Source organism: Ovis canadensis, chromosome 5 (assembly GCF_042477335.2).
Source record: "Ovis canadensis isolate MfBH-ARS-UI-01 breed Bighorn chromosome 5, ARS-UI_OviCan_v2, whole genome shotgun sequence".
NCBI lineage: Eukaryota > Metazoa > Chordata > Mammalia > Artiodactyla > Bovidae > Ovis > Ovis canadensis.
Window position 1 is genome coordinate 56859760 of NC_091249.1, and position 68376 is coordinate 56928135.

Below are 68376 nucleotides of genomic sequence, written 5' to 3' on the forward strand. Positions count from 1 at the left end.
CTGGGAACCAGCAGTTTTGGCAAGCTGAAAGCTTTTGTCCCACTCCCAACCTGACCCCCTCCCCTGCATCCGAAAGCCCAAGGCTTCCCTGGGGTACTCATGCTCTGGGGATGGGGAGAGGGATGGAACCCACACAGCAATGTCCTTTGGAGACATGCTTACATCCTGTATTTAGAAAACCACTCCTTGTTCAAAAAAAGGGGGGGAAAGTCAATAGGTCACTAGAACATGGGTCATAATGGGTCCCAGAGGGTCAGGATGGTCAGTGGCTGGTGGCAGGGGCCTGACTCTTGGCTGCTGGCTGTAATCACCAACACTGGGAAGGGTCTGGAAGCATGGGGCCCTGGGTCCACGAGGGAGAGCAAGGTCCTGACACCTGCCCCCGACTAGGGGTGACAGTGACCTCCACTGTGCATGGAGGGCCACACCTGGCACCAAGACCACCACCAGATGTCACAAGCACTAAAATCCATACAAACATTTATTCTGCCCCTGCCTGGGGGTTGGGGACGGGGTCTTGGAAGGTGGGGCTGTGGGGCTTTACAGAGAGCCCCCAGGGGAGGGCGGGGCTCTGGCGGGAAGACAGTGTCCAGAGGCCAGTAGGCCCTAGGGTTTCCAGAAGGTGAGGCCTGGGGGGCTGATGGAGAGGCTGGATTGGCTCCCAGAAGCCCCAGGGTCCAGGTAGTCTGAGGAGGCCAGATCCCACTGTCCAGGCCCAGGCTAGGTGGAACTCCTAGGTTCTGGTGGCCTTTGGGGTGCCGGCTGCACTCCCAGCTCCACCCCCACCCCCCAGGAGGGAAGGCAGCACCGGGGTCTTGCTCCTCTGGGTGGGAAGACAACTGTCAAGTCATCAGGTTTAAATTCAAAATAATAAAAATAACAATACAAAATAAAAAGACAAACCCCTGTCACAAACAAACCCTTGACAAGCCTGCCACCCCCGCACCCTCCACCCACAAGAAGGGGCACCAGCAGGGCCTGTGGGGGTGGCAGGCCAGCCCCGCCCGTGGAGTCAGCAGCAGTCTCAGAGGACAGAGGTCAGGGGCAGAGGTGGGGATGGGCAGGGGCGGAGGGGCTCAGGGCTCCAGGGTCGGTCTCGGCGCTGGGCTCTCTGCCGCCAGCTCATCTGGTTCTCTTGGTTTTCTGTGTCTCGGCGACGTGGACAGGGTTAGCTCTCGAGATTTATTGCACTGTTTTGGAAGAGGCCTGGGGTAGAGGACGGGCCGGGGCTGTGGGAGAGGCGAGTGGGCGGGCAGGCGGCGGTCACCGCTTGGTCTTGGCGTCTTCTCGGATCTTCCAGATCACCAGGTGCATGCAGGCACTGGCATCCTCGCTGGAGCTGTGCCCGTCCACTGCAGGCAAACGGAGGTGTCAGGGCCAGGAGCCTGCAGCCCCCATAGCCCCCAAGGCCCCCATGTGCCTGTGCCCCAGCACTCACCATTGTCCTGGATGATCTGTCTGAGGTAGTCGGCCATGAGATTCCGCAGGGAGCGCTTGTAGGGGAGGCCCAGGCGATGCGGGAATAACACAGACGTGTCCACCACGGTGCTGTGAATGACCTGCAGGTGGGTGGACAGACGGTCAGAGAGGGTCCCAGAGGGCACGCCGGGGCCTGGCCTCAGATTCCACAGCTCCCTTCCTGGATTGAGAACAATGGACCCCAGCTGCCTTCCAGGAACCAGGACGGAGGGGACAGGGTACCTTCAAGGCCAGCAGGTCACTCTCCAGACTGTGACCGATGAGGACGGTGTCTGAGCTGAACATGCTAAGCAACACAGCCTGGACATCCCGGAGTGAGATGCTCGTGTCTGCAAGGTCAGCCTCGGTCACTCCTGAAAACCTGGGCGGGAGGAAGGAGGCGTTATGGAGCTGGGAGGCCCCAACCTGGGGCCAGACAGGGACTGGGCTGCAGGCAGAGGGTTGGGCCGTGGTGGGGAATGGGCAGAGGGCACGCACCTAGTGTTATAGTCGACAATCTCGTTGTCTGGCCTGACAAAGGTGTCGTACACAACCTGGAGATCCGTGTCCACCACTGTGACGCGCGTCAGCTCCAGGCCGTACGTGGTATAGGACTGCGGGGCCAGGGGACATGCCTCAGACGGAGGATCCTGACAGCACTTCCCGCTCCACAGCCCAGGGTCCCTGAGCCCCATAGGCGGCAACTCAGGCCCCACTTTTAGATACGGAACCCATGCCAGAGGCCTTCCAGGGGCTTCTCTGTGGGGTCAGAGGGAGATAAGAACATGGGTCCCCTCCCCGCGCCAAAGCTGAGCCAGGGGCTGTGTTGTGCACCAGGCCCTCAGGCTTAGGTGCTGGCCAGGCTGCAATATGAGCTCGGCAGGGAGATGGACTCACTGCCAGACACCCTCTTCTTCTGACGCCAGCACAGGCCCAAGGTTCTGCAAGAGGGACTGGGAAGCCCCTCCCGGGCAGCAAGCCCCCAGAGGGCTGAGGAAGTCCAGGGTAGCTGGGCTCACTCACCATCTCACAGTCGAGGGCGTAGACTCCTGGATGCGCATCTCCTGAAAGCTCTTTCTCAAAAGTCTTCACGAACCCTTCCAAGTTTTCCTTCCGGCCATCCTGCACATGTTGCTTGGGGTGGGAGGAAGGGAAGATCAGGTGGTAGGCTCGGAAGGGCAAGGCTGGGCTCAGGGGCTGGGCTGTGCTGGCAGTAGTCACGGACTGTCCTTTACCCATGGTCTCCACACCAGGCGGGAAAATCAAGGATGGGAAAGAGAGGCTTGGGGCCAGTGCTCCCCAGGACAAGGAATGACACAGGACACTTACCTTGGCGACCTGACAGCCGGTAGAGCCTATGGCAGCTGAGCAGCACGTGTACTGAGTCTCCCAGCCACCGGCCACTACAAACAGATGCAGTCAAGCAGGTCCAGCCAACACCCCGGCCCAGTCCACCACACCCAGTCTGCCTGGTGGGCAGGGGCTTCCCAAGCCTCTTCCCTAGAGGTGCACCAGGCCCAAGCAGGGCGTGAGGGGCTCAGACACCTGGCAGACCCCATATCCCACCCTCACCCAGCACCAGTTCTCCTCACTAGGCAGTGATGACGAGCTTGGTGTAGCCGCAGGGAGGCTTGCTCACCCAGAGAGGGTCTAGGGCAGCCATCGGGCAGAACTTAAGGAGCCCTGTATGTGCCCGTGAGTGGGAAATGGCCACACTGGCGACAAAAGGAAGCAAGCAGCCACAAGACAGGATGAAGCCTTGGTTCCCTTGGGCCAAACTGCCCCTGTTCTTCAAAGGCAACAGGGGTGGAAAGGGTACCCGGTGGGTGGGGCTGGAGACCTTCCTTTTATGAATGCTGTCACAGAAAGGCCTTTGTATCATTTTTTCCATAAAAACCCACAGTGGAAAACAAGTTACAAACAATCAGAGCAGGTGACCAGCCCAGCCCAGCCCGGCAGGGGTCTCACCTCGGTTCCGGCGGAGCCGCCCCCAGTGGTAGTAACACTCCTCCTCACGCACACAGCGGCCAGAGGAAGACACGAGGTACTCGGCGCCGCAGCGGCAGCAGATCCTGCAGGAGGCTACCGGGTGGGGGGGGTGGGGTGGGGGGTGCATCAGGCCAGCCTGCCTGGCCCTGAACTCTGTGTCCACACCCGTTGGCTGTAACACTCCCTGTCCACAGACGGCCCCCTCCCCAGCACCCCAACCCCAGGGCGGTGGTGCAGGAGGTACTCACAGTCCTTGGGTTTCTTCTCCTCGGCTGTGAAGATGACGGCGCCACCAGGCTTCTCGGGGTGCGGGAAGGGGTAGCCATTCTCCTTGAGCTGGCCCTCCGTGAGCAGGTACTCCTTGAGGCGGCTGTACAGGGCGGCCCCTGGGGACATGGGAGAGGCGGTCAGCCCGTGGCCACACTGGGGCCACACCAGGGCCCTGGGAAAGGGGGCTGAGAGCTGCCGGGGTAGCCCTGCAGGAGCCAGGCTCACCTTTCAGATCCTCCACACGGGGGCTGCTAGGGCGGCTGAGTGAAAAGCTGGTCCTGGCAGCCAACTTGCCCCCCAGCACCACTTCATGGGACACCACCCTCCGGCCGCTGGTTTCTGGAAGAGGGTAGTGAAAACAGTTCAGCATGAGTCCTTCCAAATGCCCCGCTCCCCAAAGAAGGGAACAGCTTGACCTCCTGTGACCCTAACTCTTTGGGGACCAGTAGGCTGCCTGGAAGCCCCTCCCCCTCCCTGGGGTCTTCGCTGCTCAGAAGGGAAGGGCAAGACCTCCATATGGGAGGAGGAGGGGGCTGGCCTGCAGCAGACGGAAGTACAGAAGGCGCTAATGCATCCTTTAAGAAGCTTAGGAAGCATACTCCTGCCTCAAGCTTTTGAAGAGGCCCCCCCCATTAGCAGCGGCCCCACAGCTCACTGAGGCGGACGGTTAACAGTGAGAAGAGGCTCTTTTGAGGGCGCAGGGCCAACATCACCCTCCCCAGGAGCCAGATAACCAGGGACGGCAGAGCCTCTGTCTGACAGCCTCCTGACGGGAGGGGGGCTGCTGAAGGCCGAGGCCTGGGTCTTCCGGACACGACTTACTGTTGAGACCAGCTCCAGCACCCGGGCCCAGGCCGCGCAGCTTCTTGAGGGTGTTCACAGCCACGTTCAGGTAGATGTTCTTGCTGGGGCTGCGGTCGTAGGCTACCTTCTCCTCGTTGAGCGCCTGTGGGAGGACATGGACTCAGCCCCACCCGGCCCCGCCTCCCAACATGCCCCCACTCTCCCACCCTCACCACGCACCTTCTCTATGGCTTCCTGGTTAGAAGAGCAAAATTTGAGGCACTCTTCAATAAACAGGTTGAGATACCGCTGGCGGATGACAGTGGGGACTTTGCCCCCAAACTCTTTTGGGATAATGGGCTTCTTTAAACTCTAGAGAAACAGAGACCAGCAGAGGGTGGCACGCTTGTTCCCACCTGACCCTGGCCTGACCCAGCTCAGGGTCGACTCAGTTAAAGGGAGCCAGCAGGCAGTACAGAGGGCTCACCTGTAAGGACGGGCTGTGCGCCACACGCTTGGGGGCCACGGTGGTGGTGGTTTTGGATGCCATGCCCGACAATGTGCGTGTCTTCAGGGGCTGGCTGCCTGGCTCGGGGCCGTTGGGGTGCTGGCTGCTGCTGGCCGAGAGGGTCCTCTTGGCGCCTGTGGGGGCTGTGGGGGGACAGGGGCCGTGAGAGCAGGAGGACAGCACGCCCATCACCGAGCTGCAAAGCACCAGGCGGCCGCGGCCGTGGAGCGCCAGCAGGACATGCATCTGGGAGCACAGAGGAAGGGGCCGGGGTCGGGCCCGAGGGCTGTGAAATGACATCAGGCTCTATCGGCTTTCAGGTAAGTCCATCGAGGGGGCGGGGGCGAAAATGGGGCTTCAGAGGCCGGCTCAGGCAAGGTCACCGCCAGGGTGGTGCGGCGAGTGGTGGGGGGTGCAGGGAGCCTCTGCCACATGTTCCGGCCCCCGACTCCAAGGCATGGAAGTGTGAGGGACAAAAGGCCCTGGCTCCCGGGCTGAGCACCAGAGCATGCGGGTCGCCCCCAGCCCGCTCATTGTGACCAGCCGGCTGCCTGCAGCTGCCCCAGTGTTCTGCCGCTCCCTTTGATGAGGTCACAAACCAGACAGAGGAGGGGGCCGCCAGCAGGGCTGTCTCCAAGGGCCCCAGGCGGAGCAGCAGCTGGCAGTGAGGCTGGGGAAGGGGCATGGGGACAGAGTGAGACCACCAAGGCGCGGACAGAGCAGCGACCCAAGCCTGCCCACACCAGGCTCAGCCATGAGGGAGGGGAGCTCCCCACCAGCCTCGTCTCTAAGGATGCACACTTCTCAGTGACAGGAGCGCTTTCAGAGTCACGTAGAGTAGGAGGCATCAGCAGGTGAGTCCCCCTGAGGCTTGGGGGAACCGCCCTGCCACCAGAGTGCAGGCAGTGACACCGCCACAGAACTGTACTAAGTCATCGGAGATGACCAGACAGCCGAGAGCAAGGTTAGGCTTCTGAATGTGCACCTCAGGGCCACGGTTCAGTGCTCTCTCCCTTCCGGTCCCCTCGTGCCCTGCTTGAGATGGACTACATGACTGCTGGGAGCTCCACCTCAGGCACCCTGTGGGGAGGGCCAGGAACACTGAGGGCTTTTCCTATGGGAGGCTCTAGCACCAGGAAACCTAAGGAGCCTTCAGACACTTGGAACCGTCTCCTCAGGGCTGGCTCTTGGAGAGGTTTGGAAGCAGCAGCAAGGACACCCAGGGAGTTGGTCAGACAGCAGGGTCTCCCACCCAGGGAAGCCGAATTCTCTCCATCTGGATAAGCCTTCAGAGGCTGCACAGCCCTGCTCTTTCTGCATGCCTAAGCCCCATGCTTATCAGACCACTGGGGTGTAACAGCTTTAAAACAAGCCCAAGTCAGAGAACAGTAGCCTCAGGGTGGGAGAGGAGGAAACCCAGCCCCAACCCCTCCCCCAGATCCACTGGTTTGACTGGAGGGTTGAGGGCCTCCAGAGCCACTCCCTCATTAACACCTTGTGAGGTGCCACACCTGGGTGGGAGCCTCCTAGACCAGGCCAGCAGGGGAGGCGTGAAGAGTCACTCTCAGTCTGAGGACACACAGTGAAGGGAGGAAGCCACCCTCAGACTCCCCAGGGTAGCCCCGCCAGGGACCTCCCACTAGCAACAGGGCTGCTTCACAGATAAGCAGAGACATCCAGCCAGCACCGCTCAAGGCCACAACCGCCTCCAACCCCCAACCCCCCCACCCCCCCACCTCCCCGCCCCGGCAGAGCAGGAGCCAGGCCCGGGCTCTCCCTGCTGGTGGCAGCATTCCCCAGCCTCTGGGACCCACCTGCAGCCAGGAGGGGGTTGGGGACATGGGCAATCCTCCGCTTCTCTCCTGGGGCCGAGATGTGGACAGAGCTGGGCTTCTCACCCAGCTGCTGGGCGGCCTGGAGCCAGCCGGCTGACTCCCTCTGTGCCTGCTGGGCCCGTCGGTAGCACACCTCCTGGGCGGTCGGGGGCCGGGCAGGGGGCGCAGGGCCTCTCCTCATGGGCTCCGCCTGGGTGAAGAATTTCAAGCCCAGGACGCTCTGGGTCAGAGGCCAGAGCAGGCCTTCCAGGGTATCAGAGGCAGCACTGCAGGATGGGGCAGGCCAGCCCAGGGACCTTCTCCTGGGCGGGCAGGTGCCCTGGAGAGAAGCAGCTGGCCTTCATCTGAGTCTGCTGACCACGTGGAGAGAACCAGCCGGGTTTCCTCCCAAGTGTGCTCATACCCAGGCAGGAACCACCTTGGCGCTTCAGCACTCAAATTCACCATGATGCTCCACTCTCCCCGGCCCCACCCAGCCCTGCCCTGCTGGCTTCTGCGTGCCCAGTCCCCTCAGCCCTTCTGTAGACACAGGCTGTGTGTTCCCACCCACCCGTTAGATTATATACTGCTCGATCCAATCTTCTCTGAACGGTATTTTCAGAATGCCCAGCAGGGTGCAGAGGGACTGGTGAGCGGATCACCTCCATTTCTCTCTTCTGCCCCAGTCTTCCAAGTGCTAGCTCACTGACCAGCCCCACGGTGACTGACAACTGATCCTGTCTGTACACGACAAGGGAAGAACCCTAGGCTCAGAGATGTGGCAGCACTTGCCCAGGAAAACAGACCACCTCCGAACTGGGGCTGGGCAGTGTGACCCTGCTGGAGGGCTGCCCTCATCTGGCTTACCACGCTCCGTGCTCTGGCTCCCAGCACTAAGCACACCTTGATAACCGGATGTGGGTCCCAAGAACTTCTCTGCAGGGCACGAGCAGAGCCAGAGGCCTCCAGCAGCAAGGGAGCGTGAGGAGGCCCTACCTCTGTAGATGGGTGCCCATTCCCTCAAGACCCAGAGGCAGACACTTACCTCCTTGCCTTGCTTGGAGAGGTGAGAAATCCTCCTCTTCTGCCCGGGAAACAGCGTGGTCAGGCCTGAATGCCCCTTGTCCTCAGTCTTCTCCTCCTTGGGGGGCTGAGACACAGATCTGTCCCTCAGTGAGCACCCCCCACATCAGCCACAGCTCCTCTCACTCGTCCTGGCCTGGGGTAAACCCAGGCCTGAGACAGGAGCAGGTGAGAAGACACTAACTGGCTGCCTAGCTGGAGAAGGGGTTTCAGGGTTCTCACCTCCCCCTAGAATGTGCACAGGCCCTGCCTCCAGGTGAGGACATAGACTTGGCACCTGCGCCCATCTCTCAAGGCCCCCAGAGGGTGAGTTCTGCAGACCACCCAGCCCACACTTCCACCCACCCACCACAGGGACCGGTGCAGGTTCACAATTGTGGGAATGAAGGAAGAAATGAGAAAGGCACAGGGCCAGGAACAGGGAGGGGCACTAAGGAGGGGGGAGCAGGGGGTGGGGCAAGGGTCCCACTAGGGATCCCCCCGCAGCTGCAGGTTGCCTGTGGGACTGGCTGTGCCAGCTTCGTTCAGAGCAAAGCTCCCTCTGGTGGTGAGATGGGGACACTGCAGCAGGAAACCAGAAAGGTGGAGGCTGGCTGAGTTTGGGGGTCTGAGGAGGAGGAGAGGGAAAAGGAGGGGAAGGGGGACAGCAAGGAATATGGAAGCGGTGAGAGAGGCAGGGGAGAAGCAGGATCAGGAGCGGGCAAGTGGTAGCCAGCCAGGGGTCTGAATTATGAATGAGTTGAGAGGCTGACGCTGAGAAAGCCGTCTCCATTGGGTGCCGGGACTCTGGTCACAGGAGTCAGGGAGGTGCCTGGCTTGCCTGCCCTCACCTGCCGGGCCAGGCGGCCCTTGTCCTCAGTCTTGACGGCCGTTGACTCGTTGAAGATGCGCAGGCACTCTTCCATGGGGTCGGAGTCAAAGTCAACTTCCTTCTCCAGGGCCGAGTAGTCCACGTCAGAGCCCGCCCCCGAGGAGGAGGAGGAGGAGGAGGACGAGGAGGAGGGGGGTGGGGAGGCCTTGAGGCGCTTGGGCGGCCCCCGCGCAGCCGACAGACCCAGGCTGGAGTCTGAGTCTGAGTCCGAGTCTGAGCTAGAGCTGAGGCTGGGGGGAGCGGGAGGCCGGGTGGCCAGCACCTGGGGCCGCGGGTCCTCGTCCTCACTCTCATCCCCGAAGAGCTCGGCGTGGCTCAGGGTCCGCCTGGGCAGCTTGGGGGCGTCCCGGGGGGCGCCATCGTCCAGCGAGCGGGCCTTCCTCTCTGCCAGCTTCCCTGACAGGGTCTTCCCAGCTATCCTATCTGACGGTTGGCGGGCTGCCCCCTGTGTGGGGCTCGGCAGCGGTCCTGGCCGTTCAGGTTGGCCTTTCCCTGAGCTGGCCACCGGAGTGGCTGAAGATGGCTTTTTCTTGGTCCCTTGGGGCCGCTCTGCCTTGTGCCAGGGGCTGCCGGCCTGCGGGCCCCTCCTGTCTGCAGCGGGCTTCTCAGCCGGCCTCCCTCGTGCACCATCCTTGCCCTTATCTGTCTTCCGGACACTGTCCTTGTGGCTGGCGGTGGGTGGCACCCCACTTTTCTTCTTAGGCCTCCCCTCCTTGGGGCTGCTGCGCTCTGGCGCAGCCCTGGCTGGTGAGCTGGGCTTAGCCAGGGGTGGCCTGCCTGGGCTCCGAGGAGGTGGCCCGAGATCCTCCACGTCACACTGCACCGCCATCTCCTTGGTCTCCCTAAGGCTGCCCTCCTCCAGTTCAGGGCCCTCCCTGGAGCCCGGCTTCCCCGGGGCCTTGCTCTCAGCGCCCCCTTGAGCTCTTGGGGGGCTGGTGGTAACGGGTTTGTCACCCGGAGCGACAACAGCATCATCATCCGAGTCCGAGAACCTGGCATCACAGCTGCCAAAGGGGTCACAGGGCTTCTTGGGTGCAGGTGTGTAGGGCTCGCTGCCACGGGAGCTCCGGGGCCGCTTGGGGGCCCTTTCGTCCTTGGTGCTGGCCCTGCTGAGCAGGCGGGCAGAGAAGTTGGACAGGGGGTCATACTCCAGGTCTGTAGACGGCTTTGAGTTGTCCACCACGTACTTACTGCTGGAGATGGGGCGGCCGTACCGCCGGGGCTGGCCCACGACCTTGGGGACATACTCCAGGGCACCGCCACCCCCTCCACCATGGCCCTGAGCCCGGTCTGGCGAGGCCAGTGAGTACTTGCAGCCAGGCTCAGCAGTGGCAGCCAGTGGGGTGGGCTGATAACTGGCATCGGGGCTCAAAAGGCCATGGCCGCTGGGGTTGTAATCGAAGGACAGTGGGAAGGCGTCCCCGTCCAGGCTGGTGGCGGGGCAGGCAGCAGGGCCATGAGGTGCCAGGACGGGGGCCTCAGCCGAACCACACTCCCGGGCCGTCTCCAGGAGCTCCTGGTAGCGCCTCTGCTCCAGCTCCACCTCAGAGCGCACGGCCTCGATGGCCTGGTTGACCAACTCCAGCTCCAGGATGTCTGAGTGGGAATCAATGCCTCTGCCCAGGATGCCATTCTCCCTCTGTGCGGGGGGCTTGGGCAGCTCAGGGTTGTACGGGTCATAACCGAGCCCTGAAATGGAGAGGAGAAACAGCCATGAGAAGGCTGGTGCAGCAGCGGCCACCTGAGCTAGTGACTGGCCACTGCCTAACCCCAGGCCTTGACCCTTGGGGCCAGCAGGGAAGAGCAGAGAACCAGCCTTCCAGAACCTGCCAGGGCCAGGTCTATGGCTGACCGCACAGAAGCTCTGGCAGCAAATCAAGGATCCTGGAGGGTCCCTCTGTGCAGGTCCTGCCACCAACTGGGGTGTGGGGTGCAGAGCCTGGGATCTTCCTGACCTGGAACATGGATGGTGAGGTCTGGGGAGCTGGATAAGGGTGGGCTTCCCACATGGCTCAGCCCACGCTTAAGCCATACCACGCAGCTCCCTGAAGCCAGGGAGGCAGGACAACACTGGCAGAAGGCCAGCCAGCCAGGGCCAAAAGCACAGGGCACAGAGCCACCTGACATGGGGGCAGGGAGCAGAAGGTGGGCCCGACACAGCCCACCCAGAGCAGCGGGCAGCCATGCACAGCCCTGCCTGGTGCCTGTGCCTTTAAGGCTCTGTCCTCTCACAAGCCTTCTCGCCCACGAAAAGACCACCGGTGGCGCATATACCAGTGAGGTCGTGGAAAGTCCTTAAGGGTCGACTGTGAGGTGGCAGCTGGGGTGTACGCAGGACAACATGGCAAAGTTCACAGGGGAAGCAAGGCATGCTGTCCCCAGGACGATGCCGAAGTGTAAGATGTTCAGACAACACATATTGGGGAAGCACAGTGGGGTGGACAGCAGGGTGGGCATGGAACACTCATGTCTGCATCAGAACAGGGGTGGTGGGGCAGCTGGTGGGCAGGCGGCTGCTGTTACTGACCCGTCTTCAGGGCACATTACACAGGAGCAGCCCAGCACCACCCAAGCTGGCAGGGACCTCATAGGAGACTCCCTTATGGACAAAGGTGCAAAGCTTCTCTGTAAGATGTGAGCAGGTAAAGCCCAATGCCCCCAGAAGTAAGCATTCAACTAGATTCAATTGTTTCAGAATTTAAAATGGTTCCTGGTTAGAGCATCTCCCAGACACGAGTCTGTGAAACTCTGAAGAAAAAGTGACTTGTTCTGATGCCCTGTGCTTGGCCATGCTCCAGGAGCCTCAGGATGGAACCAGCTGTGGCTTCACTCTGGGCCTCTGACCTCCAGAACCGCCAGAGAAAACCCTGTGCTCTTCTAAGGTCCCTGGTGAGGAGGGCTCTTACTGCAGAAGCCCCAGGAAACGCAAACACCCCTGAGAGGGGACGCACAGAACTGGCGCTGCTGTAGGACAGGGTGGGTAGCTGGGCTGCTGGAGGACCAGGGGGCCAGGGGTGCAGGTTCCATCACAGACCTACTGTTCAGCTTTTACCCTGGAACCTATTTCTCAAGTGACAATTGAGAGGACATGTGTGTCTGTGCTTCACACCACCCCAAACACACCCTGCCTGCAGGTTACAGACAGGGTGGCAAAACCGAGTCGCACAGGCCACAGCGGGACTGGGTGCTGGTTGACTGGTCAGAACACAGAGCCACTTGCCCTCTGCCCCAAAAGAGGTTCAGGATGAAGCGACCATCCAGAGGTCCAGAAACCCCCAAGGGCAGGATCCAGGGCCCTCCCCACAGCTGACCCTAACCCACAGCGGGCCCACAGCCACTTGCAGCCCATGTGAATAGAAAAGCCAGTGCTCTCTCCTCCCCTCGAAGTCTTGGATGCCCAGCAGAGTGGAGCACCTAAAACACAAGCTGAGGGGCACTGACGGGGCATGCCAGCAAGGGGTGGGCTGGGTCCTGCAAGTCTTGGGGGAACTCCAGCCCCAACCCCCCTCACTCCCTGACCTCCCTCCTCCTGAGGCTGAGATGGCTCCCAGTAGCAGGGCTCATCTGGGGGAAATGCCCCTCGCCCAGGAGGGAGTGGGGTTCTAATGGATGGAGGTCCTCCCCACTCAGACCTGCTCTGGAACAGGCGGCAAGGTGCCCCAGCAACACAGAAACCCCCCGGAGTGCCTCATGGCCTTCTCACGCCAGAGTTCAGACCTCTGCACTTCATGGTGTGACAGGAATCCCATCACAAGCCCGCACTTGGGAAGCAAGGAGAGGAAGGAGGTGCCCAAAGGACCAGGCCACAAGTAAGGAAGAGGGCGGCAGGCTGCCAAGGCCCCAGGGGGGCCCCTCTGGGCACCCTGATGGGGAGAGGAGCTCCTGCTCTCTGATGAGGGCCTGCATTAACGTCAGGGGGCTTCCTGAGGGCAGTACCCCCTCCACTTCCTGCAGCTTCCATGGCCCAACGCTCAGACTCTGAAGGGAGTAAGCCCCTGGCCAGGCCCAGCCCCTGAGATCTGGGCATCCCAGAGCCCTGCCAAGGTGGGATGTTTCAGTACCAGGGAGGCTCCCTCTCCACACCCCACCAGGCTAAATGGAAAAAAAAACAAAAGAAGGAGAGGGCAGAGGATCTAGGTCATGACCCTCCCCTCTAAGCCTCAGTGTCCCTGAGGTGACACCAGGCTGCAGGTCTAGGCACATCAAGCGCACAGCTGCTGGGGCTTGGCCGCAGCCCCTGCGGCTCAGAAGTGTGTGGGAACCAGAGTTTGACCCCCATGCTCCTGCTGAAACTTCTGGAGGCCTCTGGGGGGAGGCAGATAGATGGAGAAGGCATTTGTGATGCTATCTAGCCCCCACCCCACCCTGCCTCAAGGGACCAGCCCTCAGGGGACCAGGAGGAACTGGAGAAGCTTCTCGAGAAAACCTTTGCCAAGCAACAGGTGACCCTCAAGAGGTGGAGAGGGGCCATGGCGCCGCAGAAGCACCTTCCCGTTAACAGGGAGTTAATCTGGCTGGAAGCCAACGGGCGCTCCTTTAGGGTTTGTACCAGGGAAAAATGCCTATGGTAAACAAGACTAATTGGCTGTTTTTCAGCAAGAGATCAACTCTCAAGCTGACTGGGAAAGCTCCTGCAAGGCCTGGCTGCTGGGGTTACACTCTCAGAAGTTCCTGCCCCAGACTCTGGGCAAAAAATGGGCTACCAAGCAGGGCCACCACTGAAGAGACACCTTAGGGAGGCCCCTGGCAGCTCCTGGGCTGTCTCCGTGCCTGGTCTTTGTGTGACAGCCCCCTCCTGGTTCTGGCACCCGGGGCCGCTCCCCCCGTGACCTGGTCCCAACACGCCCTGGTCACCAGCTCCAGATGGCCAGGCATCCAGCATGGCAAAGCCCAGGCCGGCTGTCCCACCTCCAGCCAGGAACAGATACTCATGGCCACGGTGCTCAGGGAACAGATCACCCAGAGAGCCCACTTTGGGTGGAAAGACAGTGTAGGGTGGCAGCTGCCCGAATACCTCTGAGCCCTGTCCTCTGCTCCCCCTCGCACCCTCAGTTGAGGAAATACTCTGCAGACACCTGGCCCGCAAGCTCCAGCTGCAAGTGCAGTTAATGAGCAGACAAGTGGGCAGGAAGGTCCCATTGGGAGGCACGGGCTCCAACACAATCAACTCTAACTCTGAGGCCTTCCCCTTTAATCCTCACACCCATCCTGCCTACTCTGGTCCCTCTCACAGAAGAGGCTGGGACTGGGGCAGTGCCACACCCCAAAACCCTGGCTCCCCTCCCCAGACGAGAAGACCCAGTACTACCTGATTCTCTGCGGTCTGAAGGACTCTCCACCACCCAACCTTCCCCCTACGCCTCTGGCCCCCATCAACAGACGACATACACATGGCAGTGCAGCCCCTACTTTGTGCCCTGGTTAGACAGCAGTGGGGACTCTTTCGCCCCAGGGGATGGTCACAACCCAAGGGGGCAGGCCAGGGGGCCAGGAAGAGACAGGCACCATCTCTGTCACATGAGAAATGAGTAGGACAAAAGAACCAGTCAAAGGAGAGCAATGAGGTCCACTCCTTCGGCAGGAAGCTGCCCAGGTGGCAGAAGCCTCGAAGGCAGAGAAAGGAGAACTATCAGCTTCTAGACACCAGGCAAACTCCTATTCATCCCTCAAAACCCAGCTCAGCAATCGCTTGCCTGGGAATACTTGCCCGACTTGTTGCAACCAATGGCTCGCTCTCCTGGATTCTGGCCCAGATATGTGCTGCTGGACACTCCTTCCCTCCCAGAGGCCCCCAGGTGATCTACAGATGAGTACTGAATTCAGACAGACCCGAAGAGCCCTGGAGGGTGCCAGAGCCAGCTCCGGATTTCACAGCTGACTCAGAGGCTGGGTGGACCATGCCTGCGTGTTTGTGCCGAGCTCACAGCTAAGATGGCCAAGCTCCACCCTCCTCTGCCCTCGCCATGAACGCTCAGGTCTGCCAGCCACCTGTCCTGCTCCCTACACTTTTCTGGGCTTCCAACCCTGCCTGGCACCTATGCAGACCACTCGGGGTGGGGTCAGCCTTCAAAGAAAGTCTCAGCCCTGGGTCCATCACCGTAAAATGACTGGTACAGTTTTTGTTGTGAGTTAGATCACACCGACAGAAGTCAACCTTCCACACAGGAATGGCTTCGACACCAACAAACCAAGTTCCTGCACAACCACTGTTCAAGTGCAATGTTCTGGTCAAGGGGATTCTGAGGGAGGAGCCGGGGCAGAGGAGGACAGCAGGGCAAGGATACTGCGCAGGACAGCTGGATGGGACAGGAGAGGCGCACTGCTCGTTGAGGGGCCTACCTCACGGCCCCACCCTGCAGAAGCGGTGGCCGAGGCCGAGGTGGTGACGCTGAGCAGTGGGAGGCTAAGCTCCTCGCACCATGGAGGATGCTGCCCCAACGCCTTCACCTGAGGCTCTACTCCACCTGTGGGGCTGCAAGCCTGCCGCGGGGCTGGTGCCTCCCCTCTGCTGTATGCTCTGGGGATGGGGTAACTCAAGCATCCCGCATAGCCCGAGCTCTCTGCGCTGCTGTGCTGTCCTCACTGATCCAACCCTGGCGCTTGGGTCCCGGAGGAGCTGCGCCGGGGGCGGGGGGTTGGTGTGGCAATTCTCAGGGTGGTGCTCTCTCAGCCCATCCTCATATACAGAAATAGGCCAGGGCTGGGACACTATTCAGGCTCCTCCATCTCGTTTGGCAGCACTGACACTTGGAGCTGGACAAGACCACACATATGCAGGGAAAGAGAACTGTCACGGGCACTGTGAAGCGCTGAGCGGCATCCCTGGACACCCCTTCCCCCTACCCCCCCGGTGCCAGGAGCCCCCTACTTCCTGACAACCACAGATGTGTCCCCCGGAAGGTCAGTATGAACCCCAGGAGAGACACTGCTTTGCTGACACTAAGCAGAGAACACTAAAAATGCCAAAAAAAAAACAGCTCTGGGGGCAGGTGTATCCTTATTCAAATGGCCCGAGCCTGGATCTGGGCAAGAAGGCTGGTCTAGAAAGCTCCCCAAGTGCTTCAAGAGGGGCCACCAGGTGTAGGAACCAGAGGCACGGGGCAGGCCTCACATCTCGCTGGGGTTTCTACAACCTCGACAAAAGGACCCAGCTCCCAAGAAGGGCAGGGTTGCAAGTACAGGAAGGACAGACCATGTCCCAGGCTGGGAGGAGGCACAGCAAGCCTGCTGACGCGGGAGTGGGGACATCGCCACACACAAGACACGTCTCCTTTGACTTTCCAGTGGTTTCCTGTGTGTTTAAAATGAACATTACTCTGAGTCCACAAAAAAACACTCTGAACAGAGATAACTTAGCTGGGATGGGACACTGCCTCTGAAGATAGGGGCTGCACCACCCACTGAACCTAGATTGCCCTCGCCCTGGCGTAAGGGATTCGTGCTGCTCTGAAAACCCACAGCACCTCTCCTCCACTCCCTCTTCACAGAGAAGTCAAGAACAATGGAACCACCCACTGGATGGCAGTGCAGGCTCCTCCCCTGGGAAGTGGCAAGCCTGGGTCCCCTGAGCCTGATGGCCCAGCTCCCTTGGCTGCACCTGTGCACACAGCTCCCCAGAAGAGGTGGGGAGGTGAGACTGGTGACCCGGATCTTTTCCAGGGTGCTCCTGCCCCCAGGGAACACTGGGTGAAGTCTGGGGACACTTGTGCTTATTAAGATTGGGGGACTCCTGGCACCAAAGAGGTGGGGCCAAGGAGGCTGCTCTACCCTGCACAGAGCGCAGGATATCCCCTCCCATAGCCCCCCACCAGTTTCTGGTATTCATGGTTCCACCCTCTCCCAACGAAGTCAGAGGCCCTTGACAGGTCTGACCCAAGACCACACCTGGCGGCAAGCTAGGGAAGCCCTGGAGGTAGTCGAGTACCTGGCCAGACCTTCAGATACACAGGTGACACGGCTCTCTGCTGGGCTTTCCCTCCCAGGAGGGGTAGGAAAGGGTTATGTATGGCTCACTCAGGAAGAGAAAGCACCAGACAGAAAAACACTCCCCTTCTGTCTCTGAGCACGGCCATCAGGGCAGTGGGGAGTCATGCCTTCGTGAATCCTGCTGGCCCCCAGCCCATGGGGAAGGCAGCGAAGGGCTACTGCCCCTTCAGAAGCACACACTTCTTGACTGCACCCCCTCCTTCCCACCTGACTCCTGGCCCTTAGCGTCCCTTAAGAAGCAAGGCTTGCTCTCAGGACACCAGACCACAAGGGTCCCCCAGGGGCCCAATGTGAGACCCAGGCGAGCTGCCACCACCACCAGCTGGGGCCACCCTGCCTTCCAGCACGAGTCAGGGCTTCCTCCGGCCGGTCTTTGGGAGATTTCAGTGCTTAGGCCCTGCAGCATGGTGAGGCCCTTCCTCAGGTCTCACTGCTGCCTCTAAGCCTCGGGTCACAGCAATGAGCCCACACGTGACGGGCACCCAGGTGCCCGGCAGCAGGAAGTGAGGGGGCAAGGGCCTGACCGCCCTGATCCGACCCCATGAGGCGCACTTACCGACCATGTGTACACAGGTGCGTGGCTTCCCCTCTCTGGGCCCGTCTCCTTGTCTGTAAAATCGGGACAATTGTCCCTCCCACCAGTTAAGAATCATGAATAAAGAGTATGCCTGAGGGTGCATGGCAGTAACTGGGCAACCCCAACGGCGCATGGGGGTGAGGACCCTGGAGCACAGGAGGGTGGATCTAAGGGTCGGAAAGAATGGGATGGGCCCTACATGGGCCTCAGGGGGCCGGCAGACCAAGGCCGGAGGTGCTGGAAACCCTACATCCCAGCTGCAGGCAGTCAGTACCATCTGCATCCCTGCCCAGCCCACCCTGGCCGAGCATCTGCTCTTGGGCCATGTCAGTCTGCTCACAGGGGGACCCAGACAAAATCTGGCCTGTGGCTGCAGCAAGTGTGCCTGTCAAAATCCAGAGCAAGGGGGAGCTGAAAGGTGCAGGGGCAGGGGGAGGCACACCTGAGCCCGCCAAAGAGGAGGAAACAGCATTAGAGAGGCCCCACAGCAAGACGGAGGCTGAGCCGCAGGAAGAGCCCCACCCGACCCCCAGAGAGGAGGACTGCTTGTTCTCACCTGCAAAAGGAAAATGCAGACACACTGGGGTCAGGGGTAGGCAGCTGCACTTTTTCCTGTGGGAAAGTGAAGCAGACAGGACCACATCACCAATGGGTTCTAAAAAATGACACTTTGGGAAACTGGCCATTTGTGACGCAGGAAGACATCAAGAGACCAATGAACTTGGAAGAACACATGAGAGAGAAATCAGCACTCTTGGACGGCTGGAAGTCAACCTATGGGCCTGCAGACGAGTCGCTGCCCAGGGTTTGAGGGAGCCGGCCTGCCCCTAGGCATCAGGGGCTCTTTACAGAACACCATGCAGACCGCACCTGCATGTCAAAAGATGGGAGTCAGAAAGTGCACCCGGGCAGGGTGACCCCCAAGGAGCGTCCCACTCAGGCCTGAAGCTCAGGCACCTGTGGGCACAGCCATCTTCCTTCCTTGAGGGAAGGTTCCCAAGAGCCAGACCGGTGTCCCACCCAGGTGCGCAGCCTGACCTTGAATGATGGCATCTGGGCAGTTGATGCAAGGCCAAAGGGCCAAGCAAAATTTATGGTGGAAATCTGAGACAATTCTACCTTTTTTTCCCCTTTCAGGGGGCGGGGGAAACAGGCCTATGACTTCATACTAGCAAGGGTGCTTCTCAAAAACCTCTGAGATGAAGATCTGTGTCTTAAGCAGAAAGAGAGAGGAAACTGAACAAGGAAATCTGGGTCCGATGGACAGAGGGAGCCAATCCCCTAGAATAGGGGCCACAACCGGAGCCTGAATCCCCCTGAAAAGAACGACACATATCCTCCCCGTGGACCGTTTCTTGTGATGCCCCTCTTTTTGCCCCCGTTCTTCATGTCTCTGCTCAAGGCCCACACCTCCTAAGAGAAACAGTGCCTGCCTCCTGGCAGCTCTCACCTGAACTCTGTGACATTGACAATCACCACGTAGAGAGACGCGCAGCCTCTGAACGTCCTCTCGGAAGTCTGCCCCTCATCCCAACACACACACACGCAATCAATCAGGTTTGACTCCCTCCCTGACCCTAGCATGACACACAGGGCTCGACACCCAGTCTGAGAGCTCCTAAACAAGACTCTCTCCACTCCGCTGTTGTCAACAGGGGCGGCCACGAGCAGAGGTGCGGCGGGAGAACGAGCGCGGAAGTAAACAACGGCTGCAACCAACACCCCGGGCCGGGGAGGGGGCGGGAACGGTTCCCCCGGCAGGAGTCCCGAGCCTGTTGACCAGTGCTGGCCACGCTCTTTTCCCGACCCCCACGCGCTTCACGCTCGCGACACCTCTAGAACAGGTCCTCTCACTGTTTAGGTTTTACGCTTGCGAAAACGCAGGCTCAGAGGACCTGAGACCGGCACTGCGCTCTGGGGTGGGTGGCCCCGGCTTGGAGGGACGTCGCTCGCTAGTGTACAGGGAGAGAGCTGAGCGGGGAACGGGAAACCGGGGAAGCCCGGGTGCTGGGGTCCAACCCTCGATGGGGAACCGAACTCGGAGCGGGCAGGCAGACATTACCTGCTGCGGGGGACACCGCTCCACCTTCGCCGGGCGCGCCCGGGCCCCGGGCCCCGCGGTGCCGGAAGTGGCAGTAAGGCCGCCGGCAGGGTCCCCCGGGCGCCCCAGCCCAATAGGGGCAGTCGATGGCCCGGAAGAAGCCTGTGGAGCGTAGCATGGTCCGTCCCGCGGCGGCGCCCCGGCCCGGAGCCGCCGGGCCCCCGGGCCCCCTCACTGACGCCGCGGTCGCCGCCGCCCGCGCCTCACGGACCCCGCCGCCGCCGCCATCTTGCTCCGAGGTCCCTGGAGGCCCCCGGGATGCTGCCGCAAGGGACCCCGGGAGCGGCTGCCCGAAGTGCGCCTGATCAGAAACGCCTGCTCCCGCGGGATCGAGACGGATCGCAGGCCCCTGGTCTAAGACACATGGCCCCTAAGGGAGGGATAGAGGACATAGGCTGCCCTGTCTGAAGCCTCAGAGTGCCTCGCCGGCGTCTCCGCCGGGTCCTGTAGCGGCAGCAGCGCCATCTTGAGACCCAGGCCTCTGCGGCGCCAGGGCTGTCCAAGGCGCGCCTGATCCAAAAAAAAAAAAAAAAAACAACCCTCACTGCCAGTGTTCTTGTCTGGAGAATCCCAGGGACGGGGGAGCCTGGTAGGCTGCCGTCTATGGGGTCGCACAGGGTCGGACACGACTGAAGCGACTTAGCAGCAGCAGCCCCGCTACGGCTTATTTGCATTCAATTTGTGTTTTATTAGCTTGTCTTCCTAAGGCGCCCTCTGGTGGTCTATTGGAGTTCTGCAGATGCATCTCAACGGCACCTGAGTTACCCAGTTCAGGCTGTGAAACTCAACTCCGCCCGGGTTGACTTGCGGTAAGTGCTTCATTTCCCCCACCTGGACACTTGTGGCAGTTAAATCTCCAGGTACACCAGAGGAGACGTGTTCCGATTCATTCATCGGTCTACCTAATATTTGAGCACCTACTGTATATCAAGGCCATGCACCAAAGTATATTATCCAGTTACCAGATGATGGAAATTTCAGTGGTTTCTGGTTTTCGTCTATGGTGAATCGTGCTACTGTGAACATGCGTATATATGTATGTGAGCACCAGTTTTGTTTCAGTACTAGTTTTTCAAATGGTGTAAATGTGTTTGTTGCCCATTTAAAGAACTGTGAGAGGACTTCCCTGGCGGTCTAGTGGTTAAGACTGCGCTTTCAATGCAGAGGCATGGGTTTGATCCCTGGTTAGGGAACTAAGATCCCAAATGGCTGCACGATGCGGCCAGAAGAAAAAAAAAAATCGGGGGAAATGTTGCAAGAAACTACAATTTCCAGGCTGTCCACCATCTGGCAATTACCAAGGATCCCCCTGAGCAGGGGATAGTCTTCTTAGGTCACCTCCCACTTCTCCCAGCCAACTTTTCTCCCTACCACAGCCACCTGGCCCTGCAGACACAGAGGCTTGAGACCCCCTAACCCCCTGGGATCTCTCGATGCCTCTCCTCCACTGCCAACAGTGGGGTGGGCTCCTGAACAAAGCAAATATCCTCACCCTGGTGGAGGTAGTGTCTACATGCTGACAGACAACAGGAAATCAGTAAGTGAGATATCACAGTACAAGGTAAAAACTGCTATGGGGTAGGGGGAGTAGGACGGAGTAGGAAGTTCAGTTTCTCAGTTGTGTCCGGCTCTTTGTGACCCCATGGACTGCAGCACACCGGGCTTCCCTGTCCATCACCAACTCTCGAAGCTTGCTCAGACTCATGTCCGTCGGGTTGATGATGCCATTCAACCATCTCATCCTGTCATCCCCTTCTCCTGCCTTCAATCTTTCCCAGCATCAGGGTCTTTTCCAATGAGTCAGTTCTTCGAATCAGGTGGCCAGCATATTGGAGTTTCAGCTTCAGCATCAGTCCTTCCAGGGAATATTCAGGACTGATTTCCTTTACGACTGAACAGAGTAGGGGGCTGGGAAAAGGGAGTGGTCCATGTAGTCCTATGGGAAAGGTGGGATTTGAGCAGTTCTGAAGAAAGAAACGGGGACGCTGAGCAGACATCTGATGGAAAGGCATTCCAGGCAGAGGGCACTGTACGGGCAAAGGCCCAGGGGCAGGACTGCATCAAGCTTATCGGAGCAACCGTGGCGAGGAGAAGGCCAGTGTTGCAGCAGAATGAGCGAGGGAAGAGGGGAGAGCAGGGAGGGGACCAGGCAGGTCATACAGGCCTTGTGAGCCTTGGGGAAGACTTGGACTTTTACCCAAGGGAGGTGGGAGCCCTGAGGGCTGTGGGCAGAGAAAGGAAACCTGACTCAGGTGCTCACGGGCGCCCCCTAGTGGCCGTTGTGGGCAGCTGTGGGTGCACCAAGCAGGGGAAAGCTGGACTGGTTCAGGTGAGCCATGATGGGGGACCAGGTGGAGGCAAAACAGAGGGGAGAAGTGGGTGGACTCTGGATACGTTTTGAAGGTAGAGCTCCAGGGAGATTTCCGGAGGTACTAGATATGGATGGTGAGCCAAAGCGGGGAGTCAAGGACGACCCCAAAGATTTTGCATGCTTGGAAAGACGAATATACAGTGGGGGAGGGGTAAGAACATACTGGGCCCAAAGTTGAGGGTGAGGCTGGCATGAACCAGGGGTTGGTTGTCTTTGCACAGGGGGACCTGATCCTGGGGAGTGGGGCTAGGGGTGCCCGAGATCACTTGCCAATGGAGCGTCTAGGAGGCAGAAATCCTCCTGGTGATTCCGGGACACGGAGAGTGCATGAAAGAGAGATTTAAGGGGGCTGAGCTTGCGGACCTAGCATTTCAGGAACCCTGCTGCAAAGGAGGAGAGAAGCCTGCCAGAGCTGGAGTGGGACAGGGGTCCGGGGAGGGACATCTGTGGGCTTTCGGGCCATATTCCAGTAAGAAAGAGAGCAAGGAGGGAGGGGGTTCCAGAGGGTAAAACGAGGGCCATGTGTCTAGATTGGAGCGACCTTGGCGGCCCCAAGGGCAGGACCCTGGGGAGGGGAATTAACAGAGCCGGTGTTGCAATGCCGTGGGTGACCACCAGATGGCGGGGCTGCCGCCTTCTCGAGGGCGGGAAGTAGCAAAAAAAGCCTTGGGGAGTGTCTGCGCTGCGTGTCACCGCAGCCCCACTGCCCTTCCGGGCTCTAGAGATGGCTGGAATCTGGGGTGCACTTTTCCTAAGAAGGGGATAAGAACTCTCACCAATTTCCCAACGCTCCTTCCCCTCCGTTCCATTTGGTAGCCGGCATACAGCAGGCATACAATGCAGGAGCGGCCAGACGCCTGGGCGGTGGTGCGGGATACCCTCGGAAGGAGCCTGTAGGGCAGTGTGGAGAAGTGCGGGCTCCCCGCGCCCGCGGCGCCAGAAAGGGGCGGGCAGCAGACGCCCCAGGATGCCGTGTCACCGAGCCTCAGTTGCCGGGTAACGGAGCGGGAAGGCGAGCTGGGGGCTCAGATGCCCGAGGTGTGGGTGCCTCCGGTCTGCAGCGCGAGCTGAAGAGGGCAGCCCCCTCCTTTGGCTTTAGGGCTAAGGGGCGTTGCCAAGACTGCCAGCAGGTCCGCGGATTCACCAGCCCACTGGCTCAGTTCCCCAAGAGGAGGCTGAGGATCCCCACTGGCAAGGGGGACAGAGTCCCAGGAGGCCCACCACCTTGGACCGAAGAAGGGAAAAACCACACAGGCTCCGGAATCGGGTTTAAAAAAGACTTGTTTAATTAAATACCAGGATGAGGCCAGGCAGGACAGGGGGGAGGGAGTCACCCGAAAGCAAAGTCCCTTGGGGCCCTCCCCCTCCACCCACCTCTAGAGGCCACAGTTAAATGGCTGGAACCAGGTCCGGGTGACCACCGGTCCCTTCAGGCCCCCGGACACTGGGGAGGGGCGGAGGGGCGAGTTCTCAGCTCCCTGGGTCCTCAGACCACAGTCCACTTCCTGTGGACAAGCACCGGCCAGCGCTGGGACAATATGGGGAGGGGGCATCCAGACGGACACAAAGGGAAACAAAGTTAGGCCCGCCCCACCCCTCCCCCCTTCCCTCCCTACCCCGGGCTAAGGCATCTCACCCTGGTGCAGCCCTCCTCCCCCGGGACCCTAGGCGCTGCCCCTGGATCCTGCCAGGGCCGGTTCGGGTCCACACTAGTGCCATCCAAACGCCCCAGCCCCCTACTGGGAGACAGGAAGTTTCTGGAACAGGTTGGGAGGGTGCCACAGATCTGCACCCAAAGGCTATGGAATAGACCTTTTCACGGTAAAGGACAGGGAGCCTGGGTCCCTTCCCATTCCAAGGCCAGGGTCGTCAGTCTCCGTCCAAAATGAAATCCAACCTCAGCCACAGTGGGAGAACCCCAGGAGGGGATGTGGCATTTATCCCTCCCCTATCCTAAGTTCAGACTATGAAGATCCTCCCCCCACACCCACAACCCCTGAGGACAACAGACCACCCACAGGGGCCCAGATCAAGGAAAGGATTGGAGACTGAAAAAATATTCTACCCGGTCCAAAAAAAATCGAGCTATACTTCCCGCCCCCGCGGGTGGAACCTCAACCGCGGGTCCAGGGGCCACCCTGCCATCACCACCAGGGCGGCAGGATGGAGCCAGGGCCCAGGGCCTCTTTGCCCCCATCCAGGTGCTAGGAAGGGGTCCATTTGGCCCAAAGGCTGTTCTGGTCCAAACAGGAGGGACTGATTGTCACATGATGCTGCTCAAGGCCAGTGTCGGGGACTCTTCCCCTTGCAGGAGGGAGGCCGGCAATGGCGCCAGCCTCTCCCAGTCTCTCACTCACACACTCGCACACCCACCCAGCGAGGGGCAGTGCAGCCCCCACTCCAGCAGACAGAGGACAATAAATAAGCCTGCATTTACTCATATCGCATGATATCCACCCCCCACAAGTGAGTCTAACTGCTCTTTGGAAGAACCCCCATTTTTCTTCCTCCCTACCCCAAGTCTCAGAAGCAAATCAGGACCCCTTGTAGAGACCCTACCACTTCCCCACCCCCACCCCGCCCGGGAGGCTAGGGAACTGAGGGGCCCCTCCCTCGGGCAGTGGGCCAGAGCCTGTGGACACCTGAGATTGAGTACCCGAATGGGGCGGCCAGGCCGCACCGTTTCCCTGAACGTCTCCAATGGCTTTCGATGGGGTGAAGGGCTCCCGGGGCAGGGTATGGGGGGACAAGAGGCACCCCATGCGGTAACCCCTAGTTCACCTATGGCTCTGCACTTCATCCCAACCTTGAGAGAGGTGCCTGGGGCCAGGTCTGAACGCTGGTTAGGGGGTGCCTTTCCTGGGGCACCTCCCCCCAAGGCCCACATGCCACCCAAAGCAGGGAGGTGGCAAGCGAGAAGGGATGCCTTCTGGCCCCCCACCTAGGGTCCCTGTTCAACAGCTGGGAACAGAGTTAACATCATGGCTATATACAGACACGGGGCCATGCTCCTCCCGGAGAGCAACCTCCAAGACCCAGATGACCCCGGTCCAGTCTCAGGCCCCCTCCTGGTTTTCTCGAGGGGGCAGGGGCAACTCGGGGGGGCCTTCGGGGGGGCCCTCAAGGGGACACTGAAAAGGGCCGGTCTGGCAGTCAATCCGAGCCCCACCAGGGCCCGGGACAGCAGGCGGGTTGCTGGTGCTCCATGCCCAGGCCCAGCGGGGGTGCACTCAGGGCGGCTGGAACAGGGCTCTACAGGCCGACTGGGGCCGGGCTGGGCACTGGGCTGGGCGCGGGGCTGCCTGCCAGGCTGCAGGGCAGCGAGTCGCTGGGGGAGGTGCTGCGGGTGCCCTGGCGCCGGAGAAGTTCCGGGCGGAAGCCGGGGTGGCGGCGCGCGTGCTTGGTCAGGTGGTCGCTGCGGGTGAAGCGCTTGGAGCAGAGCGGGCAGGGGAAGCGCTTCTCGCCGGTGTGTGTCCGGTGGTGGCGGGCCAGCTCGTCAGAGCGTGCGAACTTCTTGTCGCATCCCGGCCAGTCGCAAGCGAAGGGGCGCTCACCTGTGTGGAGGACAGACAGTGGTCAGTGTTGCGGGCGGGGGGGGGGGGGGGGGGGAAGAGGGCCGTTCCATCAGATCTCAAAGGGTGCTGGTCATTTGTCTCACCTCCTCTCCCCCGCAAAACTCGTTCGAGAGGCTGAATTCTGGGTGTGAATTTAAAACGTGTAAATGTATAAAGAAAATGACCCCAACTCATTTCCCGAACACTGTGAATATCCCCTCGTCTATTTCCTACGACTAATGGTAATTACTAGCTTTCACAGGTGGCGCCAGTGAAAGAATCCGCCTGCCAATGCAGAAGACAGTTCGATCCCTGGGTCGGGAAGATCCCCCTGGAGGACATGGCAACCCACTCCAGTATTCTTCCTGAAGAATCCCATGGTCAGAGGAGCCTGGTGGGCTACAGTCCATGGGGTCGCAAAGAGTTGACACGACTGAAGCGAATGAGCACAATGGTAATTAAAGACTGGGAGCAGCTGCCACGAGTTGAAAGGAAAACCTACAGAGACCCGCTTCTCCCAGGCCTGTCCGCCTACCCCTACCCCTAAGACGGCGTCACCTTGGTGACGTGTCTCCCAATGTACTTGCCACACACGTGCCCGCTCCGGTCTTAAGGCAACAGTTCCTGCTGTCTCCGCCCCCGCGAAACTCCCTTCCACCTTTCCTGTGGGGCATTCCGAGGGCTCCCAGATGCTGGCGATCCCAGCTAAGCCCCTTCCTCTGGGAAATGACCACCAGGGGCGCAGGTGCTGGGCATCATCTGGGCGGTTTCCCATGCCTGACGCCACCACTGACCCTTGCGGCCCTCTACGAGCAGAGGAACATGTGAAGGGACACCCCCAACCCCGGGCCGCGCTAGCAGGTGGTAAGGGTCAGAAGGCGCGGCGGGGATTGCCCCTGGGTTCTGGCGCGGGAAGGGGCGGAGCCCGAGGCAGCCCAGGACTTGTCCCGCCCCCGCAGAGCAGAAGACTAGGGGAGGGGCGGGCCGCCACCGGCAACTTCCTCCGCAGACCCCTCCCACCGCCTGGCCGGCCTCGCCCATCCTGCCCCGGCGGCCGCCGCCATCCCCGCCCGCCGGTCCCCACCCGCCCATCCCATGGGGGTCTCCGCCCTACGACAGTGCCGCCCGATCCCCTCTCCTCAACCGTGTATCGTCAGCGTGTCCCCAGCCGACTCGGGGGGACCTCCGCCACGCCCGTCCTAGGGGCGGTGAGCTCCCCAGAGTTTGCACCCTCCGGGACCCAGGGCGGGGTACCTGGGATCCTGGAACCCCCGAGACGTTGTGTGCCCAATGCGCAGGGGTTTTGCGGGGTGTGTTGGAGGAAACAGATGCAGACATGTGGGCAGGGTCTCCCCTCGCGGCATAGAATGGAACCCAGAAGAGGAAGGGGGGACGCCAGCTGGGGGACGAGACAGGGGAAGCCACAGTGGGGTTAGAGTAGGTAACACACTGGAAGGCCCAACCGGGCCATGGGGACTTTGGTGACCCAGGCTGACCCTGCCTCAGAGAACACGCCCACTGCTGGGAGGAGGTAGCGAGGGAGACAGACTTGAAGAGTGTCCTCTGCCAGGGGTCAGAGAAGCGCCCTGATGGGGGAATAGAGAGATGACCAGGAGCCAGCGGCAGGGGCCATGGGACAGAGCCGCAGCCATGGGGGAGTGGGGGAGGGCTGGAATCTCAGGGTGACCCAGTGACATCTCCGCCCTGGAAGCAAGGCCTGCCTTGGGAGAAAGGCTAGGAGGGAGGAATCGCAGAAGGGCACCAGTAGACTTCAGAGAGGCGCCTATCACCCGCGGCCCTGGAGGCCCAGTAAATCCTCCCCTCTCCATCCTTCCTCCTGGCCAGACTCGGGACACCCCCAGCATGGCACGAAAGGGTTCCAGTAGAAACCCCTCCCCCAGAAGATTTCTTGGGGGATACCCGTCGGTTATGCTTGCAGCAGGGGGAGGGCAGGCCCCAGGAGGCTGCGAACCCAGAAGTGCTGGTGCCACCTCCCTGGGGGAGGGGAGTTACGGGCCACAACCGTGCTGGAGGGAGAGCAACTGTCCCCAAGACCACAGGTGGCCCCAAATCCCCGAGGCCGTCCCCCACCACCATTCGGCTCCCCTGGAACAATCCAGAAGGCAAAGTCTGCAGCAGCTGGGGGAGGGTTCGGGGCGGGGACCTCTTCAACGGAATCACGGGGCTCAAAACAGCGCGGGAAAGGACCCCGCACCCTACTTGGAACCCACAGGTCCCGAGGGCCGAAGTCTGGGGGAGGGGCAGTCTGGCGATGGGGGCGGGGCTGCTAGCTTCCAGGCAGACAGTGGCGGGAGGCGGGGAGGGACGCCCCTCCGTGGGGCATGCGGCCCTGTCGCCATCTTGCAAGGCGCAGGCTGGGAGGAGCGGAGGGGTTGGGGGGGGCAGGTGGTGCCGGTGGCGGGGGAGGGCCCCTCCCGCCCCGGTTGGCTCACTTCCCCATTTAGGGCAACGGGTCTGGTCCGACCTCCCACCCTCCCCTCCCTCCCTCCCTCCGCCCCGCAGCTCTCCTTCACCACCACCCGCAGGTTGCAAGAGCCCGTAGGGGCTGAACGCACGCAGCCGCCGGGAACACAGCTGCCGCACGTAGCTCGGCGGCGGCAAGGACAGCCGCAGGCCCAGCCGGCCCTGCTCACGTGGTCACACTCCCGCCGGGGCCTGGGGTCGCCCTGCCGGCTGGACGGCTGCCAGCCCCGCCCCACGCCGCGTTGCCGGGGAGTGCGGCGCACGTGCACACGTGGGTGGCCGTCCCGGAGCGCAGGCTTCCCGCCCCCACAACGTTAGGCGAATGCCTGCAGGATGCCATGTCCTGCCACCCTCTCAGTCCACTGGCTGGGGAGGAAAGGGAGGTGGGGGGTGGGCGTGTTGTAATATTCCGAGGCTCAGAGCCTGGCTGCACCTGGCCTGACGCCTGTCTCCAGAGTCTACCTGGGCGCTGGAGAAGGATGCAGTGGGCGGGGCTGCGGTGGACTTGACCCTCTGACTTGGGCTGGGCTTTGGGGTGAACTCAGGACAGCCAGAAAATGAAGGCCAGGAGGTCCGGGCGACCGTGCGCCAGGCCTGGCTCAGCCTGCTCCGCCTTTGAAGAGGGCGTGGGGTGGGTCTGGGAAGCCAGTGCCCCACCTCCCCCGGCTGTAGGCCAAGGGTCCGACAGCTAACCTTTTCCGTGACCTCCGGAGGTCATCTCTAATCTAAGAAGGGGAAGGTGCAGCCCATAGCCAACCCTTACACAAATGCCCACCTGCCAGGTGGACTGCACCGGGGGCGGGGCTCAGATAAGGCAACATCCCAGGACAACTGGAGAAGGCTGGGGCTGCAGGGTGGGGGGCCAGAAGCCGGGAAGCTTTCCAAAGGAGATGGGGCTGAACAGGCCACAAAGAACCCAGAGGGCAGCACAGAGATGCAGCCAAAATAATGGAAAATTGATGGTGAAGTCTGGAGAGCCCGGCCCAGGGCCCCTGTGTGCTGGCCATCCTGAAGGCTTTACAAGGACCAGCAGGCGTGAGGATCCACTCTGTGATCTTAAGTACCCCCCAGATGTTAGCCCCCTTCCTCCAAACCGAAGACTTCCCATCTCCCTCCTTCCCAGTCCCCACTCCTACAGGTTTTCCATTTCAATTGCTCTGCCTGTTGCACCAAAGCTTATTAGGCAGAGATCTCCCAGGTTTTCACCTTCCCAGGTGGTACCTGGCAACAGATCCCATCAGAGCCCCCTTCGAAGAAAACCAAACCTCCTTGTCTCCAGGCCCTAGCTCTGGCTTGGACTGGTGCGGCCGTTGCTGGTGCCAGAGCCGCCAGCTCAGTGCTCTGCTCTTGGGCTCAGGGTCCAGGCTGAAGTCTTTACCGGAGCCTGGATGCTCCTCACACCCCTGATTCCTGCTACCTGGAACCTCTGCCCCTTCCTCCATCCCATGTCTGCTCTACCCTTCAGAGCACACTCTCCTGGCGTACCCCATCCACTGTCTCCATTCTCAGCTTTCCTATGCTGGAACTCAGTCTCTGCTGGATGTGATCTCTGCCCCCAGGCAACCCTAAAGCTGAGGGCGCAAGCCTGGCCCCCTGAGGGTGCGTGATACACATGTGCAGAGTCTACAGGGCCCGAGTAGACAGAATGATGCTGGAGTGGGTGGCTCCAGCGGCAGCTAACCAGCTGCCAAGCCTGCTGGAGCATCATCTGGTTTACCCCCCAACCCCCAGGTAGGAGCCACCCCACCCCCCCAAGCCCTGTTTAGTTAAAAGGCGGACTGCTGCCTCACACCCTGCCTCCCTCCCTGGGAACCCAGGCCTAGCCCTGGCTTTACCACATCCCCCACCCAGACTGGCATCTTCAGCATGGGGGCTGGTGGCCCTCTCAGTGCCTAGGGCTGAGGGGTCACGGCCTCCTCAGGCCCCCAGAGCATGTGTGTTCCAGAGCCCTGCTGTTCTGGAAACAGGACTGGGCGAGGGTGGCTCCCTCCCTCTCCAGGAGGCCGGCTCCTCAGGCTGGTATCATGTGCCCACTCCCGGGCCATCTGGGCCACCTTTATCAGGGAGCCTGGGTGGGGGGTGGTTATCGCCCCACAATGTTGGGGCACCCTCTCAACCCCCCAAAAACGCTGGGGCATCCTTCCCCAGCCCCCAGCTGGGGGTACAGGCACTGCGAGGCCAGTCCCAGCTGCTCACTGCGCTACTGCAACAGGAGGGGGCTAGATGGGGAGGCTGTCCTGGGCACTCGCACCCCTCACACCACCTCGGCACTGCCACACTCTGACCCCCCAGATAAGCCAGTACTCTCCTGAGCCCCACCTGGCCCTAGAGGCACTCATGGCTCTGCAAGGGGTAGAGGTGGGATCTGCCTCCATACATAGCCCCCATGCCTGCTGCTGCCTCAGTTTCCCCATCTGCCTCCCCTCCTGGGGGCCTGTTCAGCAAAAAATACCCCCACCTGCACCACCCCCCTGGGTCAGCACACAGGGGTTCCCCTAGTCACCTCTTGTCCCCAGTGTCACGGGGCTTTTCTCTGCCTCCCACACCACAGCCCCCCTCCTCAACCCTTCTCCTGGACCCTAATCCCGTCCTCATAAACGGATTTTCCTCTGCAAAGCCGGCCTGCTTCCCCGCCCACCCCCACCCTGCCCTGGGGATTAACCAGACTGCTTACCTGCTCGGCCCCCTCCCCACCTTCCAGCAGAGCCTCTAGCCTCCAGCCTCCCAGTCCCTCCCCCAGGGCCCCTGCCCCCACCCCCTGCAGCCACGGTGCTGCCCTACTCCTGAGACACGCCCTTCCAGGCTGCAGTCAACCCACAGCATCCTGCTTCCTCCAGGAAGGCTTCTCCTCCATCACCACTGCTGTCACCGCTCCCCCCCCACAATGTTCCAGGGGTCCTGGGGGACAGGGATCGGGTCATCCCCACAGTGCCCCTCTCACACACAATCAAGGCTCAGCTACTCTTTCTCAGGCGTAACCAGACAGGGGTCTCAACAGGAGAGATCCCGCAAGCCCCAGGGGACACTGTGTGCTGTCTGAGGACATCTGTTATTGTCACAACTGAAGGTGCCCCAGGTGGGGGCCAGAGAGGCTGCTCAACACCCTACAGTGGCCAGGATGCCGAACAGAGAATGACCTGGTCTAGGAGTGAACAGTGCCAAAGACTAACAGGCTCCCACACTCCAGATCTGAGCTCCTTGTGGGGAGGGGCCTGAGCCCCCCAGGAGGTGCTGGGCATTGGGGGCTCTGGGGCTGGAAAACTGGGAGATGAGGGAGGTGGGGAGAGCAAGGAGTAGACTGCCAGCTCGCCTCCGCCCCCGCCCCACCTCCCTCCCTCTCCATCTCGGTATCCACGGCAACCGCGTCAACATCTCCTGCAGCTTCCAAGTCTTTCCCTGCCCCACGCGGAAGCAGGGGAGCTCATTGTAGGCCAGGGACTGCAGGCCAGACCCAGGGGACTGGAGGCCAGCCATCCCCGCTCCCAGCTGCTCCCCTGCAGCTGTGTGGCTCTGAGGAAGACCCCATCACCCCTCCACATCTCCCCACCCCAACCCTCTGTGCCAAATGGAGCAGAGACGATGACAGCTCCTGCTGGGCCTGCTTGTTCATCTGTAAAATGGGGCCAGGCCAGGAAGGGAGTTCTCTCTACAGAGAGAAAAGCTGCTGTCAGGCAGTGATGGGTGGGACAGGACCCCCTCCCAAAGACCCTTGGGGCACACTGGCTCCTGCAGTAGACAGCCAGCATCTAATTAAGGCTGCTCATCAGATCCGTCCCCAGGCTTGCCCCTGGCAGTGGGCAACACCACTCTATTGTACAGACCTAAGACATGACTTCGCCACCCCTGAGGGCTGGAAAAGCCCAAAAGCCTTGATACAGAGGCTTTTGATAAGGTAGAGTCTGGTGGTCCTGAGTGCCAGAAAGATGCCGCATTAGCCATCATTAAGCACGAAGGTACCCCAAAGCATCCAAAACTGGAACCAAAGAAGCCTGGGTACAGGACGATTCTCAGTACCCAGGTGCCCCCCAGTGCCCAGCATAGTTATTATCAAGGGAGCAAGGAATGGAGAAATGGCTCCCTGCCCTCCCCCACCCATCAGTGGAACATCCAGAGTTGGTCTCCGTTTCTCTTTAAAGCCAAGAATGGCAACAGGGACATACACACAGGCACTGGACAAGGAGTCCTTTCTCCTCCACGGGCGTAGGGGGCAGTCAACACTGCCTAGGGACTCACGGAGGTCCTTAAAACCCCAGCAAACCCTGGGGAAGTGTCCCTGGGGAGCTACAGTGGGAGGTGGCCTGCCCCCGCCCCCCTCCTTCACCAGACCTAGAGAGCAGGGCAGAGTGCGGGGAAAAAAACCAAGGCACCATGGGGTCTGAGCCGCTTTCAGGGGTCACACCATCCGTGTCTGCCACAATTCCAGGGGCAGTCCCACCTCGGCCCTCCACGTGTCCCTACAACGGGAGCATGTCCACCGAGCCATGTTCATGTGCCCTGGCGTGACCCACGTAAGGACCCACAGGAGAAGGCGGTCAGAGGGCCCTTTATACAGACAAAAAACCCATCGAGAAGAGGAGGTCTTGTGCTAGAAAGCGGCAGAACCACCGAGTCCAAGCCCACGCCCACCCAGCTTCCCTACCCTTCCCAACCGAAGGATCACCTCCAATGCTCAAACTCAGGCCGGTGACCACCATCCCCTGGCCCCCAGCCCAAGAAAAAATTGGGGTTGAAGATGAAACTTCATAGGGAGAACTGGGAGGAACCGCAAGAGGAAAAAGAGGGGGGTGCCCGAGTGAAAGGGTGGCCAGAGCCCCCTGCCGCTGGGCTGGGCTGTGAGACCTGACAGTATCGCCGAGCCCTCCCCCGCCACCAAGCCTTCTCGGCTCCCGGAGCAGGTGGGAGGGATCCAGTACGCTGGGAAACAGGGAGATAACGTGACGCCCTCAGGGATCCCCCTCCTCCAGAGGCTCAAGCCCTAACCCGCACTCCCAGCCCCCCTTCCACCTTATTAAAACACAGCAAAGGACAGAGAAAACGTGCCAGGCATCCCCCAACCTCGCCGAGCACCAAGCGCTCGGCCGCTCTCCGGGGTGAATCCTCGCGGCCACCTCGGAGGCAGCGCCACTGTGCCTGCTGCCTTTCTACAGATAAGGAAACCAAGGCAGGGGAGGGGACGAGAACCTCAGAACTGAGCTCTTCGACCACGTTGCCCACCGCCCCTATCTGAAACCAACGGAAAACAAAAGAGAAACCAGGCCAAGGGCGAAGGGGACTAGCCGGGAGCCCCGATCCCGCCCGCGGACCCCGCAGCAACCGGCACCCGGCAAGCTCCTGCGGCTGCCTCCGCGCCCGCCATCCGCTCGCCACCCGACCGCGTGGCCGCCACGCCCCCCGCGCGCGCCCCACCCACCGAGGCCCCGCCCTCCCGGCCGGCGCGGCGGCTGCCCGGGCGCGCCCCCCTCCCCGCCCCCGACGCGCCACGCAGTTTCGGGGTCCCGGCGGGGGAGGGGGCGCGGGATACCGCCCCCGCGCGGGTCCGGCTCGCGATCGGGCTCACCTGTGTGCGTCCGCAGGTGCGACTTGAGGTGGGAGGACTTGTAGTACGCCTTAGCGCAGCCCGGGAAGGGACAGCGGTGGCTCTTGGCGGCGGCGGGCGCGGCGCCGGGGGCGCGGCCAGAGGACGGGGACGAGGCGGCCGAAGAAGAGGAGGCGGGCGAGGCGCCCCCCGGAGCGACACTGGGCCCACCGCGCAGGTCGGCCAGGATGCTGGCGGCCAGCAGGTGGGGTGCGGCGGCGGCGGCGCCGGGGCCTGGGCCTAGGACAGGGGCCGGAGGCGGCGGCCCAGTGGGTCCGGGCGGGGCGGCCTCGCGGCGCGGCGCGCGCACATCCAGGCCGGTGGCTGGGCCCGCGCCCTCGGGGCCCGGCCGCCCGCGGTGCACCACGGCACCCGAGGAGATGGCCATGAGCACGTCGGCGGCGAAGTAATCCACGCACGCCACGGCTGCCGACATGCCAAGTAGGGGCGGGCGGCACGGCCAAGCGGGCGGAGCGGAGGCGGCAGGAGCGGCGCCCGTCCGGCCGGTGGCGGCTGCTCGAGTGCGGGAGGAGGAGGAGGAGGCCGGCGCGCGCCGCCGCCGCCGCCGCCCGCGCTCTGCCCGCCCCGCCCCGCCTGACGCGCCCTGACGCACCGGAGCCCGCGGGGGCGGCCGCGGCCCGCCCCGCCCGGAGGACGCCCCCTCGGGGCGCGCTGCCACGCCCCCCGCCCGGCGCGCCCTCTACCACCCTGCCCTCTGCGCGAGGCCTCCGGGGGCGGAGCCCGGGCCGAAGGAACCGCCCCCTGTCGCGCCCACTCTGGCCCCACAGTACGCTCTACCCCCTCCCCGAGCGCGCCTTCCCCACGCCGGGCAGCAGGCTGAGGAGCCAGCCCCCTCTGGCGCGCTTTTCCCTCAGTAGCTCCCTGCGGTCCGCCCCCAGAGAACCCCCTCCTCACGCCAGGAAACTCCGCCCCGTCCCTGGTAGGGTCCCGCCTCCGGAGCGAGTCCCGCCCCATCCCGGCACGCCCCTCCTTCCTTGGGTGGGCCCGCCCCCTAGGGCGAGCCCTTCCCTGCTCGGCGCGCGCCCCGCCTCCTCGCGGGCTCGCCCACCGCGCGCTAAGGCGCGCGGCCGGCGGGGGCCCGCCCCTTCCCCGGACGCTTCCACCCGGTCCAGGGCGCGTCCCAGGTCGGGATGGGGGAGGGGTCCGCTCCCCACGTGGCCCGGTGGGGGTGCGGAAGCGGCCAGCCCCGCCCCCCGGCCACGTGCGCGACCCTTCCCCCTCTCTTCTTCCCCAGCTTGTGGCCCTGCTGGACCGCGCGCCCTTGCGTTTCCTCGCCCTTTCTTATGGGGACCCCATCGCCTTTCTCGTAGACCCGCAGCTAGACAGGGGAGGGAGGAACTCCTCTCCTGGCTGTGTCGAGCGAGCTTGCGCTCGTTTCTCTTTTTGCGCCCCATTTGGGAGTTAGGAGGACCGGGGTCACAAAGGGCGGGCAGGGTTCGGGGTGCTTTGGGGAGAAGGAGTGGCCCAGCCTTGTCAGAATAGGGGGGTCGGGAACTTCGCACCCTGGCGCTGGCTTTGGGGCGCGAACAAGGAAAGTGGGGCCTCGCTCCCGAGGACGTCCAGGCCAAATTGTTTAACTTCGTCGGTAACGCGGGAAAGCAGACTCCCGGCGTCCGCCTAACCTGCAGGTCTGAAGCAGCGGGCGGCGGAAGTGGGGCGATGGGGGTGGTCCCCTCCATTGCTGCCACGCCCCCGCCCCTTCCTAGGCTGGCCAAGGGACGATGCAGTGGCCGAAGCGACCTCCAGGGGGCCTTCCGCCACGGGTTCCAGTCTTCTCAGTGACCCACCCAGGTCTGGGTTTGGACAGCAGCCGACAACTCGGGCTCGACCCCCATCCCAGGGCAGTATTCTCACACCCTCTCCATCTGCAGTACCCCCTCTCCCTCGCACCGTGGCTTATATAGCCTGGCTCAGACCCTTGTCCCCAGGCCTGTCACTGTCCCTTGGGTCCATCTGGTTTGAGCCTGACCATCCTTGATGGCACCTCCCTCTCTGGGAGGGAAAGAGAGGCCTGCTGGAGCTTTGACTTCAGGCTGCAGAGACACTCAGCCCCTTCCTCTAGCAGAGAAGCCCACTCAGGACAACCACTGTACAGGTGAGCACCTGCTGGGCACTGGCCGTCACCATTCCTGCTGGCCTGCGCCTCCCATGTCTTTGAAATTCAAACAGGGTGGACCACCTGGGTAGGCATTCACCCTCCCCCATCTCCACAGCCCTCCAGGGCCTCAGCACCCCAGCCCACAGGTGGTCCCCAGGCCCTGAGCCCAGCCTCTCCCAGGTCCAGGTAAGTCAGGAAGTGCTCTGCAGGCTGCCCCATGGGCCCTGGCTCACCCCAGCACAGGGGGAAGAAGCAGGACAAGAAGGAGGCAGGGACCCTTTGTCAGTTCCTTTCAGTGGTGTTTACTGGGCCCAGAGCAACATCACCCGCTATGGCCTTCCCCTGGGACACAAACCTGATGTGTGGAGGGGCTGGGGGAATATCCCAGAGCTGGCTCCACTGGGGCCTGCTGTTCAACGGGGCATCCAGAGGAAGGTGGGGCAGTAACTGAGGGGGACCTTCTCCCCGTGGGCAAGGCGGGGGTGGACCATGTCAGAGCAGTGGTCAGCACTGCCATCCTGGCAGACCCGTGGCCCTGGACAAGTCTCAACTGTGCACCCACTCCCAGGGAGAATCGGGGTCTTGGAGCTGTGGTTTTCATCTACCAGCCACTCTGTGGGCAGGAGACCCCAGCGGGGCCCACTCTCAACTTGCAGTGTTTCTATTCACACCCTGGGCCCAGGGGAATGGGAGTGACCCGTGGAGCCTGATGCCCCTCCTGACCGTGTGCTCACTTCCACCTTAAGTTCTGTCACTCTGTCCTCACTACTACCCATCAAGAGTTGTCAGCCCCATTTCATAGATGATGAAGTCAAGGCTGGGAGAGGAGCCAGAAGTGGCCTGGAGCGGCTGCCCGCGCACAGCTAAGAGGCAGCAGAGCGTCTGTCTTGTCTGGGCAGACACAGAGTGCTCATTCCCTCTTTCTCCAGACCTCAGTTTATTCTGATCTATAAATGGGGTCCATCTCCAGCCTTCCCTTCTGGGACCAAGGGGTTCACAGGGGTCTCTCACCAGACCAGGGGGCTCACAGAACCATGCTGACAGGTGGCAGACAGAGGAAGTTACAGAAGCGGAGGAGAAGGCAACATACAGGGGGTCCCTGACAGGTCTGGGTCAGAATCAGAGCTGTTGTACAGATGTGTATGTGTGTGTGTCTGCATGTATAGACATGCTGGAAGGGCCATAGTTTCTTTTTTTAAAACAGTGAGGTCTTTACTTTTTTTTTTTAATTAGGGTACAGTTGCTTTACAATGTTGTGTTAGTTTCCGCTGTATAAGGAAGTGAATCAGCCATATGTATACACATATCCCCTCCCTCTTGGGTCTTCCTCCCACCCAAGCCTTTTTAATAGTACTTTCTCTATAGTTCAACTTTTTTATAATCCATGTGTATCTATTACTTCGATTTTGTTTTTGTTTTGATTTTTGGCTATACCCCACAGCATGTGGGATCTTAATTCATCAACCAGGGATCAAACCCATGCCTAACACTGGACCAGCAAGAGAGTCCCCCAAGAAATATTCTTAAGGAAACAAGTATGTCTGTGTATGGCTGCACTGTTGTAATGGGAGAAAAGGAGAATGGACAGATGAACTTTTGAGTGTTGGTCACTGCATCATGGAGCATGTGGCCATGGGGGCCCAGGACACGGACAGGGGGACAGCGTCAGCCATGAGCTCCAGCTCACTGGAGGTCACGTGCCCCCTCACGCTGTGAACTCTTGGTGTTTCCACCTGTCTCAGCAGCCTGTTGGTGCAGTGGCCTCTGCCAGCCTGTCCACAGCGGTCACCTCTGCAGGGGCCAGGAGACACAAGAGAAGCAAGGGGACATGGCAGGGAGTAGGGGTGGGGGGGTCCATCTTCTCAGAGCGGCACGCTGGGCAGGCAGATGCACCCATTTCTGCCACCTGCCTGGCACCAGGTGTGTGTGGGTGTGAACTTCAGCCTCCCTGTGTGGGTTCTTCTTGTGGCTCTCAAAGGACCAAAGCCCCCATCCCTCCTGGAGATGAGGTTGCTGTACTTTGATGAGTGTTTTTAGGATTCATGCCCATTTTGCCTTGCCTGTAACCCATCCGTGTTTATTTCTAACGTGTCAGATTATTCACTGCAGTCCAGGGGGTCGTCACACAAAGGAGGAGGTGCAGTGGGCCCCTGGCCAGGCCTAGGCAGGCGTTGGGCATGTGGCTGTCTTCCCCCATGGGAGGCTGCAGGGAGAGACCCAGGGCCCCCATATACCTTCTCTAGGAGGCGGGAGGGAATAGGATCTGGCCTGCAGGATCAGGGCTCCTTCTCATCCCCCACTCTTTGCTGGCCCAGGACCCTCCCTGAAAAGCATCCACTCCCAGAGTGCCTTTCAGATGTGCAGTTGCAATGGGGGTCACCTGTGGGTCTGGCCTCCCCGTGACCTTCTGCTGGAGGTGACAAGCCCTCTTCTATAACACGGCAGGTCAGGTGGCACTCTGCTAGGCTTTGGAGAACACCCAGCCCAGCTCCTCCCAACTGTGACCATAACAGCAGCCAGGTCTGTCCACCTCGCCAGCAAGTGCTGTGGACACAGACGTAGCTCGAGACCGTCTGAGCAGCAGAGTCTAGGCCTGAGCCCTGGGGCTGCTTCTCTGGGCAGCTTGGCCTGAGCCATCTCCCCCAAGGTGGGGACAGCAGCCCAGTATTGTTGACATGAAGATCCCCTTGTCACACGGCAGGAGCTTCAAAACTTAAGGGGGACCCCAACGTTAGTCTGGCACCCCCACCTCACGGAATTCCACGGTTTACAGGCTGGCCCTGCACCCTGACCATGAATCAAACAGACAAGTGCCTGCCTGGGAGAACACTCAGGCCTGAGATGGGGGTGCAGGGGGCCTTGAGAGGTGGCAGCCTCCCTGAGGCCTCTGCTTATCAACCATAGCTACCAGGGGCCAAGGACACTTAACTCCCTCCAACTCTTCTGAAACTTCTGAGGCCCTCAGTTCACATGGAGAACCAGGGTCACCAGAGGAAGGGAGGGGAAGATGGATGGTTGGCCCTTGGGGGCTGGGACTCCAAGGCCCATTGGAAGTCCAGTAGGGGCTCCTCAGGGAGAGGGGCCTGTGCACAACCCAGATCCCACCCTCGAGAACCCCACAGCCCCCAGGCAGGCTGTATCCCCTGGGGTCTCTGGGTGTCAGGGCGTACCCAGGAGCTAACAGAGAGCCAGAAACCTGCTTCTGGGACTCAGAGGCCAGGTGTCAGGTGAGGTGTGGCAGGCCAGGTGTTGAGGGGAGGACCTGAGGTTCTGGGGAGCTGTGGCGCCTGCTAAGCAGGGGGAGAACGCTGCCACTTGTGAATACATGTGTCCTGGGAAATCCACAAAATGGAGAACTGAAAGTTGGCCCCTGTCCCAGGCGGCCTGGCCCATGGGCTGTACCAACTGAAAGGAAGAGGGGAGCATCCCGGAAAGTACCACTGGCATCCCTCCCATCGAAGCCCCTTTATCATTCCCCAGAGGCCACAAACTGAGCCCCTGAGAGGCACCCACTGCAGAAGGGCAGAGCCCAGAGGCCAGGCCAGCCTGAGGAGCCCTTGGCCTTAGCTTATCCCTTCTGTTCACTGGGCAGGTATGTAGGGGAGGGGGGTGGTGGTAAAAGCAGGGGTGTGGGGCTCCTGACAAAAACTGCTGCCTCAAGCAAGGTCAGCACTGGGGTGTAGGGGAGTCCCTAAAGTCTTAAGTTTTCAGAACCCTTTCTAACAGAACTAGCATTACACAAAAGGCGTGCAAGCCATCAACTACTTCTTAAGACAGTTTTCTCTTGACTTTCCTGAGGGGAGACGGGGCCTCTGGACACCCAGTAGAGAAGTCAGCAGGCTTCAGGCTAGCTGGGATGATAGGGTCTAGAAACAGACCCCCAGGCACGGAGAGTTTTCCTGTGGTCAAGGCTAAAAGGTGGGCTTTAGTCGGCAAAGAATGGCTTTTTGGGGAAATGGAATTGGGGACAAACGATTTGGGGAAAAGCAGTTTGGATTTCTATCTGCTTCCTAGAATTCAGTTGTAGAATTAGATAAAAAATTTAAACACATATTTAAAAAACAAATTATTTACAGAAGAAAACGTCAAAATGCTTTATAATCTTGGAGTAGGGAAGATATCTCTGAGCATAATTTGAAATGCAGAAGCCATAATTGATAAATTAATGACTGATAATGATTGCCTGGCAAAAATAAAATTAATAAACACAAAAAAATCTACATACAATCCAAGTCAAACCCAATAACAAGTTGGAAAAAATACTTTTTTTTTCTTCACAGTGGGATAATTTTCTTAAATTTGTTCCTAGAAAACAGTAACGCCAAAAACCCAATAGAAAAATGGACAAAGAATGTGGAATACAAATGGCTTTTAAATAGCTACTGTTTAAAATAGTTTCCAGTTTCAAAATGACCATATTAGTGATAGGAATGATCAACATAAAAAATATAAGTCTGACAGAAGCACTGAGATGTTTGATTATATTTCTAGGAAACACAAATGAAGCTACAATGAAATACTATTTTAAGAGATCATATGCCCATTTACAGATCTATGGAAAGCCCTTCTGCAGTAAGGAATTCAGTTTCCAGGAATACCCGTACTTAGGAAGAGAAGTGTATGAGGATACTGGACCTAGCAATGCCTGTTACAGACTTGGGGAAAAAAAAATTTCAACCAAAAAGTAACAGGAATAACAAATTACAGTGCTAATAAAATATAGTGCAGCCATTAGAAGGACTGAATCCAATCTGTGTAGGGGTAACTGAACATTCTCCAAGCCACGATGATAACAGGATTACACTACTGTATAAACTCTTTGGCTACACATGCACTTTCTCTGTTGACACCTAAGAAACTGCTTGTCTGTGCCGGCGTGGACGGCAACACTGGAAGCCAGGGGTGGGAAGAGCAGTGAGTTATCACCCAACACTCTCATACTCTAGTTTTTACTCTGTGCCTGAAAACATTTCTGTTCAATCCTAAGCCATCGCTTTGGACTTGCTGCACCGCGGAGCCCCAGCCCTCGGGGAACTTGCTTTCTGATGGGGTGAAAAGCAGGCAGGCTCTGACAGGGGTAGCAGCGGCGGTCAGTGGCAGCACAAGGCAGGAGGATCAGGGTAGGGGCTTGCGGAAGGAATACTGCAGCTGACGGCCGAAGAATCGGACGTGCTAGGAGGGATTGGTAAAGACCGGGCTACTTCGGTCACCAGGACCAGCCAGTACAAAGGAGGCTCTCTGCTCCCGGGAGTACACAGCCACGCTCAGTTTTGCTCCCAGACATCCTGGATTATCAAACGGGAACCTCGATTCCCAGCAGGAGGGCTTGGGGACTCGGGAGGGACAAGCCTGGGCACCGTCCTCGGTCGGGGACCGCAGGACCAGGGCTCCCGCCGGGGCGATCTCGCGTGCCCGGGGCCACTCTCGGCTCTCCCAGCACCCCAGGCCGGAAGCCCTGTTGAGACCCACAGAAAGCGCTGACACACACCGGCCGACGTCGGCCAGCCCGCTGGGCGCAGCCCCACGGCCGGGACGGCGGCAAGGGCAGGGCCGGCTGCTGGGCCGCCGCCACTTACCGGCCAGGCCGTGGCCTCCGCGCCCGCCACCGCAGCCAAGCGCGCGCCACCCCACTTCCGCTTCCGCTCGGCCGCCCCCTTCGGCGTCACCCACCCCCCCAGGCCGAGACACCGCCCCCTTCTTTAAAGGGGCCAAGGACCCCGAGGGGACGAGGCGGAAGCAGCGGTGGCTCCCGGCCTCGCCACTTCCTGGTGTCGGGCACAAGGAGCTGCGGCCCGACTTCGGCGTGGACGACAGGTCGCCCGTCTCTGAAGCCTTCCGAGTTCTAGAGCGCCGCCCTTAGAGGTCGCAGGGGGCACTCCGGGGGGCGGTGGTGAGCCGGACGTTCTGCCAGGGTCCCGGAAGACCTAGGCCGTCCCTGTCTTTAAGGGCATCCCCCGCGGAGTATTGAGCTCAGACCAAGGTCCGGAGGTGTGCTGCAGGAGTGTTCCTCGTGACCCCATTCCTGGGGAGGCCGCACGGAACCTCGGACCTACCACTGCCCTCCACTGGACGCAAGCGTGCAAGACTCTTCTTGGTCCTCTGCGCAGGGGGAAGCTAACCCTAACCCTGCGATGTCTACCACACGGGTACGGAAGGGTACCTGTCTCGCTGAGGGTCCAAAGACGTCCGAGCCTAAACCCGCGGCGGCCACTTCCACCCCCAGGGTTGTCTTGCGGATAGGGAGCCAACCACCCTCCCCAGGCGTGCCCTCAGAGCACGCAGGGTCCTAGATTCGAATGCTGTCGCCCCTCCATCACCACCTAGGCAACCGACAGCTTCAAGGACCGGAACTCTGACCTGGCATCTGCAGTTGTGAACTCCCCTGGAGGGTTGGGGACAAAGCCTGGTCCCCCCGTCTTGGGCTCGCTGAGCCCCATGGAGAGCACGCACAAGCCAAGAAAGGAAAAGGAACCTTAAAATTTTAAATCTTTAATTTGTTTTCACGTTTTTCCTTCGTTTTGCTTCCAAAAGGAAAGGTGCGCATAGCTCCGTCACCCGTACATTGTCCAAGGCTCAGGGGCCGGGGCAGGTCCCGACCCCTGCCGGCCGGCTGCCTCTAGGGCGTGGGGCGCCCGGGGGTTCACATGCAGCCCCCGGGGCCGGGGCAGGGTCCGGGCGCCGCCTTATTGCTGAGGTCCCGGCGCGGCTCGGGCCGGCCACTAGGCTAGGCGCGCTGGCTGGGGAGCTCCTGGGAGATGAAGCGGCGCAGGCGCTCCAGATACTGGCTGTAGAGCTCGATGTCGTTGTGCCCGGCGCCCTCCACCCACAGAGGCTCCACGGCCTTAGGGCAGCGCTCGTAGAGGGCCAGCCCGTGAGAGAAGTCGATCACCTCGTCCTCCGTGCCGTGGATGATGAGCACCGGCGACGTGATCTTGGACACCTTCTCGATGCTGTGGGGCGGGGCATATTAGGCCTCCGCGCCCCGCCCCTCCAAGGTCCCGCCCCGCCCCCAGTCCCCGCCCCGCCCCGCCCCGCCCCGCGCTCACTTGGGGAACGCGTCAAAGCAGTAGGTCTTCTTGGTGTCGGGGAAGGCGACACGCATGCCCGAGGTGAGCGGCGAGTGCAGCACCACAGCGGCGCACTCGTAGCGCGAGGCCAGGTCCACCGTGGGCACCGTGCCGATGCTCTGCCCGTACAGAACTATGCTGTCCGGGCTGATGCCGTACCTGGCAGCGGTAGGGGCAGGATCAGCAGCGAAGCAACTCACACACCCCTCCCACTGCCTGCCCTCCATTCTCTGCGCAGGCTCCAGGAAATATGATAGGGACCTGGAACCCTCCCCTACCTGCCAGCACCGAGGGGGCTGGCTCAGCAGGGGAGGCAGGATCCCCAGGTGTGAGGAGAACTGATTGCCCACAGCCCAGACCCTCAGTTTCGATAGTATCTACTTGGTCACACCTGGGCAGTACACCTGTGAAGGCCCTAACAGCGCTGTGGTTCCCGGAGGGAGGTCCCTGGCGCTTCTTCTGCTTCTCTGGTCACCTGACCTTCCCGACCCATACACACACTAGACCAGGGCCACATACAGAACCTGCTTGGGGCCTTCCTGCTGATGCAGTTCGGAATTTGACAACCCTTCCTGGTCCCATTGCAAGGGGGTGTGTCTTCCAGTCACCCTCACCCACTCCCTTTGCCTTGGGGAATGAAGACAGTCCTGCCCAGTTATCTCAGCCAGTATGCAGCCCCTCAGGTGCTTAGTAAAATGTGGGTGAGCAGGACAGTGGCCCTGAGGGGAATGAGTGGTCACTACCTCCTTCCTTGGGCATCTTTCCTACACAGTGGTCAGGTCCTATGCCCCTTTCCCCCCTACTCCACACAGACCTCCCGGAGCACCACCTCAGCGCAGTTCTTTCCTGACCACTCAAGGACCCACTCACCACCCTCCCAGTATAGGAGGTCTCCATGGCCTTCCCTCCACACATCCCCAGCTGTGATCTCAAAGGGGGTGCCCCTCTTCCAAGTGGCCAGGGCACTTGGGCCCCTGGGCCCCCAGGGGTCATCAGCACCTGTCCCTGCCCTCTGCCCCAACTCCAGGCCTTGGGGATGCCACCCAACCTTGTGCCAACCCCTCTTGGCCACTCCACCCCAGTCTGCTCCCTGGTTTGCCAGGAGCACTGCTGTGCTGAGCACCAGCCCGGTCCTATCACCCAGATCCGTGCAGGACTCCCAGCTGCACCTGGCTGTCTCTACCTAGACAAACGCAGCAGGTGCTGGATTCCATAGCTTTTCCAGCCCCCTTCCCCACCCTGCACCACTGCTTGGGCCCATGCCTCCAGCCCTCCTAATTGTTGGGGCTAAGGGACAAGGTTGCTGGAGGTCAATGCTGGCAGCAGGTCAGATGGATGGATGACAGAGCTCAGAACCCTCACCCTGCGGCAGGGCATGATTCTGCTAGCAACCCCCAGCCAGCGGGGACAGGCTGAGGCAGCTGTGTGTGGAACACTTGCACTAGGCCACCCAGCATGAGTCCCCAGTACCACAGAGGTACCAGGGGACCCTGCTCCCAGGGCCTGCATCAAAGACTCCTGGTGCATCACTACAGCAACCAGGGCCCCGCCTCCCCAGGGCAAGCTGGCTATGCGCCCTGCAGGAGCTGGTCGCACCAGCTGGCTAGGCATGGCTGAGGTCAGGCTGCCCTGGGCAGGCAGAGGGCACCGCCTCTGGGAGGCTGGGGGTCAGGTGCTCCCTCCAGGGCAGCGTGGGGCACCAGGCCACAGGTTGTGTGTGCTGGCTCTGAGACTGAGCCACCTGGCTTCAGTGAGCAACCATGGGGTGAAAGGAGGCTGCCAGGACCTGGATGACAAGGGCAGTGGGCTCCAGGGGTAGAGGCGTAGACAAGACCACAGAGACCCTGTCTGAGTCAAGCCAGCAACTGTGCTGGGTACTGTGCCTGGGGAGGCCCAGCCTCTGCTAGCTGACCTCCCACAGGGGCTGTTTTGGGAACTAAGCTGTCTGACAACACCTCCAGGCCCAGAGACCCTCCCCAGAATGAAGCCAAGCTTCACAACAAGAGGTCTGGCCCCTCCCCACCCTTCAAATGCTCCCTTAGGCATGGGGATCTCCGAGTCCTTTCACACCACCCTCACACACCACGTACCAGGCCCAGGAGAGGCCTGAGTCCTCTGCCTGACTCCTCCCTCCAGGCAGAGCCTCAGTTCCCATGGAGAGAACCTCAGGCCCTGTCCCTGCCCCTCCCAGACTGTGGCTCCCAGGAGATCACTCCAAGGAGGGCGGAAGGGCCCCATCCAGCCTCCCTGCACACCAAGGAGACAGAACTCGGGTCAGGCTTCACCCTGCAGCCCCCCACCTGGGCTTCTTCCCACAGGGTCCAGTCACCTGGGAGGAGACGCGCACCCCTGCCCCCCCTTGCAGCCTGGGCTCACCTGGTGCGCAGGGCCTGCCAGGCAGCGTCAATGTCAGCGTACAGATTCTTCTCGGAGGGTTTGCCGGAGCTCACGCCGTAACCAGAGTAGTCGTAAGAGAAGATGTTGCAGTTGATGCGTGTGCCTAAGCCGATGTAGAAGCTGCTCATCTGGCCCAGGTCCACTGCGTTGCCGTGTGAGAAGAGAACTGTGTACCTGGTGAGGCGAGGAAGCACAAGTTAGAGGGTGATGGAAGGAGGGGGCTGGCGCCCTTATAAAAGGAACAGAGGATTGGTTCTACTCAGTGGGACTTAGGCCAGAATAGACAGTGAAGCCTCAGGCTCCCATCATCCAGGGGACCACCCAGTGTGAGCCCAAGAAGCCACAGTGACCTTCACATCGATGGCCCTGGGTGGCAGCTGCCTCCCCCCGGAATCATTCTTGATGGAGAGACTCTGAGAGCTTAAAGATGGTGGCTCATCTCCCTGATGCTCTGAACCTTCCTGGAGGATGAGACTGCGGGGCTCCGACCAAAGGGAGGAGGGCCACATCCTGTTCACTGCGGGGCGGCTCTTTCCTCTCCACGGGAAAGGACCAGGGCCCTAATCTCTGCCCAGGGTCCCACGCGGCCCTTCCAGGCAGTCTGACCAGTCTGGATCCTGGTTGACAGGCTCCTAGAATCTTCTTCCTCCAGCACCACTGGGCTCCAGCTCAGCCCAGGCAAGAGGTAAAAGCCTGCCCTTTGGACCTGGCCTCCTCTGCTGGCAGAAGCAGTTGGAAGGCCCCACCTCTGTGCCACCCTGGGGCTCAGGGAGTCAGACCTGGCCCCAGTTGCCAGCCTGGTCTCAGGGCGACCACCCGAAAGCGGGTGCCGAGGCCTCACTGGGCACTCAGGGCCCAGGAAACTGACCCAGGGCATGTGAATACTGAGACCCAAAGGCAGGAGGCTCCCAGAGAGGGCCCCCAAAAGGCTGCACGTGGAAGGACCCCAAGCAGTTTCTCGGTGGCCGTGGGCAGATCTCATCTGCTGCTCCTTGGCAAGAAGAATCTCCGGGACACCCGCCCACCCAAATGGGCTTTCGCTGGCTCTGGCCCTCTGGTGGTCTCCATGCGCCACAATGAGAGGCTGAGAACAGAGCATGTCTGGGGCCCCCATCCCAGCTGGCCCCTCCACCATAGGGGTCGTGTCTGCGCGGCTCACCTGGCACCAGGCACACAGCGCACGTACATGCAGGAGATGCGGTTGCCCCGGCTGCTCTTGGTCAAGAAGACCTCGATGGTGTCCAGCTCGCGCTGGCTGTACTGGAAGTCGGCGCGCTCCATCAGATGGAGTTTCCAGCGCCCAGGGGTGCCAGCCAAGGCCCGCAGGTTCCCTGAGGGGGCAGCCCCGGCCCCACCAGGCCCGGGCTCAGGCTCAGGCACCAGCGAGTAGGTGGGCTCCGGAGGCAGGAAGGCGAGCTTAGCGGCAATGCGGCCGGGGCAGGGCGGGCAACAGAAGAGGCAGCAAAGCTCGGTCACTGACAGGCCGTTCATGGCGGGGGCCGGGTGCCGGGGCGGGCCTCACCCGGCAGGGGAGGGCTGGGGGTGCTCGGAGACACAGGCAGGGGACAGGGCGACCCCCGGCCACTGTCCCAGACAAAAGCCCCGTTAGGAGGCCGTGGCACAGCCCCATCGCGGTCCAAGCTGAGCCCTCAGGAGCCTCGCAGCCTCGCGTGTCCGTGTGGCACAGAGGGAAAGCCTGTAGGGGGACAGCATGATGTGGGGTTCTCCTGGGGCTCCCACAGATCCCAAGCCCTGGGCTTTCCCCTCCACCCAATCTCCACAGCTCCACCCACCGCCCCATGGCCTGGCCTGCCCTCCCTGGGGCACCAAGGCCTCCCAAGTGACCCTGGTGGGACGCAACCAGCCCCCTGCCTGCTACCACACTTCCTCAGCCTGCAGGTGACTCTTGCCATTTAACCCCATTCATCAGTCCAGCCTCCGCCTGCAGGCTGTGCTGGGTGATCAGCACCCTGGCTACCCAACTCTCCCCAATACTGCCCCTGCCCCAGGTCCAGGGAGACCAGTACCCCCAGACCTCTGTCCACATAGCTGGCCCAGACTCTCCACCCCCTCCCATCTGGCACCCCCAGGTGACACAGCTCAGCCGAGGAAGGAGCGACTACTGACCACAGGGACCCGCGAGCATGCCCCCAGGGCCTGCGATGTCCGGAGACAGGAGTCCAGGCAGAGGAAATACAACAAACAAAGGCTCTGGGAACAAAAGCAGGATACATCTCCAGGCTGGGAAGGCCCAAGGAGCCGGGACAATGGCTCTCTCCTGTGCTTGGGGCCAGGCCCCAGTGGGGGTTGGGGTCCACAGGAGCCTGGGGCACCTTCCCCTGCTCCGCCAACTTAGGGGTCTGTGGCCTCGGGGAAGTCACTTAGCCTCTCTGGGCCTCAGTTTACACTTCCATCAGTACAGACACCACACAGGTCACAAAGAGAGTAAATGAGATGAGGGGAAAGAGATGGGACAGGCAGGGCTCAGGACAGGCACAGAATGTCCTGAACGCGATCTCGGGCAGACTACAGCTGAGCTGCTAAAGCAGCTACACTCAGTATGCACGGAGCTGCCAACAGAGAGGCTGGAAGAAAATACAGAGGTCTGAGAAAAACCTACTCACTTACTACGTTGTCCTTACAGCCTGGAACGAGGGAGGGACACATGTTCACAGCTCACTGTTGGCAGCAGAGCACCTGAGTCTATTCTGTTTCCCGGCCACAGCATTTGAAAATCGCTGGGCCCGGGCCACATGGATGCAGAGCAGGTTGGTGCAGTCCAAGGCCCAGAAACACACCTGCCCCCTGCAGACCTGTGATCTGAGACTAGGGGCCGCAGAAAGCTACATCTCACAGTCACTTGGATCAGGGGCACATGGAGGGGTGTGGGAGAGGGAGGCAGGGACACAGACGGCCTCCAGGAGCCCCCCAGACTCCCAGGTGGGATACTTGTGTTACGTGCAAGTATGTTCAGAAGGGAGAGTCTATCACATTGGTTCTCAGACAAAGGCAAATTTATCCTCTGGGGACATGGGCCAACCACTGGAGACACATCTATGGTTGTCATGACTTGGGGGGGTTACTATTGGCACTGAGTGGGTGGAACCCAGGGATGCTGCTCAACACCCCACTGTGCCCAGGACACACCCCCCCCCAGAGTGTCAATCAAACTGAGGCTGCTCCAACATATTCTCAGAGAGGTCCAGGCCCCAGCAGGTTGACATTCCATTGGTGCTTGATGGCATGGCAGGTCTAGAGTTTGGGCAGCAAGGCGAGGCTGGTTTTGAGAGGGAGGCCTGGCTGAGAGCCAGTGGGCAGGTAGGAGGCCCCTGGAGACCTGAGGATGAACAGGCACCCCAAGATGGACAAGGGCCCGCTGACCAAGCCAGAAACAAGGATGCCATCCTTGGCACCTCCCTGCACCCTCAAGACCGGCCCATCACAGGGCTTGCTGACTGCCTCTCTCCCTGGGACACAGTCTTCTTCTTCGCTGGTTCTCCCCTACCGTTGACCACCGCCACCCTGTTCCATGCCGTTCTGCCCTCTCCAGCCAAAAGATCTTTTCACAACACAAATCTACCAGCCACTGGGCTGTTCCAGGGGTCCCACTATTTTTATGATGGAGATCAAATCCCTCACCACTGTCTGCTGTGGCCGACCTCTCCAACCTCCCTTGCTCATCACTAACCCACTTTCCCCAGATGAACCATACTGTCCTCTCCTGCCTCAGAGTTGCAGCCCCATCAGTTCCCCTAATTGCACAGCCTGGGCTCCTTGTCCCATCCACCCTTCACATCTCCCAGCGCCCTTCCAAACAGATTAGCCCCTTCCCCAGAGGCTCTAGGCTCCAGATCTGACTCCACAGCTTGTATGTATAAATTCCGCTTTCACCGCCCCTCCTCCACCTTCAACCAAAGAGAAACTCCATGAGGGCAGGACCACCACCAGTTCTCACTCAATCAACAATGGCTGAATGAACAGACAAAGGACCCGGGGGAAAGGGGGTCTCTACAGTCTGCCATGCCTGACAGAGAGCGGGTACAGTCTCTTCTCAGCCCTCCCAGACCTGGGACCTCCCACAGTCTTACACGGATATCAATGAGGGTGCCAGATATCAATGAGAGTGCCGGCTCTCAAACTGCAGAGCACACCTAGATGCCTCAACTCACTGGGCAGGCACTCCCAGCACTCAGAGCCCAGTGATTCTGTCCACAAGCACATATCCGGCACCCCGCTGCCAGGCCCAGTGTGGGCTGCTGGTATCATGAGGATCAACAAGGAGCCAGGCAGTTACAATTCTCCAAGACGACCTAAATATGGACAACTGTGACCGCACCTCTCCCAGTCAGTCTGAAAGGCGCCTGCAAAGTGCCTGGTGACAGCGACCAGGACAGCGGGGAGAGGATAGTCAAACCCCAGAGGTGATAGAGGGTTCCAGGAACTAGGGGTCCTGGACTAGACAGACACTGGGAGCAACAGTGAGCAGAGGGGTCCTGGAGAGAGCTGGGTCAGGCCTCGCCCATGAATCCTGCTGTAGAATTTGAGGGAAATTCACCCTGGGGGAAACGGGGAGCTTAAGGAGTGGGGGTCTGCGGTGGAGCCCAAGGGTTAGGGCCTGTGGATGGTGCCCTGATAGCAGCCTGCAGATGGGACTGGAACAGAGGCTGGGAAGCCTGCCCAGGTGTCCAAGCCGGACGCAGGACGCCCGCGAAAGGGCAAAGGTGTCTTGGAAACGTTTAGGAAGCAAGGCTCGGCTCCGGCTGCTGTGGCGGGAGAGGGTGTCAGGCTGGGGCATCTGTTCGGGGCCGGGGGTCAGAGTCCGCTGCTCGGACAGCGCACTCCACGAAGGCGGGGCCGCGTCTCCGGGAGGGTGAGCGCATATCCCACGTCGGAGGACTGAATGGACTGCGGACGGAGCTCTGCCAGAGTCGGAGGCGCTGTTCCTTGGTCCCGGGCCCTGATCAGTGGTCCTCCACCCGGGACCGCGGCCGCCCCGGGAGTGCGGGGTCTCAGGGACGTCCGGCCGGATTGCCCCAGCCTCGCGGCCCGGCCCGGCTCTCCAAACGGCCGCGGGAGGCAGAGACAGCGGGAGGCACTCAGAGCCGCCACGCCAGCCCCTGCTTCACACTCACCGCCGCGGCCTGCGCCCCCCGGCCCCGGGGCCGCGCTCCATGGCTCCCCGCCGCCCGCCCGTCAATCCCTCGGCGCCCCGGACCGGTCTCCTGCGCCGCCACCGCCGCCGCTCCCCCGCGGGAGGAAGTGAGCCTCACTCCCGCGGCCGCCCCGGAAGTGACGTGCAGGTGTGCGTGGGGAGCCGGAGGAGCCGGGGGCCAGGACCGGGAGGGGGCGCGGCTAGCGTCCGGGGGCGGGGTTAACTTTCGTGGTGGGCGTGGAATTTGTGGTGGGCGGGGCGATTGGGTGGGCAGGGGCCGAGCTTCAGGTTCCAATCAAGGTTTCTGGGAGTGGAGACTCAACCGTTCGCTTAATCTTTCTCTCATTCCAGGGCTAGGACTCTAGTGAGGAACTCTTCTGGCATCAAAATTTACAGGGTGCCAAAAAACTCAGTAGGGCTTCCCAGGTGGAGCTAGTGGTGAAGAACCTGCCTGCCAATGCAGGAGATGTAAGAGACTAGAGTTCGATCCCTGGGGTCTGAAAGATCCCCTGGAGGAATGCATGGCAACCCACTCCAGTATTCTTACCTGGAGGACCCATGGACGGAGGAGTCTGGCGTGCTGCAGTCCATAGGGTCGCACAGAGTCGGAAGCGATTTAGCACAGAACAAAACCTTAGTGGTCAACATAAGAACTATTTTAATGCACCACTGAAAAAACAAAGTTTTGGGACCAAGTGAGTTCACTTTCACTTTTCACCTTCATGCATTGGAGAAAGCAATGGCACCCCACTCCAGTACTCTTGCCTGGAGAATCCCAGGAACGGGGAAGCCTGGTGGGCTGCTATCTATGGGATCGCACAGAGTCGGACACGACTGAAGTGACTTAGCAGCAGCAGCAGCAGCAGCAGGCCCCTGGCTGGGATGATTCAGCCTTAATTTCAAATCTTTATGTGTTGTTCATCATGGGTCCTTTTGCATCACTTTAGGCTCCCCTCCCCACGCCCCCCAACCCCCAACCAACCACCCCCACCCCCACCACCGGTTCCCTGGTGGCTCAGTGGTAAAGAATCCGCCTGCAATGTAGGTTTGATTCCTGAGTCTGGAAGATTCCCATAAAGGAGGAAATAGCAACCCGATGCAGTATTCTGGCCTAGAGAATCCCATGGACGGAAGAGCCTGGCGCTACAGTCCATGCGGTGGCAGAGTCCTACGCGACTGAGCACACAAGCACGTTAGGCGTTTTCATTGAGTATTAAAATATTAGGGTTTCCGATTCTCTCCCACTCAGCTCACCCTGCGGGCAGGGAGGCGGCGGCTGGTGACACAGCTGAAGGCAAAGCAGATGGACAAGAATGAGGCTTGGAAACAAAGTGGCAGTGTGGCTAAAGGTGACCCGGGCGGTCAGGGCAGGCCTTTCTGAGGAGTGATTGGGAGGAAGACAGTAAAACTGCAGAGGCTGACAGTGCCTAGCCAAAGTGGGACAGTGAGTTAGTGGGACAGCCTCGGCCTTGGGCAGGCCAGCCTATCGCAGCTCAACATCCGCCCCACCCGCTGCAGGCAGCCCCAGCTCCCCCAGAGAATCTAACTTTCAGCTTCATATGCAGAGATAAGCCTCCCTGGCCAGGCCTTCCCCAAGGCCCCATTCCCTGGGGTCAGCTGCCGGGAGAGGACTCAGGCTCAGGATTGGACACTCTCCAGAGGTGGTTTCCAGCTGGTTCCCTCTGACCCCCTGCTCAGGCCCTAGCTGACTCTCCCTCAGTTGTTTGCTCCAGGGGGCTGTCCCTGGGTGCCTGGAGACGCCCCTGCCTCTGCAGTCCCCTCAAGGCTCCCGGCATCAGCTGTCCTCCTGAGCTCCAAATGTCACACCTAAGCCAGGCTCCTTCCATTTCCTTGTGCCAGAACAGGAAGAGGCCTGTCCACAGCCTTCCTCCACACTCCCCCACCCTCTGGCCCCATCTTCCCCTCCTCCCCTGGGCTAGAAAGGGCCAGAGCTGCTGCAACACCTGAAAGCCCAGCTTCTCCAGGACTGAAATGCCCCAAAGGGAACATCTGTGTGTGTGAGGGGGTGGCCAGGAGGAGGGGATAGGCTTAGTCCCCACCCAAATGGGGCCTGCCCCACCCCTACGGAGTTCCCCCACCCACCAGAAGGCACCCAGAAAAGATGAAGGCACTGCTGTGAATTCCCCAAGGTCTCTGAGGTAGGGACAAATTTGGAAGGTCAGTCCCAATACCTTCCCTTCCCAAAGCACCTGCTTGGTGTTGCCCAGCACCTACTGGCCCATTTTCCCCACCTCTTTGCCCTTGCTCTCTCTGCCCCAGCCAAGCTACCCTTGAGAAGTTTGTCCCTAGTTGTTCAGTCACTCCACTGTGTCCAACTTTTTGCGACCCCATGGACTGCAGCACTCCAGTCTTCCCTGTCCTTCACCATCTCCCGGAGCTTGCTCAAACTCATGTCCATCAAGTCAGTGATGCCATACAACCATCCCGTCCTCTGTCATCCCCTTCTCCTCCTGCCTTCAATCTTTCCCAGCATCAGGGTCTTTTCCAATAAGTCACTTCTTTGCATCAGGTGACCAAAGTATTGGAGCTTCAGCTTCAGCATCAGGCCTTCCAGTGAATATCTAGGATTGATTTCCTTTAGGATTGACTGGTTTGATCTTCTTTCAGTCCAAGGGACACTGAAGAGTCTTCTCCAACACCGCAGTTTGAAAGCGTCAGTTCTTCGGTGCTCAGCCTTCTTTATGGCCAGCTCTCACATCCATACACAACTACTGGAAAAACCATAGCTTTCACTACACAGACCTTTTTTGGCAAAATAATGTCTCTGCTTTTTAATATGCTGTCTAGGTTTGTCATAGCTTTTCTTCCAAGAAACAAGTGTCTTTTAATTTCATGGCTGCAGTCACTGTCCACAGTGATCTTGGAGCCCAAGAAAATAAAATCTGTCACTATTTCCATGATTTCCCCCATCTATTTGCTATGAAATGATGGGACCGGATGCCATGATCTCAGTTTTTTGAAAGTTGGTTTTAAGTCAGTCTTTTCTTAAAACTGGATGAAGCACAAGCTGGAATCAAGATTGCCAGGAGAAATATCGATAACCTCAGATATGCAGATAACACCACCCTTATGGCAGAAAGTGAAGAGGAACTAAAGAGCCTCTTAATGAAGGTAAAAGAGGAGAGTCCTCCCCCAAGGCCCCATTCCCCGGGGTCAGCTACTGGGATAACTCAGGATCAGGACTGGACACTGTCCAAAGGTGGGTTCCAGCTGGTTCTCTCTGATCCCCTGCCTGGGACCTAGCTGCCCCCTCCCTCAGCTGTGTGCTCTAGGGTGCTGTCCCTTGATTCCAGCTGTGCTTCATCCAGCCCAGCATCTTGAATGATGTACTCTGCATATAAGTTAAATAAGCAGGATGACAATATACAGCCTTGATGTAGTCCTTTCCTAATTTGGAACAAGTCCATTGTTCCCTGTCCAATTCTAACTGTTGCTTCGTGACTGGCATGCAAGTTTCTCAGGAGGCAGGTAAGGTGATCTGCTAGTCCCATCTCTTTAAGAATTTTCCACAGTTTTTTTGATCCACACAGTCAAAAGCTATAGCATAGTCAATGAAGCAGAAGTAGATTTTTTCTGGAATTATTTTGCTTTTTCTATGATCCAAATTTGTCCCTACCACAGGGCTTTTGGACAAGCAATGTCTCCTGCCTAGAATGCCTCCAGATAGACACATGACTGGCTCCTTCTCCTCCTCAGGCACCTGCACAAATATCACCTCCTTAGGAAGCCCTCGCTGACCTCCCTGGGCCAAAGTCCCTACCACACCCTATTTATTTTTCTAATATAAAACTTGCCATCATTTTACTGAGTTGTTTGTTTGTTTGTCATCTATCCTCCCCATATTCCATGAGCTCCAAGCTCCCCCCAGGGCAGGGAGCCGGACTCTTGTCCACTATGTCCCCAGTTGTCCCCCATGCTTTCTGAGGAGTCAATAGATACATGGGAGGAGGATAACTCCCAGCCAAGAGGAAGGCTTTCAGGAGGATGGAGGGAGGCTCTAGAAACTTTTGGTTGCCACTGGCACAGACCTCAGCCTGTTGGGAAAATAATGTGACCACAGGAATTAATGATCTTGTCTTTTTTTTCCCCAAACTTTAAAATATTATTTTGTATTGGAGTGTAGTCAGTTAACAATGTCATGTTAGTTTCAGGTGAACAGTGAAGAGACTCAGCCATAGACAGTTATATACCCATTTTCCCCCAGGTGGTACCAGTGGTAAAGAACCCATCTGTCAATGCAGGAGACCTAAGAGATGTGGGTTCAATACCTGGGTCAGGAAGATCCACTGGAGAAGGGCATGACAAACCATTCCAGTATTCTTGCCTGGAGAATCCCAGGCAAGGAGCCTGGTAGGCTATAATAGTCCATAGTGTCGCAAAGAGCCAGACACAACTGAGCACGTATGCACCCCCCTCCACCAGGCAACCATGAGTGCCTTTTCTAAGTCTGGGAGTCTCTTTCTGTTTTGTGAGTTCATTTGTACCATTGCTTTTGAGATCCCGCATATAAGGGATGTCATACAATGTTTCTCCTTCTGTCTTACTTCACTCATACGACACTCTCTAAGTCCATCTTTGTTGCTGCAAATGACATTATTTCATTCTTTTTAATGGCTGAGTAATATTCCATTGTATATATGTACCACATCTTTATCCATTCCTCCGTTGATGGACATTTTGGTTGCTCCTATGTCCTGGCTATTTTAAACAGTGTTGCAGTGAACATAGGGGTACATGTATCCTTTCAGATCATGTTTTTGTCCAGATATAGGCCTAGGAATGGGATTTCAGGGTCATGTGATAGCTCTATTTTTAGCTTTTTAAGGAACATCCGCACTGTTCTCCATAGTGGCTCTATCAGATTACATTCCCACCAACAGTGTAGGGGGGCTCCTTTCTCTCCACATCCTCTCCAGTATTTGTGTTTGTGTGTGTTTTTTTTTTATGCTAGCCATTCTTTTTTTTGGGGGGGTGGCGCTTATTTATAAACTCCCTACAGACTCTGCATGAATTTCCTAGTGATTCAGAACAAGAGGCTCCAAGGTTGTCCCTGAGATCCTGAAATGAAAACCGTGGGACTGGGAGGAAGGGAGGGGAGCCACACCCGCTATGCTGGCCATTCTAACCAGTGTAAAATGATATCCCATTGGAGTTTTGATTTGCTATCTCTAATAATTAGCAATGTTGAACATCTTTTCATGTGCCTGTTGGCCATCTGTATATTCTCTTTGGAGAAATGTGTATTCAGGTCCTCTGCCCATTTTTTGAGTGGGTTGTTTGTTTTGATGCTGTTAAGTGTCATAAGCTGTTGGTAAATTTTGGAGACTAATTCCTTATTGGTCACATCATTTGCAAATATTTTCTCCTAATCTGTGGGTTGCCTTTTCATTTTGTTTATTGTTTCCTTGGCTGTGCAAAAGCTTTTGAGTTTACGTAGGTCCCATTTGTTTATTTTTGGTTTTATTTCCATTGTTCTGAGAGATGGATCAAAAAAGATGTTGCTGTGGTTTATGTCAGAAAGTGTTCTGCCTGTTTTCCTCTAGGAGTTTTGAAATGTCTGGTCTCACATGTAGGTCTTCAATCTATTTTGAGCTTATTTTTGTGTATGGAATTAAAGAGTAACCTTATTTCATTATCTTAGATGTGGCTGTCCAGTGTTGTCTTTTTTTATCTCTTAAATATTTATTTATTTATTTGGTTACTCCAGCTCTTAGTTGCAGCATGTGGGATCTCTTAGTTGTGGCATGTTGGATCAAGTTCCTGGACCAGGGATTGAACCCAGGACCCCTGCATTGGGAGTGTAGAATCTTAACCATTGGACCACCAGGGAAGTCTCAGGAATCAATGGTCTTAAAAGCAATCCTGTTTGAGTAAAAGATCAAGAGGTTACATGTTTTCCATCTTGGGGACAAAGGAGACACTGCACATGTACAGAAAAGCTCCTTGGGTGTCAAAGAGGAAGGGCTGCCACCCCGTAATAGGGGATCTCAAGCCTCCCCGTAGGCCTCTAGGCTGGAATCCATCTTGGAAAAAAATTGTGCCATGTTGGGGAGGGTCCTAGGGTGGGTGAGGTGTGGAAAAATAAACCAGGTAATTGGTCAAAGGTAAACACAGACCCTGAAGAACTACCGTATGTAAATGATTTAATTGTCTCTTCACTGCACTCTGCCTTACTAGGGAAGATGCTCATACCCTTTTCCGGGTGTAGGGGGATCTCCACCTTGCTTCAGTCTTTTTTTTTTTAATCTTTGGAAACTCTTTAAAAATATTTATTCATTTATTTGGCTGTGCCAGAATCTTAGTTGCAGCATGTGGGATCTAGTTCCCTAACCAGGGATTGCACCCAGGCCCCTTGCATTGGGAGCCCAGAGGCTTAGCCACTGAACTACAGGGAAGTCCTTCACCTAAACAAATTGTTTCTCTGTGTGCTCTCCAGCTTATTGTGTTGTGTCTCTAATAATAAGCTTTGTAGTATTTCTACAGATTTTGGCCTCCTTGAGAAATGCATTTTTCAATGGGATAAACAGCCAGGAGGAACTCTGATTTAAGCCTGAGGCCCCTGGTGGACTAGTAGTGGCCAGGATTTCTGATTTTCATCCAGGCTACCCAGATTCAGTTCCTGGGCAGGGAACTAAGACCTTGCTTCAAGCCAGTGCTGACTGATGTCTGTCTCTGCGATCGATCCATGCTCCAGTCAGGTGCTATTCAATAGGAGCTTCCCAGGTGGCGATAGTGGTAAAGAATCCGCTTGCCAATGCAGGAGACGTAAGAACCACAGGTTCAATCCCTGGGTTGGAAAGATCCACTGAAGAAGGAAATGGCAACCCACTCCAGTATTCTTCCCTGGAGAATCCCATGGACAGAAGAGCCTGGAGGTCTATAGTCTTTAGGGTCGCAAGGAGTCAGACATGACTGAAGCAACGGCACACACACTATCCAATATGCAGGCCATCAGCTCTGAGCTGCTATTTAAACTTAAATAAATGGATGAAAAGTAAATACAATTTAAATTGGACTTCTTCAGTTGCAGTGGGCTCCTTTCAAGTGCTCAAGAGCCATGTGGCGCTGGGGGCTCCCATTGTGGAAGGCACAGGTGGAGAACAAGTCTGTCACTTGGAAAGTTCTAGAAGTTTCAGTCTAGCCGCTGAACTCCAAGACAAAAAGCATCTGCACTGGTGTCTTTTTGGTCTCTTGTGTATCTCTGGTGCCCAGTTTGGGGCTCAGCATTCAGTTGGTGCTCAGTAAATGCTTAGAGAGGGGAGGTGGGAGGGAGGAAAGGAGTTCTTTTAAGAAGCAAAGTTAATCATCCGATGAACACTGCAAGTTCTGTCCATAGATATTCATCCTTGCATTATTTACAATAGTGAAAACAGAAAAATATCCTCAGAGAGAAGAGAGGAAATTAAATAAAAAGATTACGTTTGGGGACTTCCCTGGTCATCCAGTGGTTAAGACTCTATGCTTCCAATGCAGGGGACACAGGTTCAAATCCAGGTCTGGGAACTAAGATCCTACATGCTATGTGGTTCAGCCAAAAGATTTTCTTAAAAAAATGATTACGGTCGACGCATGATGAAAAAAAGTTTTCTTGCGTGGAGAATCCCCATGGACCAAGGAGCCTGGACGGCTACAGTCCATGAGGTGACAAAGAGTCAGACACGACGGAACAACTAAGCACACTGAGGTATGCCAACCATTGCAAAGTCGCTGGTCTTTTTTTTTTTTTTTTCTTTTAACAGCTTTACTTTGACTTATATTTTTATGGGAAATAATATTTATATGGTTCAGAATTCAAAGGGTCAATACGGTTGTGCAGAAAACATCTCTGCCCCCATCTCGTTCCCCAGGAAACATGACCCCATCTCTCAAGGCGGCCACTATTCTAAGCTGCAACTGATTCAGGGTTGAGAAACCCTGGCATCTGCGTCCACCTATGAGCAGGTGTAAAGAGACTGTCCCGTTTATTATTTTATTTTTTTATGTTTTGGCTGCTTCCCTCAGCATGCAGGATCTTAGTTCCTCAACCAGAAATCAAACCCACCTCTCCCCTGCAGTGCAAGCGTAGAGTCCTAACCACTGGACCCCCCCCCAAGGAAGTCCCTATTTTTTTTTAAGTCATTATTCCCTATTATTATTAGTGATACACACAGCAGCTTTTAGCAATACTGCCCAGATGGTCACTTCTTCCCCCTCGGCCCATCTTGCAATCCTATCATTCAACCCCAGGGCTGGCCCCCCTGCTGTGTATTCAGTCCCCTCCTGCTGGACAAGTAGGTTGTTTCCGATGTGTTGTTATTCAGTTGCTAAGTCATGTCCGAAACCCCATGGACTGCAGCATGCCAGTCTCCCCTGTCTTTCACTGTCTCCCAGAGTTTGCTCAAACTCATGTCCATTGAGCCGATAATGCCATCCAACCATCTCGCCCCCTTTTCCTCCTGCCTTCAATCTTTCCCAGCATCAGGGTCTTTTCCAATGAGTTGGCACCTCACATCAGGTGGCCAAAGTATTGCAGCTTCAGCTTCAGCATCAGTCCTTCCAATGAATTTTCAAAGTTGGAAGGATATCAACCCTTTAGGATTGTCCTCTATGGGCAGGACTAAAACAGTACCTGGGGCATTTTCCACTTGTAGGTGGGGATTACAGGGAGGTTTCCTGGAAGCAGAGGATTCTAAGGAGAAGATTCACGCTGCTTCCTCCAAGAAACAACGCAACCCCAGGTGCCACTTGGAGAAAAACACGCCACCCTGGGAACGGGGAGGATGCTGGCAGAGGAGGTTACGGGAGATTTTTTTTGTTTCTCTTCCTCATGCTTTGATGTGTCTTCTGAGTTTGCATTGGTTTTGCTCGGCCAAGGGAGTGTTTCACTGTTAGGATTGGTGAAAAGCTAAAATAAAAACTATATGCCTAATGCAGTGAACACGGATTCAATCCCTGGTTGGGAAACTAAGATCCTACATGACATGCAGTGAGGCCAAAAAATAATTCATGCTTGTGTTTCTCAAGTTCAGACCTGAAAGAATTGAAAGCCAGGACTCAGATACTGTAGAAGAGTGTTCACAGCAGCATGATTTTTAACAGACAAAGATAGGAGCTGCATGAGTGGCTTGATGGATGAAAAAATGTGGTCCATCCACACAGTGGAATATGGTAGGAGACTCTGACATTTACACCTTGGCTGAACCTTGAGGACGTGATGCTCAGTGAGAGAAGCCAGACACGGAAGGACACACACTGTCTGATTCCACTCACAGGAGGTCCCTAGAGGAGTCAGATCCACAGAGGCAGGAAGTGGATGGTGGGGCCAGAGGCTGGGGGAGGGGAGGGGGAGTCAGTGTTTCATGTGGGCAGAGCTTCAGTTTGGGAAGATAAGAAAGTTCTGGAGATGGTTGCAGGACAATATGAATGTACTTAGCGCCATTGAGCTATGCACTTAAAATATGGTTAAGATGGCAAATTTATGAATGTGTATTTTACCACAATTAAATACAACATGATGAAACCAAGAGGTAGGGAGAGGGCTGCAGATGGTTAGGGCAGTGCCAGCATCCTGGCCTGAGACTCCTGCAGTCATCTGGTGTCCCCAGCTCAGGAGGGATTTGCTTGTGTCTTGAAATTCTTAGGATTTGACCAAGGGCATTGGCACTTATAGTCTGTGCTGGAATCTCTATGTTGTGTGGCCCCATCGTGGTTTGGGGAAGGGACCCCACATGGTCAGGGTCTAGGAGTTGGTGGAGAAACACCCTCATGGACACGTTTTTTGGTGCACCACCCCAAGTGGGAGAGAATGAGACCCAGTCAGGAAGTGGGCTTCTAAGAGTCAAGGAAGGAAGTGGGGGGGATGCATCTGAAAATAGCGCTGCTTACCCAGCTGATTGTGGTTGGGGAGTGGGGTGGGGAGCATGCATGGGACTTTTCTGAGGAAGACCCCTCCCAGGAACCCAGCCCCACTCTCTCTTTGGACACAGCCAGACCCAGCACCCCCTGCTTGGCTATCCCGTCTCAATAGTTGGGTTTCAGAGCAAAACGGTGCAGGAGAACCAGCCTGGGAGCTGGGATGAGGGTTCTCCAGAGAAACAGAGCCAATAAGATAGATGAGGATATAAATGTAGATACACTGCTGCCCAGAAAGAGATGTATAATCAGGATGATGGATACTGAGAATTCCCTCCATTTGGACCTGCGAACTGGACACCCAGGGGAGCTGATGCTGTAAGACCAAGGACAGGAAGTGATGGGTGGTCCTGCCAGCCATCCAGCAGAGGGGACAGATTCCACTTTCCTTAGCTTTGCATTCAGGTCAACAACATGTGGGTTGATGCCCACTTAAGGCCATCTGCTTTAGGGAGCCCATCAATTCAAAGGACTGCCTCATCCGGGAACCCCTGCATGGACACACCCAGAAATTATGTTTTTTTTCTTTCAAAGATATACTGGGAATTCTCTGGAGGTCCAGTGGTTAGGACTCCAAGATTCCACTGCAGAGGACACAGGTTTGATCCCTGGTTGGGGAACTAACCAGCACGCTACATGGCCAAAAAAAAAAAAAAAAGGAAAGAAAGAAATAGTCCTTAAAAATAGCACACAAATATATACAAGCTCCCTGTGACCCACTGCCAGCCTCATCCTCGGCCCTCCTCTCCCCAGGAGCTCCCTCTTGCCCTGTCCTAGTTTCTCCCCTCCCAGAGGTCACCAGTGGTTGACTTTCATCACCACTGATGAGTTTGGTACAATTTTGTACTCTCCCTAAGTGAAGTCCTACAGTTTGTTCTCTCCCAGCCAGATTCATCCATTCCATGCTGTGTCCCTGGGATGCAGAACAGGTTGCATGCAGCAGGCAGATACCTTTTTCCTTGCTGCATAATATTCCATTGTGTAAACATATCACTGTTTGTTTTTTTTAACATGTTAAAAACCATTCAGTTTTACTAATTTACGTGTATTAAGTTCACAAATTATCTAAAGAAGTCTTTCTCAATGCACTGTATAAACCTAAGTCAAAATACAGGTTACAAGAATTCACATGCATTCTTGTTCTTCTGATACAATGACCTGAGAATTGTGATTGTTTGAAATATACTTGATTTGCAATGTTGTATTAATTACTGCTGTACAGCAAAGTGATTCAGTTATGCCTACATATACATTTTTCCCTTTTTCTTTTTTTGGTCACTGTGTGGCATGTGGAATCTTAGTTTTCCCAACAGGGATCAGATCTGTGCCCCCTGCACTGGAAGCATACAGTCTTAACCACTGGACCTCCTTGAACATCCCTACACTCTTTTTAATATACGTATATATATATTCTTTTCATTGTAGTTTATCATAGGATATTGAATATAGTTCTATGTGCTATACAGTAGGACCTTGTTTATTACATTACCACTTCTTTTTTTTTTTTTGCTGACCAGGTCTTAATTGTGGCTCTCAGAGTCTTCGCTGTGGCATGCAGAATCTTTTTTAGTTGGAGCATCCAGGATCGTAGTTCCTTAACCAGGGATTGAACCTAGGTCCCTGAATTTTGTGTGAAGAGCCTTAAGCGCTGGACCACCAGGGAAGTCCCACATACCACCATTTCTTGTCCAAAAATGGACACTTGGGTTGTTTCCACTTTGGAGCTATTATGAGCATAGTTCCTATGAGTCTTTTCCTGTATATAAGCAGTCGTATTCTTTAAGATAATTAAATTAATTAGTTAGCTAATTTTTGGCTGTGCTGGGTCTTCGTTGCTCTGTTTGGGCTTTCTCTAGCTGCAGTGAGCGGGAGCTACTCTAGTTGCGGTGTGCGGGCGTCTCACTGTAGTGGCTTCTCTGGTTGTGGAGCCCAGGTTCCAGGGCAAGTTGGCTTCAGCAGTCATAGCATGTGGTCTCAGTAGTTGTGATGGACGGGCTTAGTTGCTCCACGGCACGTGGAATCTTCCCAGACCAGGGATTGCGGATTCTTTACCAACTGAGCCACTGAGGAAGGCCCATGAGTATAGATCTGATCCACACTGCCAAATGGTTGTCCAAAGTAGCTAAGCTGTCTGGCTCCCTGACTTATCTCCTCCCCCTGCCCCGATTTTCCCCAAACTCAAACCCCAGGGAATCTTCCAGGTTTCAATGTGCAGAGCCAAGTGCTCAGTCACTAAGTCATGTCTGACTCTTTGTGGCCCCATGGACTGTAGTCTGCCAGTCTCCTCTGTTCATGGGATTTCCCAAGCAAGGATACTAGAGTGGAATGCCATTTGTTTCCTTTTCCAGGGGATCTCCTGACTCAGGTGGAGCTACTGGTAAAGAACCCGCCTGCCGATGCAGGAGATGTGGATTCCATCTCTGTGTCGAGAAGATCCCTTGGAGAAGGGCATGGCAACCGCTGCCAGTATTCTTGCCTGGAGAATCCCATGGCTAGAGGAGTCTGGTGGGCTTCAGTCCGTGGTGTTGCAGAGTCAGACACTGATGGAGCAGCTCTACTCCACCCAGGCTCTGTCTCCAGGGTTTGACTGGGCACCAGTGTACAGAGGCTGAGCCTTTGGTAAGAGCAGCACCTACCTTCGGTTTTCTGTAGAGCACTTCCTGTGAGTCTTGGAAATGACCGGACTTATTTACGTATTTAGCTGCCCTGAGTGTTCATTGTGGTACTTGGCCTCTCTGATGTGGCATGCCAGATACTGAGTTGCAGCACGTGGGATCTAGTTCTCTGACCAGGGATCAAATCCAGGTTCCCCTTAATGCTGGGCCAGCAGGTAAGTCCCAACCTCATCTTTATTTTATCTGACTTGGTTATTACTTGTCTCCTTCCACTGCTCATGAGTGCTCCTGGAGCAGGGACCTAGTCTGTGGTCCACTCCATGCTCTATGTCCAGGGTCCAGGAAAGAATGATGACTAATGAAGAGGGGCGCGTTTCCTTTCTGGGAGATAAAAATCTCTGAAATAGATTGTGATGCCTGTTGAACAAGCTTGTGAAAACCACTGATCTGTACAATTTAAATGAATGAAGTATTGGCCCTGAGATTATATCTCAATACACACGTTACAAAACTTAATCATTGTAGCTAAGTAATTTTTCAGTTTTTTAACTGTAAGTCCAGAGGAGCCAGGCCCTTCCCTGTCCGACCAGTCATGAGCCCAGCAGGTGGAGGCCCAAGAACCACAGCACATCCCCTGGGCTCACTTGCCTGGATCCTTCTCTGCAGAGGTGGACTTGAGTCACGTCACAAAAACTCCATTGTAGAGGTAAATACAATTTTATTTCAATATATTTAAAAATAAAAATAAGGGACTCCCATGGTGGTCCAGTGGTTAAGACTCTGAGCTTCCAATGCAAGGGCCAAGGGTTCAGTTTTTGGTTGGGGAACTAAGATCCTGCATGTCTTGTGGCATGGCCAAAAAAAAAAGTACCATGGTTAGCAATGTAGTTGAGCAACAAGAAACATTACAAAAGTCAAAATTAATGCAGAAAACAAACTTATGGTTACCAAGTGGAAAACGGTGTGGGGAAGGATAAATTAGGGGTTTGGGATTAACAAATTGTTTTTGTTGTTGTTCAGTCACTCAGTTTCGTCCCACTCTCTGCAATTCCACGGACTGCAGCACACCAGGTTTCCCTCTCCTTCACTATCTCCCAGAGTTTGCTCAAATTTATTTCCACTGAGTCAGTGATGCCATCTAACCAACTCATCCTCTGTCACCCCCTTCTCCTCCTGCCCTCAATCTTTTCTAGCATCAGGGTCTTTTCCAATGAGTCACTTCTTTGCATAAGGTGGCCAAAGTATCGGAGCTTCAGTTTTAGCATCAGTCCGTCCAGTGAATAATCAGGGTTGATTTCCTTTAGGATTGACTGCTTTGATCTCCTTGCTGTCCAAAGGACTCTCAAGTGTCTTCTCCGGTACCACAGTTCCAAAGAATCAATTCTTTGGCACTCAGCCTTCTTTTTGGTCCAAGTCTCACATCTATCATGACTACCGGATAAGCCATGGCTTTGACTATACAGACCTTTGTCAGCAAAGTGATGTCTGCTTTTTAATACGCGGTCTAGGTTTGTCAATGCTTTCCTTCCAAGAAGCAAGTGTCTTCTACTTTCATGGCTCCAGTCAGTGTCTGCAGTGACTTTGGGATGCTGCCTACATCTAAATACACATGAAACTGGGAGGAAGAGGAGGAGAAGCAGACACTGGGGGCCACCCTGATTAATGCTGTCTGACCATTTGGCATTTACCTTGGTGTGTAGTGTTAGCATGGGCTCAGTTGAATCAGATTCCATTTTTCCTCCCAAATAGTAGGGGCTTTTTAACCTGGGCACTGCTGCTACTGGGGCCAAACAGTCCTGAGTTGGGGCCCTCCTGGGCACTGCAGGGTAGTAAGCAGCATCCCTGGTCCCCAGCTGCACCAGGCCAGGTGCACTCTCCAATTGTGACAAATGCTGGGGAGCAAAGGCTGCTGAGGATTGCTGTTCAGGGCCTGGAGGGTTGCCCCCATGGGGGCTCACTGAAACACTGAAACACAGAAGGCCTGGCCTTGCCCCAAGTTTCTGATTCTGCAGGTCCGAGGATGAGCCCAAGAATCTTTATTTCTTCCTTTTTTTTTTTTTTTGGCTCAGAAACGGCAGGCCTTAGTTCCGATACCTGGGATTGTACTGGGGCCCCTTGAGTTGGAAGCTCGGAGTCTTAACCACTGGACAACCAGGGAAGCCCCAAGTGCCTGCATTTCTGGTGGTGATGGGGACCGCGCCCTGAGATCCAGGTCTGCCATGCAGCCCCTGCCTTGGTGACAGCAACCTTGAGTCAGATGCTGCTGCTTTCTGGCTGGGAGGCACCAGGGGCGGTGGGCGTGGAGGGTTTTGGAGAAATGATCCAGTATCTGCATTCCCAGACCCTGAAGATGAAGCCCAGGATTCCGGTCATGCTGCCTTTGGCCGGTAGGTGGCGAAAGTGCCCGCTTGATCCTGGCCGGTCGGCGTACAGGTGCAGGCTACGGGCGTGGGGAGATGCCTGAGGGAAGGACTTGCTTACATAACAAGAAAAACGTCCCCTGTTCACATGCATGTGCTCTCTGGGCAATGGGGATACCGCAGTAGACAAAATTTCCAGCCATCTTGGAGCAGACATTCTGGGTAAACAAGATGATCACCAGCTAGGGACTTTCTTGATTGTCCAGTGGCTAAGACTCCATGCTTCCAATGCTGGGGGTCTATGTTCCATCCCTGACTGGGAAACTAAGATCCCATATGTCGTAACTAAAGATGATGGGTGCTGCAACTAAGACCTGGTGCAGCCAAATAAATGAAAGGAAAAAAAAAAAAGAGAGAAAGAAATGGCCAGCTAATATAAATGCTCGAAAGACAATAAAATAAAGAATGGGCCAGGAAAGGACAGGAAGACCTGGAGATGGGTTTCCTTTTTGACACTCCACTCCCAGGTGGCCAGGGATTTGGGGAGGATCAGTTGGAATGTGTGCCTGGTGGGGTGCGTTCCCAGTCCCCCTGACAAAAGAAGAGGTCATTCTATGGCTGCAACTCAGGAACAAAGGTTTGTGGTCTTCCTAGCTGTGCCAGGGCCTGTTTTTGGCTAAGCTAGGCAGACCTCAGGATGTTAGTGGGTGGGGGGGTGGGGAGGTGGGTCGGGCGGTGCACACAGAAACCTAAGGATAAATATAAAATAATCAGGACACAGATGCAGTGAAAGAGAGCTGAGTGGTTAGGAGATTGCATCAGCTTGCTCATCTTTAAAACAGCTAGCGGCGCTGTCTTCCAGAGTTGTTGAAAAGACTAAATGAGATGATGTAAAGTGTTTAGAATGGTGTCTTGTAACAAACAAGCACTTAGTAAATATTAATCACTGTTAATTATCATCATTAATTTCAGCATCTGGGACCTGGCAATTTAGAGAACAAGGTAGGTTATCATTGTGTGTAAACTAAGGGTTAAAGGGCTGTGAGAAAAGAGGTTGCATTTCAGAATTTTGCAATACTTGAGTTTGCAAAGGAAACTAATGTTTTCCGGGCTTGGGAAATTGCCAGATGACAGATGGCTGGCATCAAAGCTATGGTTTTTCTGGTAGTCATGTACGGCTGTGAGAGTTGGACCATAAAGGAGACATGGTGAAGAACTGATGCTTTTGAGTTGTGGTGCCGGAGAAGCCTCTTGAAAGTCCCTTGGACCGCAAGGAGATCAAACCAATCAATCCTAAGGGAAATCAACCCTAAATATTCATTGGAAGGACTGTTGCTGAAGCTGAAGCTGCAATACTTTGGCCACCTGATGTGAAGAGCCAACTCATTGGAAAAGACCCTGATGCTGGGAAAGATTGAGGGCAGGAAGAGAAGGGGGCGACAGAGGATGAGATGGTTGGAGGGCATCACTGATCCAATGGACATGAGTTTGAGCAAACTCTGGGAGATAGTGAAGGAGAGGGAAACCTGGTGTGCTGCAGTTCATGGGGGTCACAAAGAGCTGGACATGACTTAGCTAAACAACAACAGATGGCTGGTGGCTGATCTTGTGTGTATGTGATAGTCACGGAGCCCTCTTAGAACCTGGGTAATGAGGTAAGGATTCACTTGCTGAGTGTCCTGTAACCCCTGGGAAGCAGGGGCTGGCAACTTTCCCTCCAGGCTCTCGCAGTTTTAATCTGCCCTCCCTGGGGAGCTGAAGGCAGCCCCCTCAACCCATCTCCAGGAAGATCCCCACAGAGGTGGGAAGCACCTGGGTCCCATACAGATGCCCATAGCAACCTCAGAAAGTCAACAGAATGAAGAGCCAGATACACACAAGCCACACAACTTGGCAAAAGAAATGTTGACTTTGGCCCCAGCCCCACAGAGACAGGGTGGCTTGGAGGGAAGCCTCTCTTCCCCCAGACACATTTGTCGACTGCCTGCCCTGCAGAGGAGAAAGGCTAATGACTGGCAGCTGACCCAGGCTTCTGACTAACTCCAGGGTGCAATCCGCTGCTGTTAAGCTTACAGTTTGGGAACCGATTCCATGATTTTACTACCTTTCAGTGCTGGACACTAATCTGCTATTGTGTTTTGAGGGTCACTTACTTGTCGGATGTGCTGGATGAAGGACCATGTCAGAACCAAAGGAACACTAGGAGCTGAAACTCTTGATTTTCAAAAGCCTGAAACAAACTCAAAAACAAAAAAAGAAAGAAAGAAAGGAAATGTATGGATACCAAGAGGGAAGTGGGGAGTGGGATGAATTGGGAGGTTGAGATAGACATATATACAGTATCGATACTATGTATAAAATGCATAACTAATGACATATACACATTATTGATACTATGTATAAAATACATAACTAACGAGAACCTATTGTATAGCACAAGCAACTTGATGCTCTCAGTTCAGTTCAGTTCAGTCGCTCAGTCGTGTCCGACTCTTTGCGACCCCACGAATCGCAGCACGCCAGGCCTCCCTGTCCATCACCATCTCCCAGAGTTCACTCAGACTCACGTCCATCGAGTCAGTGATGCCATTCAGCCATCTCATCCTCTGTTGTCCCCTTCTCCTCCTGCCCCCAGTCCCTCCCAGTATCAAAGTCTTTTCCAATGAGTCAACTCTTCACATGAGGTGGCCAAAGTACTGGCGTTTCAGCTTTAGCATCATTCCTTCCAAAGAAATCCCAGGGCTCATCTCCTTCAGAATGGACTGGTTGGATCTCCTTGCAGTCCAAGGGACTCTCAAGAGTCTTCTCCAACACCACAGTTCAAAAGCATCAGTTGTTCGGTGCTCAGTCTTCTTCACAGTCCAACTCTCACATCCATACATGACCACTGGAAAAACCATAGCCTTGACTAGACAGATCTTTGTTGGCAAAGTAATGTCTCTGCTTTTGAATATGCTATCTAGGTTGATCATAACTTTTGTTCCAAGGAGTAAGCATCTTTTAATTTCATGGCTGCAGTCACCATCTGCAGTGATTTTGGAGCCCCCAAAATTAAAAGTCTGACACTGTTTCCACTGTTTCCCCATCTATTTCCCATGAAATGATGGGACCGGATGCCATGATCTTCATTTCCTGAATGCTCTATGGTGACCTAAAAGGGAAAGAAATATAAAAAAGAGGGGGTATTATGTGTACAGTTGATTCACTTTGCTGTACAGTAGAAATTAGCACAACATTGTAAAGCGACTATATTCCAATAAGAATTAATAAAAATAAATAAAAAAGTGCCTCGCACACAAACCCAAACCAAATCCACAGGAAAGACCAAGG

At 57.3% G+C, this 68376-nt stretch overlaps 3 protein-coding genes and 2 long non-coding RNA genes across 6 annotated transcripts; 2 read left to right on the forward strand and 3 right to left on the reverse strand.

Annotated features, from left to right (window-relative positions):
* Window positions 1–463: 463 nt before the first annotated feature.
* Window positions 464–19685, reverse strand: REXO1 (RNA exonuclease 1 homolog). 2 transcript variants are annotated; one of them, XM_069589753.1, is made up of 19 exons: window positions 19402–19685; window positions 17896–17951; window positions 17319–17371; window positions 15969–16067; window positions 8736–10465; window positions 7868–7972; window positions 6823–7033; window positions 4988–5151; window positions 4741–4872; window positions 4540–4663; window positions 3943–4056; window positions 3696–3833; window positions 3427–3540; window positions 2788–2861; window positions 2482–2592; window positions 1957–2072; window positions 1702–1840; window positions 1439–1559; window positions 464–1352 (listed from the first exon to the last, which is right to left on the reverse strand). In XM_069589753.1, exons 3-19 carry the CDS (start codon window positions 17323–17325, stop codon window positions 1264–1266), a joined length of 3588 nt encoding a protein of 1195 aa, XP_069445854.1. In that variant the 5' UTR covers window positions 17326–17371; window positions 17896–17951; window positions 19402–19685; the 3' UTR covers window positions 464–1263. The 2 variants fall into 2 exon arrangements, with proteins under 2 accessions (XP_069445854.1, XP_069445855.1); XM_069589754.1 differs by lacking the exons at window positions 15969–16067; window positions 17319–17371; window positions 17896–17951 and having other exon boundaries at window positions 19402–19683.
* Window positions 19686–19798: 113 nt separating this feature from the next.
* LOC138440358 (uncharacterized) lies at window positions 19799–26012 on the forward strand. Its single transcript, XR_011257005.1, has 2 exons — window positions 19799–20249; window positions 25628–26012. It is a non-coding gene; the product is annotated as an uncharacterized lncRNA (long non-coding RNA).
* On the reverse strand, window positions 23075–34087 carry KLF16 (KLF transcription factor 16). The gene is made up of 2 exons (XM_069589755.1): window positions 33407–34087; window positions 23075–25365 (listed from the first exon to the last, which is right to left on the reverse strand). Exons 1-2 carry the CDS (start codon window positions 33858–33860, stop codon window positions 25064–25066), a joined length of 756 nt encoding a protein of 251 aa, XP_069445856.1. The 5' UTR covers window positions 33861–34087; the 3' UTR covers window positions 23075–25063.
* A 7177-nt stretch (window positions 34088–41264) lies between these two features.
* On the forward strand, window positions 41265–42036 carry LOC138440361 (uncharacterized). The gene is made up of 2 exons (XR_011257006.1): window positions 41265–41689; window positions 41868–42036. It is a non-coding gene; the product is annotated as an uncharacterized lncRNA (long non-coding RNA).
* Window positions 42017–50355, reverse strand: ABHD17A (abhydrolase domain containing 17A, depalmitoylase). The gene is made up of 5 exons (XM_069589756.1): window positions 50140–50355; window positions 46167–46703; window positions 44987–45181; window positions 42590–42769; window positions 42017–42493 (listed from the first exon to the last, which is right to left on the reverse strand). Exons 2-5 carry the CDS (start codon window positions 46496–46498, stop codon window positions 42268–42270), a joined length of 933 nt encoding a protein of 310 aa, XP_069445857.1. The 5' UTR covers window positions 46499–46703; window positions 50140–50355; the 3' UTR covers window positions 42017–42267.
* Window positions 50356–68376: the final 18021 nt, after the last annotated feature.

Excerpts from the sequence above, each read along its gene's own strand:
- ABHD17A (XM_069589756.1), bottom strand. The coding sequence starts at position 46,498 with ATGAACGGCCTGTCAGTGACCGAGCTTTGCTGCCTCTTCTGTTGCCCG. Across the intron at positions 45,182-46,166 it reads CGCTGTGTGCCTGGTGCCAG|GTACACAGTTCTCTTCTCAC; the intron begins GTGAGCCGCGCA and ends TCGCCTCACCAG. Across the intron at positions 42,770-44,986 it reads TGGCAGGCCCTGCGCACCAG|GTACGGCATCAGCCCGGACA; the intron begins GTGAGCCCAGGC and ends TACCGCTGCCAG.
- REXO1 (XM_069589754.1), bottom strand. The coding sequence starts at position 19,558 with ATGCTACGCTCCACAGGCTTCTTCCGGGCCATCGACTGCCCCTATTGG. Across the intron at positions 4,873-4,987 it reads CGCACAGCCCGTCCTTACAG|AGTTTAAAGAAGCCCATTAT; the intron begins GTGAGCCCTCTG and ends CTGTTTCTCTAG. Across the intron at positions 4,664-4,740 it reads ACCAGGAAGCCATAGAGAAG|GCGCTCAACGAGGAGAAGGT; the intron begins GTGCGTGGTGAG and ends GTCCTCCCACAG.
- KLF16 (XM_069589755.1), bottom strand. The coding sequence starts at position 33,860 with ATGTCGGCAGCCGTGGCGTGCGTGGATTACTTCGCCGCCGACGTGCTC. Across the intron at positions 25,366-33,406 it reads GCACCTGCGGACGCACACAG|GTGAGCGCCCCTTCGCTTGC; the intron begins GTGAGCCCGATC and ends TCCTCCACACAG.